This window comes from Ursus maritimus, unplaced genomic scaffold (assembly GCF_017311325.1).
Source record: "Ursus maritimus isolate PB19 unplaced genomic scaffold, ASM1731132v1 scaffold_24, whole genome shotgun sequence".
In the NCBI taxonomy this organism is placed as follows: domain Eukaryota; kingdom Metazoa; phylum Chordata; class Mammalia; order Carnivora; family Ursidae; genus Ursus; species Ursus maritimus.
The window spans coordinates 11,751,187-11,823,009 of NW_024424897.1; the positions used below are offsets into that span (position 1 = coordinate 11,751,187).

General features: G+C 44.3%; 1 protein-coding gene and 2 long non-coding RNA genes across 5 annotated transcripts; 1 reads left to right on the forward strand and 2 right to left on the reverse strand.

Moving 5' to 3' along the window:
* Positions 1–2,814: 2,814 nt before the first annotated feature.
* On the reverse strand, positions 2,815–4,968 carry LOC103665671. The gene is made up of 2 exons (XR_569337.2): positions 3,684–4,968; positions 2,815–3,115 (listed from the first exon to the last, which is right to left on the reverse strand). It is a non-coding gene; the product is annotated as an uncharacterized LOC103665671 (long non-coding RNA).
* Positions 4,969–8,877: 3,909 nt separating this feature from the next.
* GNA13 (G protein subunit alpha 13) lies at positions 8,878–47,733 on the reverse strand. Its single transcript, XM_040640357.1, has 4 exons — positions 47,449–47,733; positions 44,547–44,773; positions 18,080–18,130; positions 8,878–13,044 (listed from the first exon to the last, which is right to left on the reverse strand). Exons 1-4 carry the CDS (start codon positions 47,729–47,731, stop codon positions 12,472–12,474), a joined length of 1,134 nt encoding a protein of 377 aa, XP_040496291.1. The 5' UTR covers positions 47,732–47,733; the 3' UTR covers positions 8,878–12,471.
* Positions 47,734–47,742: 9 nt separating this feature from the next.
* On the forward strand, positions 47,743–53,188 carry LOC121104970. Of its 3 annotated transcripts, XR_005837345.1 has the most exons (4): positions 47,744–47,876; positions 48,180–48,375; positions 49,522–49,796; positions 52,307–53,188. It is a non-coding gene; the product is annotated as an uncharacterized LOC121104970 (long non-coding RNA). The 3 variants fall into 3 exon arrangements; XR_005837344.1 differs by lacking the exon at positions 48,180–48,375 and having other exon boundaries at positions 47,743–47,876; XR_005837343.1 differs by lacking the exons at positions 47,744–47,876; positions 48,180–48,375 and having other exon boundaries at positions 48,388–49,796.
* The last annotated feature ends 18,635 nt before the right edge of the window (positions 53,189–71,823 follow it).

Genomic DNA, 71,823 nt, shown 5'->3' on the forward strand with positions numbered 1-71,823 from the left:
CACGCCGGCGGGCGTGACAGAGCAGGCAGTCGACGCCCAGAAAGGCTAAGTCACTTGCCTGAAGTCACACAGCTTAGTAAGAGAAGCCTGCATTTGAACCCAAGCTCGCCTTGCTTCCAAGATCACCCTCTTGTTCATCAATCACAGAAGCATCCCACGGTCATTCCTTAAATAAGCTTCCGAAATCAAAGGAAAAGGCAGCCCAGCAATTCTCTCGAAAGGTCATAATTTGGATTTGAAAGCTTGAGTGAAAACAGCGCCATGAGGTGTGTTCTGCGCGGGAACGGGCGGTTTGCACCTCCTTTTTTTTTTTTTTTTTTAAGATTTTATTTATTTATTCGACAGAGATAGAGACAGCCAGTGAGAGAGGGAACACAGGCAGGGGGAGTGGGAGAGGAAGAAGCAGGCTCATAGCGGAGGAGCCTGATGTGGGGCTCGATCCCATAACGCCGGGATCACGCCCTGAGCCGAAGGCAGTCGCTTAACCGCTGTGCCACCCAGGCGCCCCTGCACCTCCTGTGTTATTGAGCACAGACTCCGTCACAGAGAAGGATCAGGGGCAGGCTGGCGAGAGCGGGCAGCCCCGGGGGTTCGTGGTAACGAGGCCACTCGAGGACCGTGGCTGAGAGAAGAAGGCATCTTCATGTCATGGATTTGGCATAACTCAGCCCTTTGTGCCTGCGGTAGGGACCCCACTCAAGTCTAAGCTTTGAAGCTGTTTTACTGTTTACAACACCACCACCCCCCAAGGCCATGATGTCTTTCTTTTTTCTAGCTTTTTATTCTTCTTTATTTTTTTTTTAAGATTTTATTTACTTATTTGAGAGAGAGAAAGAGAGAGAGCCCAAGCAGGAGGAGCAGCAGAGGGAGAAGTAGATGCCCTGCTAAGCAGGGAGCCAGACGCAGGACTCAATCCCAGGACCCCAGGATCATGACATGAGCTGAAGGCAGACACTTAACTGACTGAGCCACCCAGGTGCTCCTCTAGCTTTTTATTCTGAAAAATTTCAACTTACACTAAATTTGCAGGAATAGCATCATGAATACTATTTTGCCACGGGCTTTGCCTGTCTGGCCCTCTCCGACTGTCTCTCAGGGCGAGTTCTTGCTTCTTCCATTTATAAGCTCCACCGACCCCCTGGCCTTTGCACATGCAGTACCCTCTGCCTAGAACTCCCTAGGACTTACTCATCTTTCGTCATAGCCTTTCCTATTTTTGTTTCATGTATTGGACAGTGAACTTCTTGGGGTGAGGATAGGGGGGATCTTTGTCCTCTTTACTTCTAGCACCTTACAGAAGACTGCTCAGTGAAATGGGCTTTCTCATTCCTAAGCCGTTCCATCCAGCCAGCATGCAGCCTATCCCCCTCCTCACATCCAGGTATGTGTAAGTCATCTGGGAAGGCCTTCTCTTCTAGAAAAGTCTCCCCAATTCCATCTTGATGGACTTATCTTTCTCTGAAGGCACACAGCAATTTATCTAGTTCCCTTGAGTGGTGTTTATTACTGTATATCTTGCTTTAATTATTCATGCATATATATTTTCTGTCCTGCTAGACTGTAAGCATCTTTTTTTTTTTAAGATTTATTTATTTATTTGAGAAAGAGAGAGAGCGTGAGCATGAGCAGGGGGAGGGGCAGAGGGAGAGAATCCCAAGCAGACTCCCACCGAGTGCAGAGCCTGATCTGGGGCTGGATCCCATGACCCATGACATCAGGATCTGAGCCGAAATCAAGCTTCGTGGACCGAGCCACCCAGGAGCCCCAAGACTCTAAGCATCTTCTATTCAATTCCGGAAGTGGCTCTCAGCATATTCCACTGTCATGAGAGCATTACTGCAATCTAATTTGGGAACAATGTCATCATCCCCCCAAAGAAGCTGTACCCGTTAGCAGCACTGCCTGTTTCCCCAGACAACCGTCAGTAGTTCTGTATCTACAGATTTGTCTATTCTGGACCTTTCCTATCAATGGAACTAGAGAATATGATTGTAAAGATGAAGCCTTTTGTGTCTGGCTTCTTTCACTTAACATAATGTTTTCTAGGTTCGTCTATCTTATAGCATGCGTCAGTACTTTATTCATTATATTAAATAATATTTCCTCGTATGGCTCTGCCACATTTCATGGAGTCATCATTTGCTGGGCATTTGGGCTATTCCCACTTTTCGTCTATTATCAATGATGCTGGTATAAACGTTCATGTACAAATTTTTGTATGGATGTATGTTTTCATTTCTCTGACTTATACCAAGGACAGAAATTGCTGGATCGTCTGGTAATTCCATATTTAACGTTTTGAAGAATGGACAGACTGTGTTCCAAAGGAGTTATATACTGTTTTACAATCCCACCAGTGAGGTCTGAGGGTTCCAATTTCTCTACATCCTCATCAACCCTTATGCCCATTCTTTAAAAACCCTCGTCATCTTAATTGGTGTAAAGTGGTACCTCACCGTGGTTTTGACTTGTATTGTCCTGATGGCCAATCACGTCGAGCATCTTTCCAGCTGCTTATTGAACGTTATTTGGACGTTGCTACAAAAACCTTGGTTACTTGAGGACTGGGCTAAAGATAAGTATCAAGTCACAGGCGGGTAAAAAACCTGAAGTTTGGTGGCCGAATGCCCTTGGGGTGCCACTCCCGGAGAGTTTTGAGCTGGCTTTTATAAATCATCATGAGGACATCCTTGGACATAAGCCCTATCCTGCTAGAGAATGTCCCTGGACACACAAACCTCATTGTAAAAAAAACCCTTAAATCTAGAAACAGAAGTAACACTAAAAGCTTCATTTTACAATGCAGACATAAAATCACTTTTGCTGTTTTTTTTTTATTACTAAGTGGATAAAATTATCTACCATCACATTTTGAGATATCTTCCCCATGTGGAGAATTATTCACACACTATCAGGGATCTGTGCAACATGGAATCAGTTTTAGACTTTTCTGTTCTGTCCTACGGTGCCTTGAATAAAGTGTGGTCCAACTCTCACGACAATCTGGAAGGTCTTCGAGGATGTTGGATTTATGAGGACATAGGTGGACTTCAGACCCACGCGCTGGTGTGTGGGAGAAAAAGTCAGGCTCTGAAGTCATCTGAGAGGCAAGCATCTGAAAACGAAATGGGTGTCATCATTGCTACTGTTCTCAGGACCGTTCACATCTCCAGTTTGGGCGAGAAGTTCTAGCAGAAAGATCTAGGCAGGCACTGAGTGAAATATGCAACTATTTAAAACAATTATCCTTGGGACTAATGCTAATGACCTGTCCCTGAATCATATACGGAGAAAACTGACTAGACAGAAATATCATCATTATTTATAGCAGTTGTGATCAAGGGGTAAGATTAGGGGTGGTTTTTCACCAAACATTTTTCGTAGTATATGAAAAAAAACTTATACCAAAAAAGGTGTTGAAAGAGAAGATGCTTAGAAGCCGCTGGATCCTTATCTCTGCACTGATCACTGAAAAAAGTGGTTCTTCGTGGAGAAAAAAAAAAAAAAGCAGAAGATCAAGCTGGATTCAAGCCAATCCTGATGACATTCTGGTGACTGTTATGAGCTGAATGTTTGTCCTCCCCTCCCCCCACTCACGCGCTGGGACCCTAAGCCCAGTGTGACGGTATTTGGAGATGGGGACTTTGGTCATGACGGTGGAGCCCCGATGGATGGACCAGTACCTTTAGAAAAAGGGGCCAAGCAGCTCTTCCTGCCGGTGAGGAGCCAGCAGTCTGCAACGCCGAGCAGGGCCCCCCCAGAACCCCAGCGCGCTCGTGTCCTGATCTCGGACTTTCAGTCTGCAGACGGCGAGGAGCACAGTTTTGTCATCCGTGAGGCGCCCAGTCTGCAGTACTTTCTAGAGCAGGCTGAACTAAGATGGTGGTCATGGCACAAGTGAATCTGAAAGTGCCCATGACTTTCAGAGGCTGCCCGGTCCTGACTTTCAGTACCTCAGGAAGACTAACATGTTCTTGTGACGGGGAAGTGCCCCTTGAGGGCAGAATGCAGGGAAAAAACAACAAACCACCGGCGTCCATTTTCTCAAAACCTGTTGAGTTATCCGTAATGTCTTCAGAGAATTTTCCTCTTGCAATCCTCCTCTTTTTTTCCCCTTTTTTTTGAGGGGAAAAAAAAAGACCTTCTCATAGGAACTTTGTACTATATAGACTATAATATTCTTATATTCTTCCATAAACAATTTGTTACATGTTGGAATCTTCTAGAAGGCTTTCAAGAATCTGAATGTAGGCAAGAACACGGAGGCCATTACTCAGTCAGATCGGCCGTCGAATCAGGTCCCTCCTGAAGCTAGTGACAGTCGACTCAGAAGCCACTTCTCCACAGTCTGGCTTCCCTTGGTGGCGAGTCTCCTGAGAAGGGGTCGCCGTGTTGGTCACTCTCACGGGCAGTCAGGGGTGTCCGACGGGCTCTCGGGGAGCTTAGCAGGAGCCTCTGCAGAGCAAGGATGCGTTCCTATCACCGTCAGGAGAGGGGCGAGATGGGAACGGGAAAAGCTCGAGGACAAGAGGGAAGGCTTGAAGAGCCCCGGGAGGGGAGTAAGAAGGGACAGGGTCACAGGAGGGAAGGTGCTCCTGGTCTCGGGGGGGATGGGAAGCCCGTGGTCTTCTTCAGGGCCGGGCTTGAAGACAGCAGGGTCTGGCCTGGGGCAAAGCGAGCGGACAGAAGGGGGTGGGGGAAGGCCGGCGCTGGGCGAATTGGGTGAAGACGGTGGAAAGGAGGCTCGTTGGCAAGGGAGGCTGACGCCAGACGCCTTGAACGTCGGGCAGGGGGGCTGAACGGAACTGCGTCCCGTGGGCTGCAGACAGGGTCAGGCGGTCCGGTGCGCCTGCGGGAACCGTGCTCTTCGTGTCCGCCCAGCTCTCAGCCTGGCCAGTCGTCCTCCCCTTCACGCTGATCCGGAGCATCTTTCCCCAGACCGCAAACCCGCTGCGCGCGTGCAAGGACGGCACGTACGGAATTACCTCTAATATGTGACGTCACCAGTGTCGCCCAGCCATAGGGGCTGTGAGGCGCTTTTTACTCCGGAGGAAGTTCTGACGAACTCGTTCTGCCGTGAAAATAAACCAGCTGGTGAAATCCCACGAGGCTGACAAGCGTTGGGATGGTCCGTGCAGAATCCTAGAAAAATAAAGAAACCCAACTATACATTTTCACTCCCAAGGTCAGCAGTTTGACCTTCAGTTTCATCTTATAAGCATGTTCTCCCTCTTCTGCGATGTTCGACCTGGACGGAAATTCAAAGCTGCAGTGTAATTAATTAATTACAAAAGAATGACCAACTTTTAAAAAGACTTCGTGGCTTCCATTTTCCTATCACGTACCTCCACGGGTAAAGAACACCCAGCACCCTCCTCCACTCAGAATAAATGTTAATTCTGGACACAACTTCCCTCCATAGTCTTTTGGCCGACAGAGAAGCTTCACGCAGCTGCCTTGAATGGTTAGTTTGTATCGAAGCCTTGTTTGAGCCTTTTGTCGTCTCGGTGCACTTGAAAAGGGACCCTTGTGAAATCGAGCTGCACAGTGTTTTCGTAGATGCTCCTTACTGCAACTGCAGTACTGTATTTCGGTTGCCCCACTCATTTCTAAGGAAAAATTACAGCATATATTTTAAAACACTGCCCTTGGCCATTTGTTTTTTTGAGGATTTGCCAGATTTTCCATCACCAAAACAAACCTCTGGTTTAACCTATGAACTCTGAGTTTCCGGCCTTCTTGAAACCAAAGTCTCTCTTTTCTCTTCCTATAACCCACACTGTGGGCAAGGGAACAGGTCATTTTGAGAGTGTCTCATGCCAGTTAACCATGATGGTGCCAAAACATTTTACTGGACAGTACAGGAGTCTCAGCAATTTCTTTGACAAAGGGATGTTCTTTTTTTCCAACAAGAGCAGGAAAAAGTTTGTTGTTCTTTATTTTTTTTTTTTTTAAGACTTCTTGACTTCTTTTGGGGATTCAAATGCTTGTGAGTTTAATTTCAATTTTAAAAGATCTTAAATCTTTCAAAGAAAGCCTTTAATGACCTGTTTTCAAGGTACATTTGTAGATATTTGTAGACTTGTAGATATTTCTCAGTCCAAATCTTTCTATCTCCGTTTTTCTTGGGACCAACAGTGAAACTGATGTTCAAAGTGAGACCTTGGAACAGAATGTTTCTTTGCCGCTAAGGCCTGGAGCCAGCCAGTCTGGGGCAGGGCCATGGTCACCGAACCTTTATTCACACCTGCTGTACGATTCTGGTTGTGGGGAAAGGCCCTTCATTACACTTTGGGGAGGTACATGCTGTTTTCGATATATGCCAGTTAAGCAAAAGTATGACCATGCCAAAAGTTAACAACTTCTTATTTAGGGGCAATTGTGAAGGGAAAAGATGGGTGGTATGTCAGGTAGGATTTGATGAGGATGGTGCTTTATCTCTGCGGTCCCCCAAACACATAACCGAGTCTGATCACGAGAACCACAAGCAGACAGATCCCAACAGAGGGGCCGTCTACAAAATAGCCGATCAGTGTTCCTTCTCAAACCTGCCAAGGTCATCAAAAACAAGGAACATCTGAGAACCTGTAATAGCCAAGAGGAGCCGAAGAACACAGGACAATTCCAGATGTATTCTGGAACAGAGAGGGACATCGGGGAACAACTAAGGAAATTGGAATGAAATGTGGGCTTTAGTTAAAGTCTCAGGGGCGCCTGGGTGGTTCAGTCGTTAAGCGTCTGCCTTTGGCTCAGGGCGTGATCCCAGGGTCCTGGGATTGAGCCCCGCATCGGGCTCCCTGCTCTGCTGGGAGCCTGCTTCTTCCTCTCCCACTCCCCCTTCTTGTGTTCCCTCTCTCACTGGCTATCAAATAAATAAAATCTTAAAAAAAAAAAAAAAAGTCTCAGTACTGGTTTGTTAATGACAAATGTACCAGACTAAGGGAAGAGCTAATAATGGGAGCAACTGTTTAAAGGGTGTAGTGTATTGGGGAACTTATGACCCTTGCAATTTTTCTGTAAATCACGATCTAAAATAAGGTTTGTTGAAACAAGAAAAATGAGTGGTAATACGTGGGCTTGTTTTTAAAACACCGTTTGTCACAATAGACCTCTAACAGCGTTACTCCCGCCCGTGGACAAATCACAGCTCCAAACACCCTAGTGCGGTTTAAGCAATCTTAAGAGGAGTGGAAAGGAGTGGCTCCCCTTCCCCCATTCCCGTGGCCAAACGTATTAAGTGTCTGCGAGCTTCCTTGGATGAAGTCCACGCATCCCCATCTTTAGTTAAGGACAAGTTTACAGATTAATAGGAAGGTTAAATATTGCTGATCTGCTGAGAGATTTCAGTGCTTTAAGTCACTAGGTTTTGCTTTTCAAACTAAGTATCTGCTTTGCACTTTACATTTACCAAGCCTTTGGTTTAAATAACATCGTGGTATTGAATAGTTTATAAATGTTTATTAAATGTCAGTAATTTTTACAAAGCAAATATTAATAGCAAGAGGCAAAATTTTTGCAAAATATGTACAAAAGTAAAAGCCTTCATGACTAGCAACTCATTGCATAAAATCAAACCATTCTTTCCACTTTCAGACCTTCCTTTAGAAATAATTTATTGCCAATCCTGAACTAAAGCACTGACCGAAAAAAGAAATTTACAACATCAGATAACGTGCTTCTTAGTTCCTGGAAAGTTATAAAAAGATATAATACGTATAAAAAATCCTAAGCCACGAATACTTTTTTACAAAGCTAATATAAATCATGTTTTGTTGGGTACAGCATCTGTGAGGTTGTTACAAAATACACTTTTTGATAAGGGCTTCTTGTGGTGAATGAGCTCTCATCACAGTAGAGTGGGACAGAAAAGCCATTTAAAACATGTTGCCATTCTGCTTTCAAGTAAGAGGTAAAGAGAGAGTAAATGGTGTAGTTTGTTGCATTGTTACATATACTTTCCAAGGATTAATCCTTACCCGCCCCCTCTGTTCCCCTTGGTACCATCAAAAGGGCATAACTGAGGACACACGTATCACTTACTATGGCAAGAAATACCATAAACAAGCTTCCTAAATAGAAACCCAAATCAGATACCCAGGAAGTGGCATATTTCTACCACGACATCCACAGAGTGAAAATGTATGCATAGTGGGTCCTAGCATACTTTGATCTGGAAATTTTTTTATCAACAGCAGATCCGGATAGGTCCCCCAACCTCCCATCAACCCAGAAAATATTGTGCCGTCATTCCCTCTTTTTGTTCCATATGAGCTCTGGCATTGGAAATCAGGTGGTTGGACCCGGACGCCCCAAGAATGAACATACTCACTTACGTGCTAACTACACATTCAAGGACAGACACAAGAATGCTAGTGGTACAAACATTGTACTTCAGATGCCGTTAATAATCACTCACCAGCCTAAGGCTAACATGGCCTTGATGGGACTTGAAAAAGCCATGAAGTCCGACCTGTTTAAAATGTTCAGGTGTAGACTTATACTTCAATTTCTAGTATAAATTTATCAAGTCCTAACCTCGTACCATAAAACAATGCATATGTATCATACCTTTGCCTTATTTGGACTGTGGAGACCCATACACACCCGCTCTCGTACAATCTCCCCTCCCCCCAACCCCCGGTCCTCATGCTTTTCTAGGCTGAAAGGCCAGCCTGCATCCTATCAATAAAAGAAAATCAGTCCGTACAGGGAAGCGGCACACCACGTGCATATCCGACGGATGGAACCGAACATGCGGAAATGATGGGAAAGCGATGGGGAAGGACCAAGTCAAACTTCCGCCTGAAAAAGGCACAGGCAAACTTTCTGTGCTTGATTCCTTCAATTCAACTAAAAGCAATAAAAAGGTAACAGAGCGACTTTCTCTAGATTTATTGGGGAGTTTGTTACAAATGTTTGAGCTTTACAGGCATGATTTCATGGATTCGAACAAGAAATTAAGAGTTAACACTGATCTTTAGCCTTCTTATTACACGGACAGAAATAACATTGCTACAAATTGCAATGGAGAGAGACTTGTTTCAAATGGCTTGGTTTGGGGTTTTGTCTAAATGGATCATTACATAATGAAAGCACCAATTTGAGGCCTTCTTGAATAGTGATTTGAATTTCAGAACATAACAGAACATGACTTGGTAACTTTATTCTTCACATAAATAAGGCATAACCGGGTTATGTGTACTAAGGCTGGAAATACATTTGTATCAAAAGCATAAATACAAGTACTTGGGTACAGGCTGGAAGTTCAGATTTACTCATGTTCTCTTACAAAAAAATGGCAGGGCGTATGATTTCCGTTGCATCTCAATCAATACTTCTAACCATTTCTGGTACTGACGTACTCTGACTTCCTGCTACTTTAAACCAACGCCACCAGCTGAAAAAAGGATTTCCCTAAACCACCTCAACTTGAGAGATTAACCAGAGGACCTTCACTGTGTAAGACGCGCCGGTGCCGCTTCAAAGAGAACAGAGCAGACCCGGGCGATCGCTGCCATTCCCCTGGCCTTCTCGCTGCGGTTGCCGTCCAGCTCCTGGGCGCCTTTGCCCACAGCAACGCTGCAGCGACGACCTCGCGGACCTACGATGTTTGACAGAAATCAACGATTCGGGGTTATGAGAAAAATAACATTGAAGTGGCAGAGGCAAGCCTTACATGATGTGGGCCCTCGGAAAACATCCGGCAAAACCTTCTCCTTATAAAAAAATCAAGGCCTACCTTTGTGGTGTTCTCCGATTTATAAGGCAACTCTGTATAGTATACGTTTCTTCAAGGCCAATGAGGGCACTTTCGTGACATTTCTTAAGAATTCAATGAGAAGACATTTGGATTTAGGAACACAATGTAATAAGAGAATTAGGCACATTTTATTCCAAATCATAATCATGAAGACTTAAAAAAGCAAACAGACCAAAGAACTTTAAACCACTTTTTTAGAGATGAGGGGAAATTGGCATAGTGACAGCAATGAGCACCTTCTCAATTTGGTTCAGGAAATTTCATCTCCTTCTTCATATAGTGGTATTTCAAAAGGATCTAGCTTTCATAATTCAGGTATTAAGACTCCTTCAAATGGTTTTAAAATACAGTCGACAGGAAATGTGAGCCAAAGCCTTCAGATGCAGCCTCACGCTTCCGCTGTCTAAACAAGCCTGCCATTCAGGACAAGTAATCTGCTGCCTCAAAGTAGAGTCTAGATTTTATTTTAAAAGAACGTTGAGACATGTGAGACATCACAAACATCAGGAAAGAAAATCACAAATACCCAAACTAATACCACATCTATTTGGTGTTTGAACATTTCTTGGTGGTCGTCAAAATGGAACAACTTGGTGACTGCTGCTTTGTCAGGCGGTATGTATGGTTTATATCACGGATCTAAAACATAACTTAAATAAGACTAAGTTTCCTTGGTGTACAGGGAACTTCCTTTAGCCTTCACTGGAGTTCAATGGTTTGAGCCATTCGGTTAAACTGTTTTGAGTAATTTACACATAGACTCTCCAGCAAGAAGTCCAAATGTCACTGTGCACGCATTCAGACATTCACTAGCACTGAAGTTATTCTAATTCTGTGAATTTAAAATTTAAACACTATATTCTTTTTGGCAAGAAGCACTGGATGTAGAACTAGTCAAACATGCATGAACTATATACTACGAAGGCCTGCGTTATGATGCTGGGCTATGTGTCTGTAGCTCGAGGATGACCAAGGCGTGGACACACTGCAAGTTACTATGGATAAAATGATGGTGGAAGTTCAAATGCAAGATAAGTCAGGAATGGTTAAGAACAATCCCTGGTTAGCTCCTTGAAAAGCCCTACTCTCGCACTAGACAGCAGACAGACCAAGAGCCAGGGTCTTGGAAAAAGGCTGCGTGATCTGTAATGTTGGCCAATCTTTCAAGGACCTTCTAGCCAATGGAATACCTGAGAACACAGCTCTACAGTAAAGTGACAGATATCACAGTCTTAATCACAATTTTCAGGAAAAAGGAGAAAAGCTGTCAGATTTTCCCAACTGTCACTGGCCCTGGACACTTGCTTCTCCAGGCCCGGTCTAACACCACACACAACCCGGCAGGCGGCATTCACTCAGTACTGCGAACCAGCCCCTCTGAGGAGCTCCCCATGACCACACTGTCATCACACGGCTGGCTCAAGGGTACACTTTCATCTCAGAAGTGGTGAGGAGAGGTCAAATGTAATCATCTTTCGGTGTGAACTAAAAAAACTACGACTTATTCTTAAAAGTATCCTCAAGACATTAAAAATGTACCTCAGTAAAGCCAGAATTTCATACGCAATAATGATAAAAACATGTACGTGTATCTTAGAGACACACCAAGAATGAACAGGAATCTCTAGTAATGCCTTCTTGAGTCGTTTGACAGGAAAACACTGCCCTTGGCAAGCTCCAAATAAACACGAACTCCAGTAAATGCCACAGCTGGAGCTGATGGGAACAGACAGGAGAACAAAAGAAAGATGTCGGTGATGGCAGAATGCTTCTCTGCGCTGAGGACCCGAATCCCCCGAGACAGGACATGCAAGTCTGAGCGTAAAGCATGTAACATCCTGGAAAGGGTACGTTTATTCAGAAAGCTCTGTTATCAAGTGACTTGCAATTTTTCTGGTTGCTGCTATGGCCAGAATGTTTCCCGTATGGCACACTTAGTACATGATATTTAAAGATGAAAAGGGCACATTATATTTCACTCATCACTTTGCATCAAATACTCTGTAGGGCACTGGCTTGCCTCTTGCTCCCCTCCCCCTGCCCCCGTACCATTTGTGAACCTCCCTTAGCATCAGACCAGGAATCCTTATGTAAACTGTAAAACACTAAGAACATTACCTTCAGAAACCACAGAAATTTTAAAACTAAACAACTGTCACTATATAAGCAATTAAAAACACACGAAGGCTAAATCTGGGTAAAGCTATAGAATGCCAGTCCCAAGATCAGACTTTTTTTCCATAGCCCTTTCCAACAAGGTCACCATAAAGCTAGGCACAAGTGTCGCTGCCGTGCACAGGGCAGATAAAAGGGACCTTGCCCGTTTTAGAACTGAATATCCTTAACTTCATACCAATAAAGATTCGAGGACACCTTCCACACTTGGCACTACAAGATTCAGGCTGAGAGGTGGAAAAAGCCGAAGCCTGAACTCTATCTAGTCAGAGGTTTGGCAGGAAACTACAACCCCTCAAAGGGAAGCCACAGTGAAAAGATCAAAGGCTGAATGTCAACAGGTATCGGCGATGTGTTATTCAGCAGCTTTCGGCCACAAACCGAAGTCCGCAGAAGGAGGACTAAGATTTCCAAGAAGTTAAACTCAGAATCAAGGTTTTTCTAATTCCTGTTGTAAACTGCTATTTTAAAAAACACAACAAAACAGAAAACAATCAAAAGGACAGAAGGTACTGAAACGGCCAGTCTTTTGTACGTCACTGTAGCATGAGCTGCTTGAGGTTGTCGTGAAGAATGGTGTCCTTCACGTCGCGGAAAACGAGGCGGATGTTCTCCGTGTTGATAGCAGTGGTGAAGTGGTGGTACAAAGGCTTCTGCTGCTGGTCCCGGCGTTTGTTCCGGAAACATTCCACCAGGAATTTTTGGACGTCTCTTAAGCAGTGGGGATCCCCTTCAAATTCTAAGAAATAGTCTTTGATGCTCACAATTTGCACTTTCTCCTCAAGCAAATCTGTCTTGTTTAAGAAGAGAATTATGGAGACGTTGCTGAAAACCCGGTTATTGACGATTGTTTCAAAAATGTTCAGAGATTCTGTAAGGCGATTGGTCAGTCGGTCTTCCATAAGCACCTGGTCAAACTCGCTTGAGGAAACAAGGAAAAGTATTGACGTCACGCTGTCGAAGCATTCGAACCATCGTTTTCTCTCTGATCTTTGACCACCCACATCAACCATTTTGAAAGGAACATTTTTGATTTCAAAGTCGTACTCATGAATGCCTTTGGTGGGTCTTCTGGCAAGCAGAATATCTTGTTGTGATGGAATGTAATCCTGGAAAAGAAAAAAAACTGCTTTACATTCAGTAACCCAGACGTAATTAAAGTCTAATGAACTAACTGGCTGAGTGAACTAACAAACTTACCTTTTTATTTATTTACTTTTTAAAAAGATTTTATTAAAAACTTTGAGAGAGAGCGAGCATGCCAGCATGAGCAGGGGGAAGGGGAGAGGGACAAGCAGACTCCCTGATAGGCAGAGAGCCCGGATGCAGATGCAGATGTGGGCAGGGCTCGATTCCAGGACCAGGACCCCGAGATCAGAGATCATGACCTGAGCTGAGGTCAGACGCTCAACTGACTGAGCCAACCATGCGCCCCACAAACTTATCTTTTTAATGACCTCTCCTGGCTGCATTAAAGCGTCAGTACTATTCTCATTACAGAACACCAAGATATATTAAAATGTTAGGGTAGCAAGACTGGTTCAAATTCTACGTTTTTTACTCCTGCAATGCCTGCAGACTGAAGTCTTCCCCACCAGGTGCCCCATCGCCCCGCCCACCGCCGTGTAGCCACCTTTACTGTCACTCCTCACCGACCCCCCCTCCGCTCCGCCCGGAGACCTCACTGCTCACTCACCCACCTGCTGCTTGCCTCTCTGTGAAAAGCCAGGAGGGCTGAAATGCCAATTCCCCAAGGTTGCCTCCCAGGGCAAGGTTCTGCCTAACTCTCTCTAGCTCATTCTACACGCTCCTTTCCTGGGCCCCACCTTCACAACGAAGAGCTCCCACAACGGTCGCTCCACATGACCACCGCGGCCACAGCACGCGCGTGGCAAACGCCGCTTCTACTGCAGCCAACGCACTGCATTTACTTGGGTTGCCTCCCAGGTTTGCTTCCAGGGTCCAGCCCAAGCAGCTGTGCTCCTGCTTCTCACCTCCGGCACGAGTAGTCGCTCTGTCAGCGCCTCGGCCCCTGAAGTGAAGGTGACCACAGGGGGCCGAGCGGCCTCAGGGGGAGCGCTTATGCAAAGACCCCTGCCTTCTCTGTGAATGGGACCAGTCAGCTCCGAGACCCCGGACAGACAGAAGCTGCCGGTCTCCCGAGTCACCGGCTACCCCGGACGGCGGGCTTCCGGACGCGGTATAACTGGTTCTTTCTTCTCAGGCTACTGTTCTTCCAGAATGTTGACTTAGCTCTTTGGCAACATGGAACAGGAGAGCTTTTTAATGCTCATCGTCCAGGTCAAAATATTTGTTTTAAATCAAGGCAAGATTCTAAAACAACGCTGATTGTTATAATGCTGTATTTTATGCTTTTCCAAATAGTGTAATATAATTTTGAAATTTCAGTACAATGTGATTATTTCCTCAAAATGGTGCAATGGAGTTAAGAATAAAAAAAAAAAAGGAGGCAGGTCTCAGTTACCTGAAATCCACAACCGTTTATTAAACAATGCTAGGCCTTCATAAAACATGTTAGTGTTTCCAGGCCTCCTTTTAGCTTTTGTTCACATACTTAACTACTTTACCTATAATCAGCACACCCACACAATTTGCAGCCTGCCCCTACTTTTTTGCTTAACGTTTCACCATCAACTGTTACACATGCTGATACGGTTGTGTTTCGCCTCAGAGGAGTATAAATAAATATGCCCAATGAATGAACGTACTGTAATTTACATAAACATTCCCCGACTAGTGTTCACTAAAGTTGTTTCCAATTTTTTACTTTAATAAAAAAATTCTGCAACTAAAATTCTCACACACATATTCCCTCACCCTCCCCCCCCTTTCGACTACTTCCTGAGACTAAATAACCAGGAATAAGATCATGAGGTCAAAGGTTATGAACATTTTGATGACCCTGGACACTTACAGCCCAACTGCTTTCCAGAAACGCCGTGCATACGTTGCCAGCTGCCGCAGAAACACGCCAGCCCTGAGTCGTTGTTTTCTAATTTTCTAATTCCATAAAAATTACAAGTTCTAACTGCCTCACTTAGAGGCTAACAATCTGGTTAGGAAGCTAAAGGCTAATTCCTATGAAGCTCCAAGACCAGGACAACGTAATCAAGTGCTAACCGGTCTGGCAGAACACCAGTGGTTTGAGAAGTGTGAACTCTGGAGCCAGCGCGCCACAGTCTGGCTGTGTGACCCTGGCCAAGTCACTTAATCCTGCTGCGTCTCCACTTCCTCATTTGTGAAATACAGACAGTAACATTCGCAAGGGGGATGTGAGGGCTAAGTGAGTTCAACGGGGGAAGTGCTTGGGAACCGGGCCCGGCATACAGTGTCCGCGTCTCCCGGCGGCCACTCCTCCCCCTTCTTCCCCCTTCTACATCATAACCTCAGAACTTACGGGGAGGTTCCTCACTGTATCTGAGCCGAACTTTGCCGACTAGCTTTCATGACCCTCTTTACTCCTTGTTTTCTGGAACCGGCAGACTCTGCTCTACACTGTCCAGGCTTACCACAGAGGCTAGTGTCGAGACCCGCCCAAAGCAGCCCATCTTGGTACCATTACACGACCATTCACTTGCACGACTGTGCAACTACAATGAACAATGCGTCCAGACCCAAGCTACTGCCTTCCAGAAATCTGTTGTTGTAAGTTAGAGCCAAGAACGTCACAGGTCCTTTGTCAGACAGATGTGCCTCCTAACATTAAACACAGCCAGCTGTCCCCATCTTGGTGGGCCGCCATCTCCTCTTTCCACATACCTAAATCCATCTCAGCCTTCAGACAGTTCAGATCCACTAACTCTTGTGGGTTAGCTCCAATGTTCCAGCCGGAACCTCTCGCTCCGTTCAATGGACTAATACTATCTTTACGACGAGTATCATTTAATTGCCCTCTGCTCATTTTATGTATGTTATAATTTTGTCTCCAACTAGAATGAGCTCCTTAAAAACAGGGATCAAAGAACAAAACCGCTAATGAGCACTTACTACGACATGCAAGGCACTGTTCTGAATACCTTACTGAGTGCTATGGACTGAACTATGTCCCCCCAAAATTCATATGCTGGAGCCCTAACCCCAAAGTGATTGTATTTAGGACATAACTAAGGTGAAAAGAGGTCATAGGGTAGGGTCCTAATCAGATAGTCTTGGTGGTCTAATAAGAAGAGTAGGAGATCTCTGTCTCTCCATGTGTATGCATGTGAAGAAGCCCCAGAGAGAAGGCCATGGTCTGCAAGCCAGGAAGAAAGTCCTAACACCTTCTTCTTAGACTTCCAGCCTCCAGAGCCGTGAGAAGTAAATGTCTACTGTTGAAGCCACCCAGTCTATGGTATTTTGTCATGGCAGCCTGAGCAGACTAAGACATGGAGTTTATTTCCTGTAATCATCCCATAACCCTATAAGGTCTCTTACTATGCACCATGATACGAAGAAATTAAGGTTTAGAGATGCCTTTGGTCACACAGAGCCAGTCTGTGAGGGAACTGGGCTTGGGACCCAGGTGGTCTGGCTGCAGAGCCCATGTCGTTGACCCCTGAGCTATTCCACCTCCCAGAGGGTCATGGGGCTGGGCACACAGCAGGGCTTCAATGGCCCGGGTACTTCACTGAGAGACGGAGAAGCAAATGCAATCCTGGGCCCATCTGTGGCACAGCGGGTTTACTCCTCCCTCCTTTACACCTAGCTACTGATCACAGCACTCAGTACAGATTGACTAAAGTTGGCCCAAAGTCGTTCACTCAAAATGTCATTCATTCCCTATTTGCTGAGTGCCTACTGTATGCCAGACACTGTCACTAGGCCTCAGGAACTCAACTCTTCACAATCAGAGGTGAGGTCCTTGCCCTCATGGCAAGAGGGAGGTAAAGGACGAGTAAACGTATAAATAAATAAGCCAACTGCGGAAAGAGCAACGATCTTTGAGTAAAGCAAGGGCTGATACTGAACACAAGAGGAGGGACCTACTTTGCATGGTGCGCTCAAGGAAAGCTTATCTGAAAAGGGAAAGCGAGAAGAGGTCAAAGCAGCACCATTTGCATTAGAAAATACGAAATAACTCTTATTAGGGCTCTCTCCATTTGGCGCATACGTAACTTTTTTTTTAAGGCTCACAATCTAACCAGATGGAAAAGAGACAATGAAATAAAGTCTGAATACAAAGTCTCACTAATGTGGACTGAGCGAGTAAGAACCCATTAATATGGAGATCCCAACTTCTGGAACACACATGTCTAGAAAAGAGGCAAGAGAAAAACACACTGGCTGAAGGGCAGACAAGTGCAATGTAGCAAAATCCGAAATATGGGACTGTAAAAATTACCTTGCAAAAAGAAGGTACATTTTCACGTGTCCTGGATATATTAGTATGCCACTTTCCTACTTGCAATGCGTTTCCCATTTTGTGCTTTCTTTCAGTTTTATTTTTAAAGTGAATCCCAAAGAACCCATATGATTATATGAACATGTATTACAGAAATCTGCTTTAAGAGGAGACAAATAATGCTTCGGTAAGTCCAGAAGGGTAACATCTGACTCTAGGGCAGTGACTCTCAAACATTTTCTGAGCACAGCAACCTTTCTTCCAGTCTTTGGCCCGAGTCCACCCCAGAGAACACAGAGCAGCTGCCGTGTCTGCAGGAGGCCCAGAGCCAGCCGGAGTGCCAGCCGAGAGGAAAACCATCCACTCTCTTTCCAAGGGCGACTCCTTCTCCGACTTCGTGAAGTCTCTTCAGCAGGCCTTTTCTGAACTGAAAAATACTGTTTGCTAAAAGATTTTGAAACCAATCAACCCACTGTGTTCTGTTGAAACCCAACACACACACACACACACACACACACACGCACACAAAAGACCCTGAAGTAGAACAGCTAATGTGCAATCTCATCTTCAAACATAAACTTCTTTCTCTAAACAGTTTCACATGAACCAGTGGGCGAGGCACTCCTCAGGGAAATGGCAGAGATCTGATCACAGAGGGAGAACAAAATGCAGCAGCAAGAGTCGGAATACTGCCACTGGGAAAAAGGAAGAAGCAAACAGCTTAATACATAATTTTGCTAAACCTCCCCACTAATATCCTGGCTACTGCTTTCAAATGGCAACAAACATAAACAAAAACTTACTGCTTCTCCAAGTTTATCCAAGTTATCCAGGAAATATTTTACAGATTCACCCTAAAACAAGAAGAAAATAAAGAGTTATTAGGGCTTAGAAACTGAAGATTCTGTTACAACAGTTTACATTGAACTGTCTGCTTGTGCACTTAATCTAAACACAGTTTGTTTAGTCACAAACTTCAGACTGAACAACTAACCCCACTAAGAACGTACACGGTGTCTGCCTCTGCCCGCGCTACGGGCTGGTCATTTCACAAATGCTTTCCACAGGCGGTGCCCAGTGGCCGTCTGCGTGGACAGGATCACACAGACGCTTAGTGACAGAACGATCTAGGTATCCAAAGGGAAGATGTAATGAAAAGGTGAAAATTGCTTTTGAGAGAAACATACAATTTAAGGGGGATTCTTTCTGTCTACATTTTTCTACCTTAAGTTTATACCAGTGGTGGTTATCGTTAGTGCCAAGAGCAAAGCAGAGATGAGGCGAGGACACTGTAAAATCTTTCAGTACCAGGCACTTGCCTAGACAGACATGCTTTGCTCCAGAAGGTTTTGAGTAATGCCGCAGGCTTCATGTCTCCGTTAGGTCTTTTCCTGAGTGACCAGGGTACTCTCTCTAAGCCCAGATTTCTATTAAACCTCCAGCCAATTTCGAATATCTAGAATATACTCCTAAGAGGAAATACTTGAACAGAGGACAGAGAAGAGGGGAGCCCTTTGGGGCAAGAAGGGCTCTTTCTCTGTGTTTTCACGTTCCTGCTGGATTTCTACTACCGTGGCACAGCACTCCCCTGCCCGTGGCTGCTTGCGTAACTTCCTGAAGTCAGTGCTTCTCTAATGGATAGGGGAGATCACCTGAAGATCTTCGTTGACTGTAGGTTCTGATCTGGGGCGGGGGGTGGGGGGGTAACTGACCAGTAGTTTCTGCAGCACAGGTGACCTCCAGGACCACACTGGGTTACAGACCTTGCAGAAATTCTCAATTTGTTTTGGTCTCAGAATCCCTTCACACATCTTAAGATTCTTGAGGATGCCAAACAGATCTTGCTTATGTGGGTTATAGTTATTAATGCTTACCATATGAGAAAGTAAAACTGAGAAAATTAAAAAATATTTTATTTAAACATTCATTTAAAAATACCAATAATAAACCCATTACATGTTAACACATTTTAGTATATATAGCTCAATAAAAGACCGTGAGATACTCACTGGCCTCTCATTTGAACTGCTACTATAGATTGTCCTGGCTGAGCACATACAGAAAATCTGGCCTTTTACAAAACTGTTGTTGGAAAGGGAGCAGTTTAACAAAATATTTTCAGATAACTGCAGATATTTTGCTACTATACCAAAACTTGACAAGTGGTAGTTTTAAAAAAATTAGTTCACTGTGTCATAGAAAGCCTACCAATGAACTTTTTATACTTTGTTACACTGAAGTTCACTGGCTTTCCCTGGACTTAGAATGGATCTTGTCCCCAACCACTGTTTTGTACCACCAGGCACCGGTCACAGGAACGTGGCAGGTGACCAAGTAATGAGATCTTCCGAATGCTGGCATGTTTCATTACACCATATTAAGAAAATCACAGTCATGAGTGTCTCTTTCACCTCTCAGGGAAGTCTTAAGAACTGGGAAGCTGACGAGCTCACAGTGGTGGGCCATCACAAGATTTCCTAACATTTTGATTTTCACTTCAAAGCTCAAGCTTTATCAATGGCAACAAATACTCTCCCGTATTTTCCCTGAAGTGACTGGCTGGCTAACTTCACTTCTTTTCTAAATAAAGTCTGTCCAATGCCCACGTCTGAATAAGCTGGTTGGTTTCTCGAGTAAAACGGTGTTCTGTGAAAAATACGGTTAGTTCAGCTCACAATCCAACCAGCTGCTAAAGCGCTTTTCATCCTGAGTCAGTACGCGGCAGGGTGTTTCCGTGGGCCTCCCAGCCCAGCACACAGAACAGGAAAGACATGTGGACTCAAAGGTCAAGATGGAAAACAATTAAAAATTTTCAATGCTTAATTAGGGATCATCTTAAGTGACAGTGGGGTGTGCGTGTGAAATGACAACCACAACTGCATGGCGATGAAGGATACAACTCTGTGTGGGGCCAATGCCTGGACCTGTGCTCCGGGGCTGGCTGTTCACAGCCCCTGCTGCTCTCTCTGCACCCTCGGGGCCAGCGTGAACACAGGGAGGAAGGGAAGTAACAGCTTGGTATCATTATGAAGGGTGCTGACTTGAAGACTCCCTTTACAGGGTGTCTGGGACCCCCCAGAGATCTGTGGGACACACTTGGAGCCTGGCTGCCTTCACGTGTCTTCATGGAGAAATACGAATGGGTGTGCCTGTGGGGAGCGCCAGCTGATTTCCTCGTGACTGTAAGCAATGATAGACAATTTTACATTTTTCTGGACCTTGTAGAGTATTCATAGCATCTAAAGATGATTTTTAGTAGATGGGAAAAATTTTTAAGGAATACATTTTGGATTAATGAAGAGATTATCTGGGTAAACTTGGATGGATATTTTTTGCAGTATACCATGAATTTTGATGAAAAAATTAATATTTTTGTGTTTTGACCGAGATATACAGGCCAAAGGGAATCTGGGCTTCATCTACAAATCCCAATATTTACTTACGGGACTGTCTGTACAACCCAAAAGTATTTAAAAAGTAAAATTCAAACAAATAACAATGACTCCGTTAGACTGAAGTAGAGTCTCTTGGATAAATATGATAAGAGATAGTCACTGTTTATATGAGTCTGACTAACAAAACTGTTATTCTTCCAGTAATGTGTATATTAAATACTTACGTAATGTCAGATAACTTGAATGAAATTTAGCAAATCTCTAAAAAAGGTGGTTTTTTTACTGGTAGTGTTATATATTGCATTTATTTGGCTTTTTCCTTGATTTTAGATTTAATATAAATTCACTGTGGAAACTGATAGCTAGTAAAAGGAACAGAGGAGGAAAGAGGCAATAGCCATCACCCCCACCACTCAGGGAGGATCACAATTAACATTTGAGGACCTCTTTCTCCAATCACTTTCTGTGTATTTAACATTGTTGAAATAATACAGACAAGTCTGTGTCCTGATTTTCTCACTTAAATAACTTAAGTAAATTTAATGGTCAAAATAATTCCTAGTATTTATTATGTAAAAAGTTAAATGAAACTGCTGATCTAATGTTGAATATTTGAATTTTTTAATAAACATTTTAAATATTTTAAAAATAAATAACGCTGTGATAAACAGCTCTGAGTACAGCTATATGTGCTCTTAAATTATGCCCTGACCGATCTCTAAAGAATTGCTAAGGCAAAGAGGTTAAACATGTTTAAGATGCTTACGACTCACTGCCACAAAGGTTCTACTGACTCTCTCCCCCCCAACAGTGTGAAATGATGATGAAAATACACGAAGCTGAGATCAGAGAAGATGTGTTTTGCAGATGTGTCTGTAATAAAGTAAGGTGCAAACTCTGGCTCCACACTGTGATCCCCCTGCTGCTTCTCACTTCTCACCCCAGAGCAAGGGGCTCTCTGTGCAGCACAGAAAATGACAGGTTCCATACCCAAATTGACAATAAAAGTTCAACTACGCAAAAATGTATTTCAATCAGTACTGCTGTTTATCTTAACTACTGGCCAAATAAATGAAAGTTAAAGTCACTTTAACATGGGCGCACTGTCTAAAGCAGCACGCTCCCCCTTCCCCCTTAAAAAAAATAAATGCTTATAACCAACCCATTGTCTCTGAGGGTATAGAGAAGCTGGTATACTCATTCTAGTGACCTTGCAAAATCAAACTTTTTAGAAAGTTATGAGTAATATGGGTGAAAACTTTGAATGAACTTTTACCCATTCTAAGGAATTTATTCAACATAAACAAAATGTTAAAACAAAAACATATTTTACTCAGTGCTACCTACGATAGTCAGATTTGGAAGTCCATTTTTCCACTTATCATTAGGGGAATGATTTAATAAATTTTGGTATACTAATATAATAACATTATATGTCATCGAATAATAATTATTTTGATATAATTGCCACATGTGAAATATGTACACCATTAAATGCTAAATTAAAGTAGTAGATCACAAAGTGAAGGTTACAAAGAAATTACAACCCCTTATCCACAAGTGTTTTGGTAAGCTTGGCTCTAACACTCAACTGGGAGCAGAACTTGACCTGACTTGATGTTAGGTTCGTTAGTCTTTATTTCTCCCACCTGATAAAACTATTCCAATGTTCTGCTGCACAACTATGGATTTTACATAATAAACAGGACATGCACTGTATTATCTTTCTGAAATCCAAAAAATTCGTAATTCCATTAACAAATGTGGACTCAAGAATTTATAAGAATGGGACGGTATTATGTACGCTTTAACTATTCTATTTAAATACGGAAAAGATAACTTTGTAGCTCAATGAGTGACTATATTCTCTTTTCAAGAAGAAAGAAGGAAAAGAAAATTGTTCCTATTTGTTCTTCTCTTGGTAGTATAAATATAAAAAAAGCTGAAGTTCTTTTCCCTGATGTGTCCTGATTTAACATTCCCTAAGAGTGGATCTGAGATCTTTTAGGTTCAAATTACTATAGGCCAATCTGTTTACTAGGAATTCATAATCTCACCCAAATCAAATGATAATAATTAGAGAAATATGTATGCGCTCCTGTTGTTAAATTTCAACTTCGACCAAAGGAAGTTCCATCAGTGTAACTTACACAGTTCTTTGTGCACTTGACACTGTACAAAATATTTATAATTCACTTCCACACATTTGACCACGTGGGTTCTCTCTAGTATTTAAAGTCCCAAATAAGGTGCCCTACTACCAACTGATTATACTGTGACTACGCTTTGCCTTCTCCACTATCACTCAGCCAGTATCTATTCAAGGAGTGGAAATACTTGAACATATTACTCCTATGAAAAATACAGTATTGTTAAAATAACTCCCCAGACATAAAAAATTGTGTTAATTCACCATTTTAGACCTTTAAGTGATACTACTGATCCTTCCATTAGTTAGAAAACCGAGAGTGGGACACAAGAACGGCTTTAGTACCTTTTAATGTGCATGGCTGTAAACTAAACCTCCTTCTGTTAAGAGGTTAGCCCCCCCCCCCAGATTAAGCTGCTGTGAAACAAGCAATTTTAAACCCATGCACACAGGGGCCGTGTGCATGTGCAAACACGTGTGTGCTATAAAAGGACGAATATTTTCATAGGAGAAATTTCCCACAGTAGCTTTAGAGGGTGTTACTGGGAAAAAAAGAGAGAGAGAGAGAGAAAACCTGTCTTTTTACAGTCTCAAAAAGAATCCCAAATTAAAAAATATAAAAGGTGTGTTGTTTGCAATCTAATCATGAAGGACATGGAAAATGAATACTGGAGTCTCTGTTCTCAGTAAGCCCAAGAGCTTCTGAAGGTCACCTTCTGTTCGTGCTTTACTGCTCCTAGGCAAATTTATACCCTGTTCAGCGCCCAGCACCTGGTGGCCTCCTCTCTCCTCCCCAAAAGTGGTGAATGAAGTATGAATTACCAGGGAGAAATTTCCCTCACATATTTTTTCCTAACAGTTTCAGAAATAATCAAAAAGTCCTCTAGTTGTCTACTATTAACGTTAAGGAAAAGATGTGGATTTTAGTCCTTTTTCTAACACTGACCTGGCAAGTTTCTAAACTTCTCCAGGCCTCAGTTTAACCGTCAATAAAATGAGGAAGTTTTGTGGTTCCATGGATAATTACTGAAGTTCTGCTCGACGCAACAATTTCAGTTTGTACAAGTGATTTAAGTTCTCCTTTCCCTATATCTCTGCGTCTATTAATCTTAAGTCTACTTTTGTTGTGACTCATTATTCAAGTTATGTTGTTGCCTAGTCTCTAGGCTAATACAGAAGTAAATAATTCCAGGTATCAGGCAAGAAATGTCATGGGTCTAACACTCGCTTTTTGTTGGTTATGACTTGAGGCTCTATTATAACCTTCCTCAGTCTGTTTTATGTTACCAGAGAGAAATTTTCATAAAACTGAAAAGAAAAGCAGTAAGTCACACTTACGACTTTTAAAACGTGAGATGTTTCATGTCAGCCCTTAGTTCTTTTTTCCTCTGTTCAGAATACGGTCATACCTGTCTAAGTACAGCATAGCAGCCAGTGGGCCTGGCTTCTAGACACAAGACAGTACCACTGAGCTTAAGTTACCTCAAGAACGAAATGATCAGAGAGGTAATAAGCTCCAGTATCCCGGTGAATTAAAAAATCCTATTAGTTCTACAAACTGCATTTTGTAAGTTGCGTCTAAAGTAGGAATGGCCTCAATGCCCCCCCCCCTTCACAGGAATCATGTGTTATAAAGGTTCTTTCTTTGCTTGTGACAAAATAAGTCAGAGACACTGAGTTTAAAGGTGACAGAGGAGCTGAGAACACAAATGCGAACGTAATTTTTATTAAACAAATGTGTAGTCACGGTATGGAACGCTTGGCAGTTTATTTGCCCAGTTACTGAACAAGTGACAAATTTATTCAATATTCTCTTCTGCATAGCTAAAATGAATAAAGGACAGCATTTAGAATCTACAACTTTAAAAGGATATGGAATTTAAGCTGGACTTCAATACAGATTTTTAAAAAGCAAGGCATGCATATTCTAGATAAGGCAACTTGGCAATGTGTTAACAGGAACTTTAAAAATGATCCTCCTTGCAGAACTATAGGAAAAATCTATGCAAGTACAGCAGTGGTAGTGCTACTGTGGCAGAAGGAAAGCCTGGTTGAGAGCTACTCGAATATTCTTCTTAGGTAACTATATTCTAGAGCAGGGATCCTTCAACTATGACCCGCAGGCCAAATCCAGCCCACTGCTTGTTTCTGTGTGGCCCATTTCTAAATGGCTGGGGAGGGAAAAGAATCAAAAGAATACTTCATGACATCTGAAAATGATATGAAATTCAGATATCAGTGTCCATAAATAAACCTCTCTCGGAACACGACCTCGCTCATTTGTTCACGCGCTGACTAGGGCTGCTCCATCCCACAGCAGCCACGAGCGGTCACGACACACGCTGTGTGAGCAGCTCACTTCACTTTGCACGACACGATGCCCTGATGCAATTACAGCCCGAAACGGCTCAAATGTCACCGAGAGTGCCACAGCGTGAATTTTTTTTTTTTTTTTTTTTTTTTTTTTTACTAGTGCATATCCATCAAAACAAAAAGCAGAAGAGGGCTTTCAATGTCCCGCTTTTGAGGCACAATGGAATGTGGGTAATTTTGATACACCAAATTTGATGGAAAAGCACTGTTTATTATGCAGTGACACCGTGGCTACGCTAAGAGAACACAATGTACGTCCACATTACCAGACTACACACTCTTCAAAATAATCCCAACTCCCAGGAAAGTGACAGGAAAAAAAAAAAAAATCACATAATTTAATCACAGCAGGATTTCTTTGCAAAGGTAAAAGATGGAAAGAGACTGAAACTGAAGTCAGTTTCCAAGCGGTTCACGTTTGCTGGCCAAGCAAGGACTACCATTTACTGCTCTGTGGTTGTTTCCTCCGGGAATCGGCGCCAAGTCCGAAGGGACTGAAGCAGCCTGTCTCAACAGTGTGTGTGGGAGAACTGCAGATGAGAACACTTTCAAAGACGCTGAGGAAACTCTAGAGCAGGCTAACCTAAGTTATAATATGCCAGGGTGTGTTACAACCGATGGCAGTAAAAGTATGTGTGCGGCACAAAAAAGACAAATTTAGACTATAAAAATGATCACGGACTGCGTGATTCGGTATTTGTGAGAAGTAGATGGGTCTATCGTGTTTTTGAACCAGAAGTGTCAATAATAAATTTAATTTGCTTCCCATGGATTTATCTGTCATCAGTTCCATGAATTTTGGTAAAAAACAGAAGCTGAATGTGCTGATCAGTCCTATGATGCAGTTCAAGCGTTTAGCAGAGGTAAATTTTTACTGAGATTTTTGGAACTAATGGATGAAACTGAATTTTTCCAAATAAGAACGACCTTCAATCACTAATGCAGACCATGAATGCCTTTGGAAATTAGCTTTAGGGAAGACCTGATTATATATCTTAAGGAATTTAACCCCAAATTAAAAGGCAGAACAGTTTTGCACAACTTATACTGTGGTAATTCATTTCAACAATTGGCATTATTTCAATCATAAGCAATGTCAAACTATTTTATCTGGTTTCTTCGCTGTCAAAAGTTAAACCAAGAAGTGAGACGTCCATCCGCACACAAATTTGCATGTATTTTTCCAAAATCACACTATAGTTCCTGCAGCATCTTTCAGACCCCAATGCAAGTACAAAGGATATTTTCATATTTTAAAATGCACTTAACAGTAAAATGAGCAGCTTCCACCTAACCATCAACTGGAAATGGGTAATTTACAATGTAAATAACATGCCAAGAGGCAAACATCGAGAAGAATGTAAGAGAATTCTATAAATGTCTTCCAAGCAATGACTATGCTCAATTAAAATCATATGCTCAGGGGTGCCTGGGTGGCTCAGTCAGTGAATCGTCTGCCTTCAGCTCATGATCCCAGGGTCCTTCGATCCAGCCCGGAGTGGGGCTCCCTGCTCAGCAGGGAGTCTGCTTCTCTCTCTGCCCGCCCCCCCTCCAGCTGGTGCTCTCACTTGCTCTCTCTCAAATAAATAAATGAAATCTTTAAAAATTTTTAAAAAACACCATATGCTCATTTGGCAGTACCTATCTGTTTGAAAAGACATTTTTTTTATGGATGAAATATATAAAATCTTACTACAGATCAGCATTAATGAACATTTGCACCTTATTTTGATGATAACGAGCATTAAAATCTGAACCCCAATTAAGCAAATGTTATTCATCTCCAAAAGAATCCCATTCTTCTCATTAGTACATCTATATACTACAAGACACTGTATATAATTTTTATTATTCTATTTTGAACTTCATCCACAAAAAACTTGCGGAAATTTGTTTTCTCTTGTTATATAAATGCCAACGTAATTGTCTTGATTTTGTCTGCTGGCATGCAAAGTCTAAAATATCATACTCCTACTACTTGGCCCTTTTCAGAAACACTTTTCTGACTCCAGCTCTAGACCCATGGTCTTGCCCCAGGCCATGCCTTAGCATTTGAACGTGTTTGTTAAAAACACTGATTCCCAGCGCGCCAGGGTGGCTCAGTCCGTTAGGCATCTGACTCTTGATTTCACCTCAGGTCCTGAGCTCAGGGTCAGGGGATCATAACCCCCGTGTCACTCTCTCTTTCTCTCTCTAAATAAATCTTTTTTAAAAGCTACAGATTCCCAGGTCCACCACAAATCTATCAAAACTAAAACGTAAGCTCTAAAAGAAGGGACCCTGATACAGCCATTCCAGCATCAGTTCAGATCTGGACACCCATTTTACTCAAAATTGATTTTATATTGACATTTTCATGGCTTTTGGTATCGACTGCACCATATCAGTTGCTTTTTAAGCCTTGCAAAGATGCCGAGAATATTAAAAAACTAGATTAGAAACTTACTTAGCTTTATCTTACTGTAAAAGTAGGTTTCAAGGATCAGTTTCGTTCAACTAGGTCTTACAAGTAAAACATGAGGCCTCCCTTTGACAGATCTGAATTGTGACATGACAGTGGACGTAAGCCTACCAGTAGAGCTTTCTCTTTCTTTCTCTTTTTAAAAACTGACTTGGTCACTCAGACATGCCTTACTACCATTTCAGCTGCTTCCTTTCCACATCCCTAAAGCCTATTTTCAAACGGCCACCAGAGTCTGCAGCCTTCGGAGCTAACTCCCTGAGATTTTTGTGGTCAAAAATTGATGAACCTGATAATCCAAGTATTACACTTTTAAATGCTATAAAAGCACAAATGAGAAAAATGATTAGAACCGCTACTTATATTTTAGCACAGGATCCTAAAGAACTTAAAACCTCAATTAAACCTACAAAATTAACTTGCTCCTACAACAGACACTTAAACTTTGCATGGTAAGATAAAGCAACTCAAGGTGCTTAATCAGGAAGAAGCATACTATATCTTTTTACCTGGTAAACAGGTAAAAATTATACTGTGGGATGAAAAGGCCAAATAAAATTCAATCAAATGCAAAAAAAAATGCACCACACGTGAAGTGTATGTATCAGACTTCAGTTTACTACTAAATAAACTGCCATTGTTTAATCCTGTAAAATGTCTAGAATTTAACTGCAGGCTAATTAAGTGTGCCTATAAGTGGCAGAAAACTCACTGAAAAAAGAAGTCAATTAGAAAAAATAAGTGAATTAAAAAGTATCCCGTTTTTACTTGTTGAGGCCCTTTTAGTTATGAGACCAGCAATACCTACAACAGTCTTCTGTTTTATTTTTTTTTTTAAGATTTATTTATTTATTTGAGAGACAGAGACAGTGTTAGCAAGGGGGAAGGCAGAGGGAGAGGGACAAGCAGACTCCCAGCTGAGCGGGGAGCCCGACACAGGGGTCGATCCTAAGACGGGGATCTCAGGGGTCCTGGGATCGACCTAAGCGGATATCAAGAGTCAGAGGCTCAACCGACTAAGGCACCCCTAGTTTTCTGTTTTAAAAATAAACATGATAGTAAAGGAAACATTAGAGAAAATCTATACTACCAAGGTAAATTAACAGTGAGAAATTTTCTTCTGAAATGTAAGCATACATGTGATTCTGAAAATGAGAACTCAAAGTTAATATCCAGTTTCTCTTTATATAACCAACCACTAGCCAAATGCTATAAAGAGCAAAACATTTCCTGAAGAAGACCTAGTAAACTACAAAATAGACGTCTGTGTTCTAAAATGGCTAAGTCCAATGGTTTAAAGCTGTTTACACACTTTCCATGCATATTAAGTCTTTCATTTGCAAGTCTGGAATACTTCAAAGAGGAAAAAGAATCAACAGATAAGAGAGAAAACTAGAAATTTGTTTACTCCTCAAACTGATTACACCTGTGAGTTGTACTGCCCTACTCTACTGCCTCGACTACCACAATAAGGTTTCGGTATGCCTGCAATGTGCCTTTAATTTTCATCAGTCTTATAATCCCCCAAACTAAGCCAGATCAAAGTACCTGAATATTCAGTGGTAGGCTTCATTAAGCATTCGTTTGGAAAAATGTATTCAAAAGGAAACATCCACTCGCCTTTACACGTGACCTATATGTTTTTTAAATTATTTTTAATTTTTTAAAAAGATTTTGAGAGAGAGTACATGTGCATGAGTGGGGGGGGGGGGCTTGATTTCAGGACCCTGATACCAAGACCCAAATCGAAGGCAGACACTTAACCAACTGAGCCACCCAGGCACCCGAACATATTTTTTTTAAATCAGTAATTTATATTTGTATACACTAGTAATTTAAGCCCTGCAAATATCATAGTGAAGCCATATCTAAATAAGGAGACTTTAGGGCAATATTCTATGAATAGACTTTGAGCAATGTAAGCCTTTCCACCTAGCATTTACTTATGTACGTTTACTGTAAGAATCAAATGCCAAATACACATAAGGTACAAAATGGAAAAGTTTGGGGTTAAAGCTTGTTAATGAATCAAGACTCTTCACTTCAATCTAAGGATGTGGCTAACAACAAAGGCAGAAGGTAGTATTTTTTGCTTATTTAAAGACTCAATTTCCTACCCCATTTGTCCTTTCTCTATTCTCTTCATATATTCACATGAAAATATGAAAGTTACCATGATACTGCTCTGCTCACGCTATTTATCTAAAATCTAAGACTCTAACATTATAATTACCTAAAGTCAGTAAACATAAAACTTGGCCTAATTATATTTTAAGAGAGTTTGTTCAAAGCTTTGAAGATGACAAAGTGAAAAGAGCTTGAAACCATCCTATTTCAAATATTTGAAATACACTATCTTTCTAAAGGGTTGCATGTCTCCCCCCCAGTTAATTTTTTTTCTTCAAACTAAAATATGATAAAGAGGCTACCTAGCTTTACGAGTGGTGTAGGCATCCAGGGCACGTACAAAGCCCTCCCCCTGGTTCTCAGAGCTGGCCACAGGGCACGCTCACCTCTTCTCCCCTTTAGTGTCCTTCCAACATCCTCCTTCCGCCAGTTCTTCACAAAGGACCTATTATTCCATATCTTTGAAATGACCTACGCTTTTTTTAAAAAATGGCTTTCCTGGGGCGCCTGGGTGGCACAGCGGTTAAGCGTCTGCCTTCGGCTCAGGGCGTGATCCCGGCATTCCGGGATCGAGCCCCACATCAGGCTCCTCCGCTATGAGCCTGCTTCTTCCTCTCCCACTCCCCCTGCTTGTGTTCCCTCTCTCGCTGGCTGTCTCTATCTCTGTCGAATAAATAAATAAAATCTTTAAAAAAAAAAAATGGCCTTCCTTATTCATTTTCCTCTGGAAAAAAGCATTATCAAGTGTTGACGTGATACACAGCACACGTCTGGAATGAGGGTCATATCGACATCTTTATTATGAAAGCACTATCCCTCCTGCATGTTTGGTTCATGAGGAACAAGACGCTATTAACTTTTATTAGAAATATATAAGCTATTTTTCTTTGTCAAAGGAAAACAGGTCAATATTCAGTGGACTCCAACTGAGTGCAGTTTCAAATTCTGGCTAGTGCTTTCCATGTGTATCACTTAAAACTTCCGAAAAGAGCCAAAAATTAGTCAGTTACATTAAAAACCACGCCAGTATTTGAAAACATCTTTTCAAAGTAAATACTTTTCCAGACTAATCTAAGATAATTTATAATAGCCTAAATAGAATTTCCCAAAAAAGTTTTGTCTGATGTAGGCAATTAATTTCCATGGGGCTTGCATATAAGCTGTAAAAACAAACCAGGGCACAAAATTAAAAATATGAAATTTTTGGACCGAACTAAGCTAATCACTTCATTTTGTAAACTGCCCTTTCCTTGCCATTGCTCACAAATTAGTAAGTTCCTTTTTACATTCAGTTTTTCAATGAGACTTATCACCAAAATAATTTCAGACTAATGACCAGTTTGCTAAGAGTATTCGTGTAGTCCTACCAAATTCCAATTCACACGTAACACAAAATGTACAATGCAGTTTAGTAATTCTCCCACTACAGAAATCACAAAAAAGAACCTCACTTTTATTAAAACATTTCATTCTGAAGAAAGAAAAAAGTTTAGCCATACGTTTACTGTTTATAGATACACACGTATCTTCTACCCATGTGCATGTACCTAACACATCGAAGCTGTTAAATTTTGGTATCTGAAGTATCTCTAAACTCTACATAAGAACTGAAGCCCCTTCTTTAGAATAATACAGGTTTCAGAGAGGAGGTCAGCATTCCTTTTTAAAATCTTCCCTCAAAAACTGAATACAAATTTTATTTTATTTTTTTAAGATTTTATTTATGTAAGAGAGAGAGACAGAGATAAGAGAAAGAGCGACAGACAGCACAGGTGGGGAGGAGAGGGAGAAGCAGGCTCCCTGCTGAGCAGGGAGCCCAACAAGGGGCTCGATCCCAAGACCGTGGAATCATGACCTGAGCCGAAGGCAGATGCTTAACTGACTGAGCCACCCAGGTGCTCCTAAATACAGATTTTAAATGTGAAGAAACAGTTTAAGATGGCAGAGACGGAGGGCTAGATCTGACATCGTATGTAATGCTGTTCAACTGCGTAGCAACATGGTAAGTTAGCCTATATTCCATGTTATCATTTAGCACCACTACCTTCTGTTCATAAAAAATATATACAGGAAAGAATTTTATATTTAAGTCAAAAATTCACATCCATTTCTAGAAGAATCCCTTACCAGTTCTCTGAGAAAATCGCCTCCTCCAGGAAATGCTGATGTTGCAACATCAAATGAAAAGAATATAAAATTGTACAGAAAGTACAGAAAAGTTTATCTCTACCTCCAATACTGTATTCAAATATCAGAAGGAAATATACCAAAATGTCAACAAAGGTATCTCATAATGGTGATTAGGGACTAACTAGATGATTTTCTAGAATGGACATATATGTTTTAAAATTTAAACTTTGAAAAAAACTAATTTGGATTCCGGAGTCTGTAAGCAATTTCCTCAAAAAATAAAAACAAAACAACTTTCCTACTTTTTAGTTTCCACCTAATGATTACACTAAAAAGCTTAGAGTTTTGAGCTTTGAAAAAAATTCTTCAAAGTTAAAATACTTTTTTTTTAAAGATTTTATTTATTTATTTGACAGAGAGACAGCCAGCAAGAGAGGGAACAGTCAGGGGGAGTGGGAGAGGAAGAAGGAGGCTCCCAGCAGAGGAGCCCGATGTGGGGCTCGATCCCAGGACTCTGGGATCACACCCTGAGCCGAAGGCAGCCGCTTAACGACTGAGCCACCCAGGAGCCCCTCAAATACTTTTTTGAAAAGGATCAATCGTACACAATCCCGATAGCATATAAAGAAACATTAAGCTTTGCCAGAACTAGAATCCTAAGTAGGATATATATTTTTTTAACTCAAAAAGAAATGACCTCAATTGTTAAAAAAAAAAAAAGGAAAAAAGTGTCTTCCAGCACAGGACATACTTCCCAAATACAGTTTCAATTCCCCTGCTATCTCAGTAGAGGGGCCTATAAGAGTCCTTGCGAATGCACACCAGATGGAAAGTTCTGCTCTATGATGATGTGCTACAGTGCTTCTTGAAATCCCCACAACTAAAACATTACGCAATAACTGCAACATTTAACATTAACAATCAACATTAATAAAGAAATTCTATGCCTAAAATCACACAGCAGGTGAGAGGAAAACCCGGATCACTTTATTCCGTTTTAGTGTTCAATCCATCATCCCAAATTCTCTTGCCAACAGAGAAGCCCCACACAGCCTACGAGAGCATTAACTACCTTTCCTTTCCCCATCTGTCAATCAACCATGTCAGACAGCAAAGCAATGCAGCCTGTGAATGTTTCTAAATACTGATGAATGTGGGAAATAGTTCAAAATTTATATTGGCATATCAGTTCCTGTTTCCAAATCATTGTGCAGTTAATTATCTTTTTAAGGGATGCAGGAAAGTACGGTAGTGAGTATCAGACATGGGCTATGGAGTCATACAGCCCTGACTTTGAATAGTGGCTCTAATCAAAACTAGCGGTGACCTTAACCTCTACGGACCTATGTTTTATGTATAAAATGAAGTGAACTGGACCCACATACTCTCTAAGGCCTTTTCTAGGTTAGTAAACACTTAGTGATTCCGCATATTCTTGGCAGAAAAGTAGCGAATGCAGTATACTATGGCATCTCCCATCTCACTGGCGACCACCGTGGGTTGACTTATCTGGCTCCCACCAGATTGAGAGCCTCTATTAGGGCAGCCAGACATGCAGTTCTTGAGTCCCCAGGGCCTACTCCGCCCAGAACATAGTGTGGGCAGGTATTCAATACATGTGTGCTGAAGGAACAAAGGAATGAATGTGTTTAACTGATCAAGTTATTGCCCTCACTACACAGGAAATGGTCATAAGTAAAACAATCAAGTACAGAGTGAAAAACTCTTCTGTGTGTGCCTGGCCTAAAATCAACAGCATTATTACCTGGTATGAACTCTGCTTCTGAGACAGTGCGATTCAAAGAAACTGGTTAATATAAACACAATGTCCTCTTGAACTCTGAAAAGGCTTGAAAAAACCCAACCTACCAAGCCAGGTGGTTGAAAGTACTGCAAAAGGGAAATGAGAACAGTCGGCTTAATCTCAAGTGAATCTTCTCTACTTCCTCACCTCTCTTCCCTCTTCGAGCCCTTCCAGCCTGGCTTCTCCCTCACCAGGTCACCTGCCACAGTCAGCGATAACCTTCCTGTTGCCAAAATCAAGGAACACATCAGTCTTAGCCTTACTACACCTCAGGGGCATGCGGCACCGCTGTCTACTTGTTTCTTGTCCAAAACACTTCTCTGGCTCTCGTGGTACTACATGTTCCTGAAATTCTCCTACCTTTCTGGCCATGTCTGCCAGCACCCCCTTCTCTGAATGTTCTCAAGCAATCTGAAGGTTCCTTAAGACTCCATCCTGAAACCTAGTCTCTTGTACACCCTTCCCCTGACATTACATTCCCCTGTAAACGTATATATTCTGTAGACTTTAAATATCCCCTGACTACTCCTGAATTTCTACCTATAGCCCAAAGCTCTGCTCTGGATCCCAGACTCACGTACCAAATGGTCTACTTGATTACATCTATAGGTCTCACAGAGATCTCAACCTAATATGCCCAATAAAGTCTTCATCTTCCCCTTGAAATCTCTCTCAATCTTTTTATTTCAGCAAAAAGCACCACCATCCATCTAGTCATTAAAATCAGAAGCCAAATCACTTTTAATGTCTGCCTCCCCCTCACTCCTCCCATCTCCAATCTATCAGGTCCCCATGATTCTCCTTACAAAGTGCCTCCTGAAGCCACTGTCTTCTCTCTGTCTTCACAGCTACCACCTGATGAAAGCTGTTCCTTCTGCAACAGTCTTCTAACCCTGGAACCGCTTAACATCCAGGGGTTCGCGACAACTATCTGCTAACTGACCACTGCTCTTCTCATTTGCCCCCAATTTCCACACTCCAGCAAGCTTTTTCCCACCTCTGTCCTGCACACACGGTGCTCCTGNNNAACCTTCCTTCTCCTCGCCTGGCTGACCCTTTCTCATCTATGGGGCCATAACTACAGGTCACCTCCTCAGACCATCCTCTAGTTCCCACAGGGCTTCCTTTTCTTGTCCTTCAGAACATTCACCACGTTCAATTAGTTATTTGTTTGCCAATTAATGTAGGTTCCTCCAAATAGCAAGATCGATGAGAACAGAGACCACTCTCATCTGATTCACTAGCAAATATCCAGCCTGCAAAAAGGGCCTGGCTCATTAATAGGTGATCAATAATGTTACTGAATGGCTGCTGAGAGCTGCCAGTCAACTGTTAGCAGACAAGAACAGATCTCCTGAAATCTGCGACTCGAGGCCTTCTTGCCAAGCACATTGTCTTTTATGTTTCTCTCTACTTTTCCTATTTGAGAAAAGAATTCAGATTATCATAATGAAAATGGATACTCAAAGTAATGCTCTAAACCTTAATACTTGCACTTAAAATATAATTACATATAAAAATATAAGATGGGGGCGCCTGTCTGGCTCATTGGAAGAGCACACGACTCTTGACGTTGGAGACGGGAGTTTGAGCCCCACACTGGCAGTAGAGATCACTTAAATAAATAAGACGTTAAAAAAAAAAAAAAAAAAAAGATGAACATATACATTCCCTTCAAAACAATGCGTTTCTACAGAATGAAAGCTTAAAAAACAAAACAAAACAAAGAGCCTTCTTTTTCAAAACAAAGATATCTTACATTATGGCCCAATGTGCCAAATGCTGTTTAACAGGTAAGAATCCTGGTTTCTTACTAAGTTGTAACACCAGCCTTAAAACTGGTTGCAACGTCTGATCATTTAAGATAATCTTAAAAAGTCAAGGAAAAAATTAAGCAAGTACGTATAATTCTCCTTGCCCTATTTTAGAACTGAAACGTGTGACATCTATATGGCATAAAGTCCCTATAATTTTTGAAGCTGTAGCTAATAAACAAGGATAGTTTTACTGCAAATGTAGCAAGTAACAGTTAAAAATAGCAAATCATTAGTATTGCAAAATTTTAACTCAACAGGCTAAATCACATTGCTCTCTTTTAAGCTAGGATAAACAGTATTTGCAACTTTGTGAATATACACCATTCACTTACTTGGGCTTTTAAAAATCAATAAATAGGAATTTAGGGACCATCTTATGTTGGAATAGCAATTTATCTAAAGCATGATCTTCTCATTTGTTAGGCCCCATGTAACACGGAGTTGGCCAGGCAATAACTTGCGATTCTCTAGCAGCTAGGAAAACCTAGGAGCTTCCATTTTTCTCTTACTTAGTAGCAGGGAGTGGATATAACCGCACTGCGCATCATGAGGCCTAAATGAAAAGCACACAATGATGTAAGATGACAGATCCTCCCACTAGGCAGTTCCTCTTGTTTAACAGAAAAATAATTTTTAAAAAGATTATCCAGGGAATAAGAGTAACCAGGATACTGAAAAGGAAAGTGAAAGTCTCTCACACCAATTACTCATTTGTCCAGCTCTTTTAACCTTTCCAGAAGGGTGAGGAGAGAATGTCCGACTAACAGGCTAATTGTGGCTGCCCTAGCTCAAGAAACCCCAGGACACTGCCATATTTTAGCAACAGAGGAGTTGTGTTTGTTGGCTAACATTGTTTTTAAACACCAAAATCAGTAAAATGTGTTTGTTTTTTTTATTTAGGAGAGCAAATCTGAAATTTATTTTGCTTCATAAGAAAACAGAGGCATTTCTCTGGAAAACTAGTGCTTTTTCTTTTTTTTTTTTTATGCAAAGTGATCAGAAGTTACAAAATCTCACAAAAGTAATGTGAAATTTAAAAAAAAAATCATTCGGGGCGCCTGGGTGGCACAGCGGTTAAGCATCTGCCTTCGGCTGAGGGCGTGATCCCAGCGTTGTGGGATCGAGCCCCACATCAGGCTCCTCCGCTGGGAGCCTGCTTCTTCCTCTCCCACTCCCCCTGCTTGTGTTCCCTCTCTCGCTGGCTGTCTCTATCTCTGTTAAATAAATAAATAAAAATCTTTTAAATAAATAAATAAATAATCATTCTGTACTTTGTAAGGATTTTTTTTTTTTTTTACCTTGGAAAAGAAGCCCCAATACCCTCCTCGACCTGCGTACCTGCAAAGCCTCGGCCCACTGCAGGCTCAGGACGCGGAGAGGGAGAGGGCATGCGTGTGTGTGTGTGTGTGTGTGTGTGTGCATGCGTGCGCGCGTGCAGGTGCAGGGTCACCACAGAGACGGAGCAGAGAAGCACGTGCAGGGGGAGTGGCAGCGCGCCTGCCGCTCTGCGGAATACCGCCAGCAGGAAGATAAGGATTTGGTTAATTCGGCCTACACATCAGATTACAAATCAAGCAAGTGATCTGAAAAGGCAACAAGAACCAATACAGCCACAGAGAGGAGCTCAATTCTCTCTCGGATGTTCTACCTTCAGGAGAGACAACATATGGTGTAATGAGAATATGAGTCATATTCTGCATTTTTTAGAATTCAGGATTTTTATATTGGTGATCAAGTTCAGAGAGTGAATCAAATCAATGCTTACAGGGCTTTATTTTGTTAAAAAGCTACTTATGGTTTATGCGCATATGGCTTATTAGGAATATTAATGGCTAATGTTAATAATATGCTTAATAGGAGTCAGGCACTGTGCCACAGGCTTATTCTATACGGATCATCTCATGCAATTTCTACAACAACTAATAATAACAGGTCTTCAGAGAGTCCCCCTTTACAATTTCAGAAACAGAAAGGCTGAGGGACTGGCTCAAGCTCACAGAGTGAAGGGCAGAGCCAGGACACAAGTTCTAACTGGTCCTCGAGTTCCACGTTATCCCACTGCACAGCAGACAACCACATTGAAGTTGAACGTCATCACATTAAAACCATTTGCAAAAATGCTTTACAACACGTAAAATAAATCAATGAATTTGAATATGGTTATTTTCTAATCTGCTTGGAAGATACAAAGTTTCATATAGCAAAACCAAGTACACAGATCTTACGATTTAGACCTAAAGCCAAAATAAATCAATGAAGGGTGATTCTACTATTAGTTTTCTGCAGCTTTTGTGTAATAGTTGGGGATGAAACAGTTCACCCACAGCACTGATTTAAAAAATCTTTTTTATTCATTTTGCCAACAGAAGAAAAGAGATTAAACTGGAAAGATTAAGATAAACAACTACCATCACTGCAACAGATTGGTAACTTTAGCCAAGGCCACCAAAGTCCGGTTCTCAAAACAAAATTACTATTTCCTTGATCCCTAACAGTCCATTCTAATAATTGCTCTGCTAATGTGGATGTAACAAATTCTCTTGAAAAAAAGCATCTTGCAAAAACAGTATGTTCACAATAACGACAAAAGTGAACTCTATCATATACCTAGAAAAAAAACAAAGTACTTTCAAACAAGGAAATAAAAATAATTGTCAACTTCCAGAAATAGGGACTTAAAAAAATAGGTAGTTTCTAACTGGAACAAAAACTTATGACAATCTGCAATCTGAATGCTCACAAGCAGTATAAAAACTGTTGACAGCTACATGAGAAACATTGGAAAGAGCTTATAAAATACAGAATACAAGAGTTCTGATATCCCCTTCTCCAAGAGCAAAGCTGGGCAACTATATTCCAGATGGGCCAACTTCCATATTGCCTAGAAAAATATATAGCTGCCTGTCAGATAACAGGTTGTCTGTAAACTTTCATTTTTCAGGGAAAACATCAGAAACCATGTTCACTGATGGGACATCAGGTGAGGATCACTAGTATAGTTAGTTTTCAAGGAGATGAAGACTCAAACCACCTTTATGATGATGAATGGTAGTTAGGATGAACTGTACCACTAAGTGAGTAAATCTACCACCGAAGTCATTTAAGATTATTTATATCATAATTATAATCGAAATTAATAAAGAAGGAATGGCAAAAGGACATTATGGAAGTTCAGAATAGAAGAACTGTGTAACCACCAGTGCAATGCCATGTATTCTTAATAAAACCTTATACATATCTAAAATAACATGCTAGAACTTTCTAGGGGAGTGTTAATCATTTGTGTGCATGGGTGTCGGCCAGAAGAGGCTGGGCATGGAAGGAAAACATGCTCCACGGATGTAATGCTTGGGTGCTTCACAGTGGTTCACTGGCCAGCACTGCGGACCAAGAGTCAGCAGATCAGGGTCCCAGTGGCTAGTCTATCCTCTTTCAATAGCTGTGATCCGAAGCATCAAGAAACCTCTCTGCGTCTGAATTTTTTCATCTGTGAAACGGAGACAATAGCATGTATTTCATTCCTCTCACAGTGTTTAAAGGATTATATGGTAATGTATGTGATAGGGCTCTGAAAAGCACAAAGCGATTTTTATAAAAAGTAAGGTATTTTAAAAAGTGACATAATCATCAGCCCTTGAATTAATTTTCTGAGGAAAAAAAAATGGCACCTGTTTTGGGCTGATATGACTAGGTGCCCCAGCTTGGCTGGGCCGCTATCTGTGAACGATGAAGAGGGAATATTCAATCCAGGGAGGACTTCGGCAATTATGGTTTTCTTAAACGCAGGGCCACAAATCTTTCTCCCACACTAGGTCCACTCTCGTAAGGAATTCTGAAACTAAAGTCTAGTCTTCATAACAAAACCATTTCCTTGCTTCATCCCTTAGTTGTTTAATGAACATTTTCAGAGCAGCATAAATTACTATACTACTAGCTTTATTTAGCAGTAAAAAGTAATGAAGCAGCACAGTTTACAACACCCCTTCAGCACCTCGAGCTCAGACATCCCATAGCTGGTTAAGCTTTCACCAAAAAAATAAAATACAAAAGATATAAACACAAACACATCAACATAATACATCAAGAGATACCTAGGCATATAAAGGAACACAAAAACACAATCTCGCAATGTTGTAATAAAATCATAAGCACATGCCAAAGCAGCCTCTCCGTTTTCAATGTACAGTACTATACCTCTGGGTTTCTAGGATTTGGATAAAAAGGAACCACTTTCATCTGATCAAATTCACCAAAAGGCAATTCTACCTACACAGACCTAAATTTTAAAATCTCTGCAGTTATATATAATCCTCTCATTATATATGCTCAAATGTTTTACAATAATCCTAGAATCAGGAGACAATAGGTTTTCTGCAACTTGAAGTCAAAGTCCTGTTTTGATTTTATTCATAAAGAAAACAGAATAATTCCTTTCCCAACAGAAACATATTTTGCCAAAGAAAGTAGTAACTAATTCATTTTTTAAAGCCAATCCAAATTAGAATTAAAGAATAAACCAATGCCTCTAATTCTATAGCATTTCAAATCCATTTTGCAGGACAAATAAAGAAAAAGAAATTTTAGTCCAAACTGAAGTTCCTATTTTACTTAGCGCTCAGCTCTTTATAGGCCAATGAATGAGGCTAAATAGTTACTCTGTTGCCCAGACTGAGAGCAGCTCTGTCTTAACAGATAAACTACCTCATCAGCCTGGAGAAGTGTAACTATCATCCAGCACAAACTGTACTACTTGAATAAGAAAAATTAAGTCTAACCGAAGGTACCAGGATAACAAAGAAAATAACTGGTTTCAGGAATTGCAAAGAAAGACGGGTCATTACAGGAAGTAGTATTAATGCTGACAAGTTAAAGTGTTTATAGGAACTAGGAAGCTCTGGAGTGTCCCTCCCAGTCACACACTTTCCTGCCCTATTTAACCAGTCCTGTTAACCTTGCTTATATTTGTGAGTAAGTAACTGTATATTAAACATCCAAAAAAATTAACTGACGATGATTCCTGGCCATTTTGTTAGTTTTGCTCCATATCTGCAGCTATATCAGTTCCCAGCCAAGCCCTGACTCCCATCTCTAGTCATCTAAGCTACCACATTCCCCAACCACAGTCACACAAGTTTTTCCAGAGAGGGTATCTCGTCTGTGCAGTGGCGGGCCACAGTGAACACACAGCCAAAGCTCGGCAGCACAAATATTTAATCCAGTACTCAAAGAGGCTGCTTCTGAGTACGTATTAGCCTGTGAGCTCGTTTACAAGAATTAGAAAGGTACCTTAAAAACTAGAAGAGCAATGTAAATCTTAGATTTTTCTTTTTCCACAGTAAACTATTTAGCTTACCCATACTGAAACTAACCAGAAAAGGAAATGTTTGCCTTTGGGAACTTGGAAAAGAAAACATTCATGTTTGCACCCGAAGTTATTACTAACAAATGAATGACTGGCTAAAAACCTACGCTGTGATACCACTACCCTATCCCTTTTGCCCCTAAGACTGATTATAAGGCAGTTGTTCATCTTAAACAAACAAAAAAAAAAAACCATGAAAAGGCTTAAAACCTGTTCCCATTTGCATTTCAATTTGCATTAATAAATTTAATAATCGATTGTTAGTTGAAACAAAAAAAAGATGATTTTATTTATCTGTTAACTCTTCCTTTTTCCCCTGATGGTTTTACTTTTTCTATCCAAGATTCAAGAATATACATTGTTAAACATAAAAAGAAAAATTATGACTGTAATACAACGACTTCCCATCTCCTAGAAAATTAACAAACTAGCATACAGAAATGATTCCTATTTTCCAGGGGCGCCTGGGTGGTACAGCGGTTAAGCGTCTGCCTTCAGCTCAGGGCGTGATCCCGGCGTTCTGGGATCGAGCCCCACATCAGGCTCCTCCGCTGGGAGCCTGCTTCTTCCTCTCCCACTCCCCCTGCTTGTGTTCCCTCTCTCGCTGGCTGTCTCTCTCTGTCAAATAAATAAATAAAATCTTAAAAAAAAAAAAAAAAAAAAAAAAGAAATGATTCCTATTTTCCAAAAGACACTTAATATGGGATGTTTCTTTTTTCTCTAGAAGAACCTTATAATTCAGAATGTCTAAAAAATAAGGAAATAAAATAGTGTCAGGCTTACGCTAGTGAGAGAGAAAAAGACAAACAAGGCATACCGCCAGAGCTTCTACTTCAGTGGGAGAACCAAACACAAGTGCAAACAAGTGGAGTACAGGCGACCGAAGGAGGGTGAGAAGCAAGCACAGCAAGGAGAGCACAGGGCAGGAGCCACATTCCAGCTGCGACGGCTGGAGAAAGCTCGGACCCTAAGGCACTGTCCCTCAGGGTGGCCAAGGAGCAAATTCATCCAAATCATCGATGACTATCTGCTACAAATACACATCACTGGGTCCCATCCCAGATTCCTGAATCAGATCCTCTTGGGATGGAAGTCTAGAACTCCGATTTTGTTTTGTATTAAACAAGCATTCCAATGAATCTGATGCAAGGGGTGCATGGATCACATTTAGTCAATGAAATGTGATTGCCATTCTTCTAAGTTAAGGGTAAGACCCACTGACTAGATATAGTAATGAAAAACCCTGACCAAAAGACCTTGTAAAGACAGCCAAAGAAGCAGAAAATCAGAGTATGTGGAAACTGGGAGGTTGGCAGGTGTGTGAAGTAGTCTAATGAACACAACATTGTTGCAACCGTAGGGAAGCTAGCTAGTCTTGACTCAAAGAGGTTGAACTCTGTTCTGGCGGTAATGGAGAATGAGCATAGCCTTCTGAACAAACCCATGCTGTGTTTGAACAAGATTACCTGGCAGTCCGAGCAAGAGGTACTAAGACATTAATGGAAAGGGGAAAAGGAGAGAGTGGATGCAAGAGATTTTTCGAGGGTGGAAAAGACAGGACTTGGGAATTTGCTGCGTGTAGAGAAGAAAAGGAATTGAAGAGGACCGTGAGGAAAATTTTAAATGGGCCAGGAGCCTTCTCAGTGTCTAACACTGCGCCAAGCACCACGCAGCATCCAAAAGCACAAGAGTCATTAATTCAGTGTATTACCTGAACTCCTTCTATACGGACAGGCACCATTAACAATGCCAAGGATATACACAGGGAAAAAAAATTCCTGTCCTCCAGGAGTTTAAAATTACGTCTCTCCCTGTGCCTCTTTTCTTCTGCCCCTGCTTTATATGAGGACAAGTATTTCTGGAACTTGTCTCTCCTTGTGCTCAAGACCTTCTTTGCTCCTAAAGCATCAGTTGGGTCAAGTCAAGAACGTGTAGGTCCCCACTCTGAGTGGTTTTGGCTATTTGTTCTTAATGGCAAATACTTAGGAATGCTTTCTCTACTACAACGACACCACAGTCTTGACACAAAACTGTTAGGATGTAAATGTCCAAATTCAAGTGTCAGTGAGGCCCAACTTCAATTAAATGGACTTATAGAACTTTCCTACAGAAACCTTTAGAGTACAACTGTTTATTTATTCATCCAATCAACATGAACCGTATGCTTTTGCAGATGGGTGTTTCTCCCAACCTGGAAGGATGAATAACGTCCTGAGAAACCTTAGAGTGGAAAGTGTGCTTTGTCAAGAAAATGAATTAAGAAGAAAGGAGAATAAGCCGCACTTAAAAACAAGAGGGAGGGTGACGAGAGACAAGAAGCGGTGTGGGGAGGAACTATCAGCTATAAAATAAGAAACACTGACCAAAGCACAAAAATCAACCCCAAGTCTGGGAACTGGACGGAGGTTACTCTGTCAAGTTAAATTCATAACTGTCTATATATAATGCTGCCAGCGACTCTACTTGAACAATAACATGAAGCAGTCTTCGCCTTTCATTAATGGACAAGTTACTTGACGAGGTACACACCCCAAAGAGGAGAACTATAGAAGACAGCACGTAACCAAGCGTTACATTTGTATGGTGCCCGTGAAAGCCATAATTCAGAGAAAGTAAAGATTCAAAATCAGTTTTATAAAAAGCTGTCATGAACACGTTTCTAGAACTTTTAAGAGCCAAGACTGCTTCTGAAGACAAACTAATAGCAAAGACGGCTGGCTGTGTATCATTTCGTAGCCGCACCCATAAATGTGGATCACTTTAATGCCAATGACATCATCGAACAACTTTCTAAGCAGTTTTACTTTCAACTGTCACTTTTTTGGGAACATATTACAGTAAAACACTTCAAATCTGAACTACCTCCAAATTGCATACAGTCTAGATTGTTATCATTCCTGGGATCTTTCCGGTCTCCGGCAAATAAAACCCAGGATACAATCAAAGCATTCACAATTAAACTGCAAAACACTTGATTAAAAAAAATCGATTTCAATCATTATTTGTGCATCTTTAACCTAGATCAGATCCCTTCTTTTCCACCCTCTCTACAGTGCTGTGTAATGGCTCTAAATTCTATGGTACTCTAAGATTATTTTGTTTTTAAAGAAAGGATTTGTAAATTGTGCTTAGAAACCTTAGAAAAACACACACACAGAATGCAACAATGATTTAAATGTTATCAAGAACTTTAATCTCTTTACAAATTAATCTGTATCATACCAGTACCTCAAAACACTATATAAATGACACATCTGAACAACCAGGTGCAGTTACTAAGCTCTCAGCCTGAGAGTAAAAGATCGATTTTTTTTGGAAGGATGAATATCATTGCTGCAATTGGGAGGAAATTATTTTCGAGAATAGAATAAAATTAGGAGAAAGTACCTAAGAAAATCACTATCATCTTACTTACAAAGAAGAAAAATGGCCAATTAAACGTAACTGTTTCACCCAATCTATGGTGTTTACCTTATTTTTATCTTGCTTCAGTAAGAAGCTCATCTACAGAGCAATCCAAATTTCTGAGGCTAAAATTCTGGATAGATACATTTTAATGCGGAAGTCAGTGAAAAAAGGTACGTTCGAATCAGCTACCGGTAAATGTCATTAAAATAAAATAACAACAGTGTAAAAAAACCAAATCTCTTACCAACTGAAATTCTCGACGCCGGTCATAGGCATTCTGTATGCCACTGTCTGCCCACAGTGCTCTTATAGCAGGGAGATACTGCAAAAAGACTTGAGTTTCCACCATTCCCTGGGACGCCGAGGGGGACCGGGTGTCAAATGCCATCATCTTGTCTCCGTTAACTTGGTTTGAGTTATCTCCCCACGGAATATGAAGCTTCTCTCGAGCATCCACCAGCACCCTCATACCTTCGTTTAAAAAGAAAGAGAAAAGTATGCTAGGAGTCAGATATTCTCATTGACTCTATTCCAGTATCATTTTCTGAAGTTTCTTAACTACTCCAGGCCCACCTCCTCCACAACTGGAGACCAACATCGAAACAAACACCCATAATTTCTCAGAGCCTAAAAAAAAGCTAACACTTGTTCACAGTCATAAAATTGGAGCCTTGAAAAGCAAATACCATTAACACAGTTGCTCTTTCTGAAGTATTTTAACATGTTCTAATTTATAAAATAACTTTTTATAAACTTTTAATAGAAGGTAGTCACAAGAGAACCAAAACCAGTGAAGGAAAAAGAAATCACGCTGCACAGGCCAATGTCTGGGCTCTGAAAAAACAGCTGCAGCTAAGATTTTCAGAGCCCTTCAAAAAGACATTAATGAAATGCCAAGAGTCAAACATTATCTCTCTGAGTTCATTTGTTCTCTGAGCACCCGGCTTTAACCCAACACCGAGTGGTTTTGTTGTTGTTGTTGTTTAAGATTTTTATTTATTTGAGAGAGATCGAGTGAGCGAGCAGAGAAGCAAAGGGGAAGGGAAAGAATCCCAAGCGGACTCCAAGCTGAGTGTGGAGACTGACACCAGGCTGGATCTCATAACCCCGAGATCATGACCTGAGCCAAAAATCAAGAGTCAGAGACTTAAACTGACTAAGCCACCCAGGCGCCCCAACACCAAGTCTTCTAAGAACACATTCAAAACTCAGAAATTCCCAAACCAAGCTTTAAATCAGTTTAAGTCACAGGAAAGCCTTAGATTTCCCTAACAGGGAGGAAGAGCAACTGCAAAAAGCACAGAAACAGAGAATTCAACTCACACACATTAATTCAAACCCAGGATCTCTAATCACTAAACTGTTACCTTTGGTCCATATTAATTAACAGTCACATAACTATTCATTCAGTCAATTGTCTGGATAACTGGATAATGTTTTGCTGTCAATCTTTTGGTCAAGCCAACTCAAAAAAGTAGATGTCTAGTGACTTACTTCATCTCATAACCAGTGTTCAAAGTAGGTCACACTTAGGGAACCAATGCACAATAAGGACCAGGTGTTTACCTGGCTCATAATCAGTTAACATCTTGACTCTATTCACTGACATAATTCCTTAAGTTCAGCTCCATCAGGATACAAAGGTACCTTCAATTAAGGACTGGCAAGGCGGAGCCCTAAGCCTTGAAAGAGACCTTAATTAGTTTTGTGCTCAACAGTAAGATGGGATAAATACAACTGTTTTATACAGCTTAACTGCAGTAGTGTGAGGGCTCAGAGCTGGCTGGCTGTGACCTGTGAGCTGCTGGCCTAGTGCTCTTCTCCCCTCTATACCCCAGACCCCCACCCCAGGGGGGGGGGGTTCCTCAACTCAATCCTGGGAGGTAAAAAAAAAAAAAAAAAAGTGATGAGAAGGAGTTGCTTAAGAACTTCCTGAACAAAAAATCCCACTTAAAGAAACCCTGCTTGCAAATCTGCTGAAATCTGTAGCAAATCCCTCGACCACTGCTACCCAGATGGTGGTCTCCTGAGGCACCTGAAGTACCAGGCTCTGTATCTCAAATTTGCCAAAATGCCTTTTATAAACTAGAAAATGCTTGATACTAAGAAAAATGAACGTAACTGTCGCTGAAATAAGAACCATCTTCTCCAATTCTCTGAAAGGCCAGAAATAAAATTATGTGTATTTTTCACCTACAAACAGTTTAATTTTAAAAACAGAAGCAGAGCCTATGCTCCAAGCCGACAGTGATTCATTGACTCAACCTGTACAGGCTCCGCATCACTTTTTAGGCCAAAGATTCTTTATACCAAGGCACGATTTCATTTGAATAGTAGAGCAAGTGGTGGTACCCCCCCCACCCCAGTTATTAAGCAAAAAAGGAGAGAGAGACGTGTTGCATAGTGATTACAGGCAAAACATCCTGCCCGACCGTGACAATGGGGCGAAAAACCACTGATGCTAATTTTTTCAGACTAACTGTATGGGTCTACTCTTTCCTGATGCCAGCACAGTACACAGGACTCCCTTAAGTTTGCATGTCGTTGCCCAAAAGGGCCCAGGAACTGTCACCCTTCGCCCTTGACAAGTCTCAAGCAAAAGTTTCCTTATTGAGTCGGCTCCAGAATTCCCTTACTTAGGAGGCGGCCAAAGAAGCAGGGAGTTGGGAGCAGCCCCGACCCCATGTGACTCGGGTCACCCACCCGGGGCGCCGAGGTCGGGCAGGCAGCGCCCGGGCGGCGGATGGGGGTGTGGGTCCGGGGTTGGCGCTCGGGTCTTCTGGCCTCGTCTGGAGGACGGCAGGCGCGATCACCCAGCACCCCGAGAAGCCCGGCTCGCCTCACTTCCCTCTCGGAGTGGTCGAAGCCAGCGGCGAGGGGGGGCTGTGGGGGACCAGCCGTGACCCCCATTCGAACGGCAAGGGGGAAAGCGGGGCGCCCCGGCCATCCTTTCCCCTAGGGGGCGAGGGCACCCCGCGCTAGCAGGACCTCCGCCCGCGGCGCGCCCCCTTCCCGCCCGCCCGCCGGGCCCGGTCCCCCGCCAGGGACAGGAGCGAACGAGGGCGGTGCCCGGCCCCGAGCCGGGCGCCTCCGCCCCCCCGCCCCGGCCCGAGCCCGCGGTCTCCACTGCGACCCCCGCCCGGCACCTTTAATCACGTTGCTGTAGATGGTGGGGCGGAACTCCTCGCGCGCGCGCTGGTCGAAGTCCTGCCCGTGGATGATCCGCATCTGCTTCAGGAAAGTGGACTTGCCGCTCTCGCCCGCGCCCAGCAGCAGGATCTTCACGAGCCGCTTCACGTAGGTCTTCTCCCGGGACAGGCATTTGTCGATCTCCTTGGACTTGCGCTGCTGCTCGGCCTCGCCGCTCGTCAGCACGCAGCCGGGGAAGCACACGGACAGCACGGACCGCGACGGCAGGAAGTCCGCCATCTTGCCGCCGCCGCCGCCGCCTCGGCGGGCCCCTCCGGCTCCCTCCACCTCCTCCTCCGGCGGCGGGCGGCTCCTGCAACGAGGCTCGAGGGCGGGGAGCGCTGCGGCGGCCCGAGCGCGCCCGCGGAGGGAGGGAACCAGAGAGGTGACTCGCAGGGCGGGCCGGGCAGGGCGGGCCGGGCGAGCCGGGGAGGGAGGGAAGGAGGGCGGGCCCAGGAGGGGCGGTGGCCCCCGGGCGTGCGCGCGCCCGCCGCCCCCCGGGAGCGCGCACGCACGCCGCGGCCGCTTTCCAGCCTCCCCGCCCTCCACGAGTCAGGCTCTGGCCCGGGTGCCAGCTGCCGCGTCCCCGGCGCGCGCGGGGGTGGGGGCAGCTGGGAATGGTCACGTGGCCTCCGGCCGGTCCGGGCGCGCACCGGCTGAGCCTGAGTTTCTGTTTCCCTTTAATTAGGGGCGCCCACTGACGGGCGGAAAGCTACTTCCCGGAACCCTAGAGGCCCGAGACCAGGTCCCAGACATTGCCCTTTGGGCTCTCCTACTGCTCTCAACGCTCCTGCGTTACGTGCCCGCCGCCTGCTGTCACTGTTCGCGCGCCTCATTTCGAGGCTGTTTGCTCCAGCGCTTATTCAGACCGCCAGCGCGAGTCTGTAAGGTTTTAGTGCGTTTTCTTAAAGTGGTTTCTTTGACATCCTGCTCTCCCGAGCCTGGAGTGACACCCAGACATCTTCAGTCTGCCGCCCCAAACTCCTTTAGGCATCCTCAGACCCTGCAAAAGGCTCTCCTTTCAGGGGAGGAAACTGGAGTTGATGTTAATCTGAGATGTGCGACGAGGGGTTGTTAATGTCTCATTAATGTGCATTCCCACCCGAGTTGTCCCACTGAAGTCAGTGCACGGTGGCTGCGGAGGGTGAGGTCATGGTGAAAATCCCCCTAAACCGGACACTGTGAAGCAGACTCTTCCCTACAAGGAAGCAGATAAGCAAACAGACAGAGGACCGGAGCAGGCAAATTTTCGGTTTCCTGCCAGATTACAGAGGATATGACCAGCCAAGGGACTTTTTTCTGTCCTGACAGCAGATTCAGGCCAGGATACCTGAAAGGGCTGCTAGGGAACCAGCGACAAGTGACAGCTGGGTTGGTAGACTGTGTACCAAGGACCCCAGAAGCCAACTTCTTTATTCTCAGTATTTAGTTGCAAGAGGAAACAGCCGTTTTGGTTTGTCTCTCTTCGGGGCGGTGCAACCGTAATGCTCCTTGATTTGGACCTCTGTGTCTCCGAAGCTACCTATGTGTTGGGGAGTTGAGGTAAGAGGTCAGCACTCTGAGTTGGCCTATGACAGGTTTAAATTAAAAAATCAGGGCCTGTCTACGGTCAGGTTGGCTTAATGGCTGAGAAGCCTCATGACTCAGTAACTAGGCTGCAATAAACAATGGCTGTTGTAGGATTATCTCCTATGGTCCTGGCCAAGCCCATAGGGTGACAATCTACAATACACAAAGTAGGGTAGGTACAACTCCAGTATCTATGGATTGATAGGGTCAGAATCAACGGGTGGTGCCTTCATGCAAAATGTATGGTAAAAGTCGACCCTGGATGGAAAATCTCTCTAGAGACTCAGTTGTGTTCAGGAGGCCTTGTTCTCCAACCTCTGCCCACGACAGGCGAGTGGGTTTGGCCCCCATGCACCATTTCTACGTGGACTCCAGATGCTGGTCTGAGCTCTCCTGCAAAATCAGGAGGGATGTCTGTAAGTTAGGTAGTGAACATATTTTTTTTTTCTTTTTTCCAAAAGTGTGTACGGCATAGTGGAGAACCAAGGGTGCCCAGGAGGCAGGAAGGTATTCCTGCCCAGCCAGTTCACGTTGTGACATGCAGAGGAGCAGAGAAAGCTGTTCAAAGCCCTGCCTGTAACTCTGTGTTGGAACCAGGTTTGCTCAGATCAAGCCTAGCTGCTCTCGTCGGTGTTTCTGGAAAATAGACACCTTCGGGCCCAGCCTGAGGTTTGGCTAGAGCAGTCCAACTGCTTCTGTCTGATAATCAAGCCACCTTGAAGTTAGAAGCATAAAGGTGAGTGAGAGGTTTGGGGGTTCCTCAGAAAGTTAAACACAGAATGGCCATATGAGCCAGCAATTCTACTCCTAGACATATATCAAAAATAATTGAAAACAGGTATTCAGACCAAAAATTGTACACCCATGTTCATGGCAGCACCATTCAGAATACCGAAAGATGAAAACACCCCATATATCCATCAATGAATGAACAGATAAACAAAATGTAGGATATCCATAAAAGTGGAATTATTCAGCCATAAAAAGAAATGAAATACTGTCGGACGGATGCTATAATATGGGTGAACCCTGAAGACGTTATGCTAAGTGGAAAAAGTGAGTCAAAAAAGGCCACATATTGTAAGGTTCCGTTTATAGGAAATGTCCAGAACAGACAAATCCATAGTAACAGCAGATTACTAGCTGCCAGGAGCTAGAAGGAGGGAAGAGCGGGAAGTGACTGCTTATGGGCACAGCGTTTCCTTGTGGGGTGATGAAAATGTTTAGGAACTAGACATTGTAATGGTTGCAGAACATCGTGGATGTACTAAATGCCCTGAATTATACCCTTTAAAAGTGGTCAAATGATGAATTTGATGTCATGTGAATCTTACCACAATAAAAAAAAAATGAGGTGGGGAAAATAGTATTTTCTATAAAAGAAAAGGCGTCATTTAACAGTGAAGCACCCACAGTGTCCAATATCCCGTGAATGAACCACTGATTGTGTTTCTTTTAAAATAACAAAATAACAAGTCTGCTCTAGCAGCTGCTTCAGGTAACATTGTAATGATATTAGTGATTTAATTTCCAGATAGATTGTTTCATGACTGAAAAAATCCAAACTTTTTAAGGGAGTGCCGAGTCCACTGGTTAGAACCGAATCTGCTGGAGGCTCTATTTCTAGTAGGGCCAGATGTTCATTCTTTGGAAACATCTGTCTTGTTGCTAGCCAGTTGATCCAAAGCAAATGAGGAATTCAGGTGCCCGGAGGAGCTGTGATAAAATGATCGCATGGTTGGTTAGGTGCAATGCTGTATTCTTTCTGGAAACCCAAGGTCCGGTGGCAAACAGTCTTGCAAGGTACTGAAGGTGTGATTGAAAATGTAGAAACACATTTCCCAGTGGCTTTTCTTCTCTGATGCGGTCACTCTGGGAAGGATACAAGCCCTTTCCAGCAATAATGGCAATTCTTGAAGCCAACCCCTTGTAACTCTTCTGTTGGAACTGAAAGATAGGCATCCTATCTTCCAGTCACAGCTTTTTTACCATTAAAAAACATGGTATTCTCGAGCTCATTTACCAACCTTCATGCCAAATAACTTTGGGCTATTTACAAAAATCACTGTTGTCCACAACGGACAAGAATTTGTCACCCTCAGACATATTCAAAAGAACATGCCAGAGGCTCTGGGGACAATTCCAAAACAGGAGTTAAAAAAAAATTTTTTTTTGGAATGATGGGAAATATAACTTCAGTAAGTGATTCCCCTGTCCCGGTGACTATTCACCACTCAGGATAGGTCACCCCCCGTTTAGGTATGTTTATTTAAAAATCAGTCACATTACTCGATAGTTAAACCTTGTGTTAATTTTCTAGTAAGGATGACAACACAGCCAGCATTCTTGCCATACAACTCCATTTCGCCTCCTCAGTTGTATAAAATAGGTGGATTCTAATCCTTTCTTACACACGAAACGGGCGTGGATTTTTCATATCTTCCTTTCCCATACTAGAAAAGGAAGGGGATTCCCTAGCCTTCCTGTGACACAAATCGCTTACATGTGTGTAATGTTTTAAACGCCCCAAAGCACTTTGACCCACTTTATCTCATTCTCGGCTCACAATAGCCTGACTAGGAACACCCAGTATCACCCTCGCTGCCCTCCTGTCTCACCCTGGGAGGCTGACAGAAAGAAAACATGATGTAACACACTCGAAGCCTCATTCAGCCTGGCCGGTTGCAGAGCCAGAACCTGAAGCCCCCCTCTTTTGACTCTGAAGCCAGTGCTCCTTCCGACAGGCCACAATTGCAGTAGTGCCCCCGAATGTCCAGCTGCAGGAAGTTCAGACGCAAGAAACAAGTCGCTAGCTGTGCTTACCCATGAGGCAGCACAGAATCCAACAATCTGGTTGGTTGGTTGGTTGGTCTGTCGGTCGATTTCTCCAGCCCCTTTGCAGCTGACTATCATCTTGAAGTTCACCAGCTCTTAGGCTCATTCTGGTAAGATGTTCCATACTTTGAGCTCAGCCTCTGGTTTGTCAAATGTTCCAGGTGGCTGCTGTACAAATTAGAAAAGAGGAGCCAAGCCGAGGGCAATATTTACATGATGCGTAAACCCCAGACGTTCCCTTAATGTGAGCTAGATACGAAGAGGCCACTTTTGTGTGTGATGAAATTTGCCTCTCATGTGGAAAGTTTCATATGAAACGAGGCATGTGGAATTGCATTGTTGGTGGGTTTTTTTTTTGTTGTTGTTATTAATGGAAACCATGACTTTAATTACTGGTTGTATTTTTCTCAGCCTCCGAGAAAGATCCACGAGCTGCTGTTGACCAGCTGTGACCTCACTCGGCTTATGAGAAGTCAGAAGTCTGTGTTGTCTTCAAGCCACACGCTACCACTCATATAAACTCTTACGCCGTGCTGACTCCATCGGACTCATTTATGGGCAGTCTATTTATATGACACTAACAAAAACCTTTGCCTGTAAATCTGAGATTCTTTCTGAGAAACTCAATGTCCTGCTCAGTCCCTCTCCTTTAGTTCCCCTCGGAGCTTTTAAAGATGAGGGATCCTTTTTAGTTTTATTGCCTGTAAATGGACCACCCCTTGCCAGAAACAGGTATCTTGAATGCAAGTTTCTGTTTCTCCAGAGAGATTGAAGGCTGCATCTGCAAGGTCTCCAGTTCTTCCTGCACCTTATCGTCCTCTGCTCCCAAGCGGGTAGAAGCAGTTGTCTTCCACTCAGAACACTGGAGTGCATGTTAGGCCTGCTGCTTCCAGGAACCACGCTCCTGGCCAGCTGGCTAGCAGGTAGCCTGGCTCCCAAAGCAAATAACGTCGCCTGCGCCTCTGTCTCCAAATTCCTGGGTCAGCTGCTAAGGAAAAGCAGGGCTAGCTCATGGTAGGATTCAGGGAAGCTACTGAGTCAGAATCAGAGAATCGAAGGTTTTAGAAGCTGAAACACTCTCACCGAGGCCCCTGCCTCTTGCTTTAGTAATTAGCTATCTCCTGGCGGAGGAAGGGCGATGCCAGGCCTGCCCGGGAGAAGGTGGGAGGAGGAAATAAAAGCAAGGGGAAGCGGGTCCCCTTGTCAAAGCAATTTTGTGCCAAGCGATTTTGCACTTAGGATTGTTTTCCCTCTTTACTAATAAACAGCTGTAAAAAGAAAGTCTCTTAAGTAGTGAGGTCACCCACTTTTCTGTCTAAACTGTACAAATCATATCAGACTGTTTGCTGGTCATTTTGCTGGTTTCCCAGAGAGGGAATATCGTGTGGGTGCAGGAACTTGGTGAGAACTCCATGTAGTTGTGCCTTGCCCTTCATATCTGTAAAATGGGAGCATTTATACATAAAGATTTGTCCTGAGGATTAGACTATAGAACAAATGTACTCAGTCTCTGTCCATACGTGAGAGTTTCCGTTTTAGACTATTTGAGGAAGGCGCATCAAAACGTCTTTAAGAATGCTTTGAAGGTTTAGGAATATTGTCCTGGTCAGAACTGTCTCCCGATCTTTCCTGAGTTCTTCCTTCTGAGTTTAAAGGTATCTCTTCTACTCAGTTTCATCTGTAGCAGCTGATGTGTCCCCCCAACAGGATCTCTTTCTGGTCAAAAGAATCTAATACGACAATGAGAAAATGCACATATATGAGGGGTTGTCCCCCACATTTGAACTCTGGAGAGGGGCAGGATTGATTAGTTCCCATCAGTACTGGGAGTGTAAGGAATCAGAGAGCAGAGGTTCAAGTGGAGATGTCGGCACAGTGAATTAAGAGCATTGGCTTTGTTTTCCGATCTATAAAATGGATATAATAGTCTTAGAGGTTTTGGGGGGAGTTCCATAAAACGACAGAGCAGGCTTTTGGTCAATGTCACCATGTTTCCTTCTGTCAAAGTGTTTAGTTGTCCAATTGATGAGCTGGTGTCTATGTCATGGAAGTTATGGATAATGAGGGATGCCTCATGGACAGGCATGTGGGTTCCTCTGCCCACAAGCCCATGCACTGATCACTCCCCCACCCACAGACACCCTTGCACAGCCCGTTGGCCTAAAGATGGCACACCTGTGGTGCAGTCGCCCCTTAGGACAGACCCACATTCAGGGAAACAGACTTGGCCTGCTTGGATAAGGTAGTTTGGGACCCTGGGTACCTTGCTTGCTTTTGTTCTGCTAGAAGCACAGTCCATGGGTGCGTCCCTTGGTCTTACCCTACAAGTAGGGAGAGCACCAGGAAAGAGCCAGAACAGGACCCTCTAAAGCACAGGTGAAGCAGGGACTTCTCTTGCTGGAGCTAAGGGCAGTACTGCCTGGGGGGATATAGTGAGAACATATCTAAATTGCCCCCATCTTACAGACATGGGACCTGAGCTAAACCTCAGAAATGGTCAACTTCCTGGGCTCTTGAAGTGGATCCCAGTGGAGATAATGGCTGAAACACTGCATTTAAGTCATTCCCGAGCCGGTCCTTGGTTGGGGATTTTTATGCCCCTCTGGTAGAAGCCTGCTAAATTTTGGGGTCATCACTGCCCTTCCCAAGGCCACTCTGGGCAAGAAGTCAATGGGTACTTTAGAGACGAGGAGATGCATAATGAATGTGTTTTGGACAGTTCCTCAGTTGTTGTTCCTTCACCCTGGATTTCTGCTAAGGTCCTCAGGGAAAGCAAAGGAAGTTACCGCCTAGAAGTTAAACCCAGCTCCAAGAGGAGAGGGAGCTGTGTACGACTGCCCCAGGCAAGGGGTGATGCCCTTAAGGCAAAGTTCAGCCTCTCTAATTCAGGAACTCTGTGCACTTTGGAGGGCAGAAAGGGCTAGGTGCTTAGATTTAGAAAGAATAACACTATTGCCTCAGGCAATTTTCTTTCTAAGACTCACACAGACTCTCTGTGAATTTGTTACAACAATTAAGGAATTGGGATTGGGGGCTATTTAACTTCTCCTGGGACAAACATATTTGACCCAACAGACTCACGGGGGGAAGGTGCAATGAATTCTGACAGAAAATCTGAATGAGCTGTAGACTTCCACTTCTGTCTTGGGTCCCCAAAAGATTTGCTCCTCCGTGTCCCTATTCTTAGTTATTTAACCTTCTCCATAAATTAGGGAGCAAATAATAATAGTGGGCACTTTACTGACAGCCAGCTAGGAAATGTTTCTGAAAAGCCTTCTGTCCAACCCCCAATATAACCCTGTCACGGAATAATAGCATTTTCTTAGGGAGATATTTCTTTCGACGAATTACTCTCTTGGTAAATTTCATGCCGTTCCTAACAGTACCAGCCATGTCTCTAGTTTGGCCAGCAGTGGTGAAAAACACCAGAAATTCTCCAGTGTTTAGATTTCCAGACTATCTTCAACTATCCTTCTCCCATCCTTCTTTCCCTAGCTCCTTTTCTTCAGGCTTCCCCTCCTTCCGTGCCCTCCCTCCATCTGCCCTATCCTTTCTTCTTTACTCCTCCCAGCCATTCCTTCCCCTCTTTCCCTCCGCAGTTTGGTTCAAAGGAAGTACCCGACCCCTTTGGTCCTACAGCGTCCTTGCTTCGTCCCATCACAGTACAGAGGACACTAGGCTGCAATTGTCCCTCCCTCACCTCCTGCTCAAGAATGTGAGCCATTTGAGGCAAAGGACACAGCTAACTTATTTTGTATCTTCAGCATCTAATGTGTCATATCGTAATGGCTCGCTAAATGTATGTAATTTAAATGAGTATGCAACCATCTGCCTCCTTCCACATCGCTTTCCTGCGTTTCTGAGGGTGGCCAGCTGGATTTGCAGCCCTCCAGGACTGAAGGGATCTATACAGGGAGTGTGGAGGATACTTCTGGCTCAGCCCAACTTGTCAGAACCAGGGACCTGGACCTTGCTACACACTGCGCTAACTTGGAATGGCTAGATAATACCGCAATACGGGTTACTGAGTGACTTGAACTAGCTGGAGGGCGTGTGTGGGGTGGGGTGACTGGGACACACCATCACATGTTGGATGTCCGTCCAGTAGCCTGCTCACAGTGGGGTCAAGCAGGACAGCGGAGTTTGTCTCCGTGTGTCGTGGGAAACTCGAACTGAGCAACAGCAGATACTTAGTGGCTGCTCATTCTCATCAGGCATGTGCTGGGGTCACACCATCAGCGAGAATTGGGCAGGTGTGGGTTCCAATCCCAGCTCTGCTCTCTTATATCTCTCATCAGGATCCTGGCATGAACCACCTAAACTCTGTGAGCTTCATTTTCCTTATCTAAAAAATAGAGCCAATTATGCCCACACCTCCCTGGGTTGCTGGGAAGATTAAGTGTCATAACATACAGTAAAGCACGTAGCAAAGTGCCTGACCCCAAATAGCTGTCAGGTAATAGTAGCATTTGCTGTGAAGCATTGGGGGTTAAAAGCTGTTAAAAGGATTTTTTAATATAAAGATTTTTTTTTTAAATGCAGAGTTGCATAGGCTAAGTTTTTTTTTTTTTCCAAATATTCATTTATTTGACAGAGAGAGACAGGCAGCGAGAGAGGGAACACACAAGCAGGGGGAGTGGGAGAGGAAGAAGCAGGCTCATATCCGAGGAGCCTGATGTGGGGCTCGATCCCAGAACGCCGGGATCACGCCCTGAGCCGAAGGCAGACGCTTAACGACTGCACCACCCAGGCGCCCCAGGCTAAGTTTTTTTTAAAAAAGATTTTATCTATTTGCTTGTTTACTTATTTATGTAGAGCAAGCAGGGGGAGGGACAGAGGGAGAGGGAAAGAGAGAATCTCAAGCAGACTCCCCGGGGAGCCAGAAATTTGCCAGGGTGGGGTGGGGACTCACTCTCGCAACCCCGACTGAGATCAGGACTTGAGCCAAAATCAAGAGTCAAGATACTTAACCAACTGAGCCACCCAGGCGTCCCACATATGCTAAGTTTTAAATTATACCGATCACTGCTTCAGGGATCTAGAGGCTATAGCATGGCTGTCTAAGAGGAATATAATGCAAGGCACATGTGTAATTTTACATTTTCTAGTAGCTACATTAGAAAAGTGAAAAAAAAAGTGAAATTGATTTTAACAACCTAGTTTATTAAGTCCATTATATGCCAAATATCATTTCAACATGTAATTGATATAACCATTATTAAAGAGATATCTTATATTCTTCTTTCTTTGTACAAAGTCTTAAAAATCCAGCATGTACTTCACACTCATGGCCATCTTAATTCAGAGGCTGGGCTGTCATCAGAGAGACCTGGTCTGTGTTTAGATTTCATAAAACTTAGAGTTGAAAAAGTAAGTTCACAAAAACGGATTCCAAACACACTTAAATGTTTTCCAATAACGGAGTCAAGTATCAGTCTTTAAATTATTTAAAATTAAACAAAATGGGGTGCCTGGGTGGCACAGCGGTTAAGCGTCTGCCTTCGGCTCAGGGCGTGATCCCGGCGTTCTGGGATCGAGCCCCACATCAGGCTCCTCTGCTAGGAGCCTGCTTCTTCCTCTCCCACTCCCCCTGCTTGTGTTCCCTCTCTCGCTGGCTGTCTCTATCTCTGTCGAATAAATAAAATCTTTAAAAAAAAAAAATAAAAATAAAAAAAAAATAAAATTAAACAAAATAAAAAATGAAGGTCTTTAGTGTCACTCGCCAAGTGCTCAACAGCCACATGGAGTTAGGGGGGCTATTTCCTGGGCCAATCCATGGGGAGTAGAGAGAAGCCTTGAATGGCTGGTTAGAAGGAAAGGAATAAGGAAGAGCATTCCAGGCAGGTGGAACAGCCTCAAAGTGGGCATGTACCTGGTGTGTGCCCAGGACAACATGGGAGCTGGTTTGCTCAGAACCAACCAGTTGAGGTTGAAGAGGCATGGTAGAATCGGGTTGGGAAGGGTTTGGATCCTGGGTCGTGACGTTATGATTTTATTCTGCTGCTAAAGAGGAACCACAGGAATATTTGTTTTAAGATTTTATTTATTTATTTATTTAGAGCACACGAGTGGCAGGAGGGGCAGAGGGAGAGAGAGAATCTCAAGCAGACTCTCTGCTGAGCGTGGAGCCTGAAGTGGGGCTCGATCTCACGACCCTGAGATCATGACCTAAGCCAAAAATCAAGACTCAGACACGTAACCCACTGAGCCACCCAGGCGCCCGGTACTGGAGTATTTTTAAGCAAGGGGTGGGTGACCTGTGTACTGTTTTAGGAAGATCCATCTGGTGCCTATGAGGGGTTGGAGAGGGGAGACACAGCAGCCAGGGAAAGCAGCTTGGAGGTGGCTGCAGTAATCTAGGTGTGCAGTGATAGCAGCTGGCTAGTGTGAAAGTGAAGAGAACCATGCAGAGACGTTTCCAAGCCCGGCTTAGAGACTTAGAAAGTGACAAGGCTCTTCAGAGCGAGGGCGAGGAAAGGGGCAAGATGGCGGGAGGCTTAGGGGCTGCACGCATAGGGGACCGTGTTGACATGGAAAGGCTTTAGAGACCAGGGTGCTGGTGCTTATCAGAAAGCGATTCCCCTAAAACAAATAGCTGAATCTAAGCCTGAGAGACTGTTTTTTATGGATTTTTTTTTTTAAAAAGCAAATGTATAATTTATAACACCAACTCCACCCTCTGAATCACACGGTGACCCTGGACTTTGCCCAGAGTTTCTGAGATTGTGGAAGACACTCCTTAGCTTTAGGGAACTCCTTGGGGTGCTGGGTCTAGGCTGGCCGAGTTAAGGACTTCTCAGAAGTCAGAGGAAAGGTCTAACTTCTACTCCCTGGCTAGTTTTTCGTACCCCTGACACCTTCTCTGGGAAAAGCATTTCTTCTAGCATGAATTCAGGTTTTGTTAGATGCAAGGGGGAAGGCTCTGCTGGAAAGGAAGTTGCTTCCTGGGGCCCCCTAATCCTGTCAGTGGCCTAAGTTACTGTCATCTCCTGTCTCTATGTGCCAATAGTCTAGGTCAAAAGCAAGCCTCGTGGGGCTGCAGGATCTGGCCTGGCACTAGGGAATCACACCTGACACTGCATCGTCTGGGCATGTGGGGAGTGCCTGCTTGGACCAGGCAATGTGCTACATGTGGGGGAACACAAAGAGAATGAGTTTAGGAGGCTTACAGTGGGCAGAGCCATCTGGTCAACCAGCCATTACTGTGCTAAGTGATGGCAGCAGGGATGGCAGCTGCCCAGGGCCACGAGAGTTAGAGCATCTCCACACCAGCCAGGGAGCTCCGTCTGGGGCCTCTCTGGAAGCACAGTTTTTTGTTTGTTTGTTTGTTTTTGTATTTTTAAAGATTATTTATTTATTTGAGAGAGACAGCTAGAGTGCCTGAACGGGGGGTGGGGGGCAGAGGGAGAGGGAGAAGCAGACTAACCACTGCGTGTGGAAGAACCCAACGCGGGGTTCAATCCCAGGACCCTGAGATCACGACCTGAGCCGAAATCAGACAGTTAACAGACTAAGCCATCCAGGCGCCCCAGGAAGCACGGTTTTGAAAGAAGAAGAGGGGTTTGGGAAGGAGGGCCCTATAACATCCAGATGAAACCAGGAGGGGTGAAAGAATAATGGGCTAATAATGAGATCATGGTGGTGGTCACTGCCTACCAGCTCTTGCTAGATCCTAGGCACTGTCCAAGGGCTCCTTATCTGTTAGCCTTCTCCCCTTTTCTCAGATGGGAAAACTGAAGCTCTGAGCCATAAAATGCCCTTGCCAAGGTCAGGCTCAAGGGCTGGGGCTGATTCGAATCCAGAAATGCCACAGTGTAGCATCCAGTGTGGAAATGAGCGGGTGGAAAGTAGCTCCAGCCCCCAACACGTCCCGGCATCCGAGCCTCCGGGCAGGGTGGGTCTGGGCAGGCACTTCCTCCCGGTGCTGGCAGGGCAGCAGCTGTGGGTTTTTCTGGGTCAGGCGGATCTGTCTTCTGCAGGCCTGAGGATGCCCAGTTTGTATAAACTGCAGACAGTGCCGGCATGCTGTGTAAACACTGACTATCTGCCCTGCCAACGCTTCCTTCGGGGAGACTGCTCCAAGTGGGATACTCGACTCCGACTTTCTTATCAACTGGAAGCTTCCTACCCTGATAGAAGGAAGCTATTAAGGTCCATTTCCTGGTATTGCCTTGATCTCTCCAGGGCATGCTTGCATTGAAATGAATGTCCCTCAGAAGAGAATATTTTTTCACCTTCAAAAACCCATCACCCAGCCTCAACTCCCCCACATCAAACAAGCCTGCAGGCATTTTGAAGCTGTGTTTAGCCAAAGCTTGATGCCCTTAACATTGACTTCCTACCGCAGCTCGTTTCAGCCTATTTACTTGGCTTTGGGGCCCAGCTGCCTCTGTTTCTAGACTTTTTTCACGCCCAATGTCTCCCCCTTACTATCCCTCCAACAGGTCCTGCTCACCCCTTTTAAATTTTTCTGTATCCTTTCTGCCTTCCTCTCGTCCTTCTGGTTGTAAAAGTCCTACTGTCCTCTCTTTGCAAGTGCTGACAGAAGTAAGGAATATGAAAAAAAAGAAATGGTTAAGACCTAGCTAAAAAAAAAAAAAAAAAATCCAAACATTCCCGAGCACTCCATTTTTCTCCCTCTCATCTGAACTCCCATGGAACTCATGTCTCTGCCACACAACTTGGGCACTTGCGGTCGCCAGCCTCCAGGATGGCCCCCAGTGAATCTCTACTAGCAGTCACACCTTTGGGGAGCCCCTCCCCAAATGAGCAGGGCCAGCCTGTGTAACCGATGGGTTATCGTGGTGAGGAGTTTCGCAATACAGCAACCGTGTCTCGGCCTCGCTCCCTTGGATCACTCACCGCAGGAGAAGCCAGACACTGTGTCAGGAGGACACCCGGGCAGCCCTCTGCCGGGGTCCATGGAAGAAGGAACTGAAGCCTCCTGCCAAGAGCCAGGGCCAACTTGCCAGGATGGGAGCGAGCCACCTTGGAAGCCAACCCAGGCAACAGCTTGTCTGCCAATTCTAACAGGCTCCGAGCTAGAACCGTGCAGCGACAGGCTGCCGCCCAGTTCCCGACCCACACAAACTAGGAGAGATCCGTGTGTGTTGTTGCACGAGGCTGTGAAATCTCGGGGTCATTTGTTACGCAGCAGTAGATAACTAACGCACAACTTCAAAATGAAAATTGTGCTAATAATGGCAGTTAGCATTACCGACTGCTTGAGAAGTACCAGGCACTGCTTTGCACTTAATATACGATATCTTATTTAACAGTGTAGCCGCTAGTAATGACCACATCCATTAACACTGACCAAGGGGCAGAAACTGCACTCAGGGCTTCACCAGGCTCCGTTCGGGGCTCAGCCATGGCCCTGTGAAGTATGCAGGGCGGTCAGTATCGTTCCCATTTTCCATTTCAGGAGATTGAGACAGGACAAAGTGGAGTAGCGGGTCCAGGGTGCACCCAGCGCTGAGCCTGGAAGCCAGCCCGGCTCCAAAGCCCGGGCCCCTCCTCCTTCTTTCCGAGGCTGCTTACGCTCTTCTGTGTGGCGCTCGGCTCCCCCATACAAGCAGAATCTTTCCCTGCTGACTGTGTCTTTTGCCTTTGATTCTCCACCACAATGTGCACATCATAAGTGCCCAACACATGCTTGCACATATCCTGCGTCCCTTAGCTCAGCACTCACCCTTCGGCCGGCTGATTGTGGCGCTTCTCCCACGTAAATACGGTAAAGCTGTTGCCGAGCAAAGTCACCGCGCTCGAGACGTTGCTGCAGGAAGAAATGCATTTTTGCAGACAGACTCCTGCAGGAATCGGACCTGTGGCCACCCACGTTCCTTGTTCCTCCCAGGCTTCTCTGCTGCCCATTCCAGTGTACTTAGCTCCCACCACGGGCCCGGGGGCAGTAAAAGTACCTTCATCAGTGAGACGAAGCTCTGGCGTGGATTTCATCTAGAAGTGCAATCACTCAGGTTACACGTAAACATCAGCCCACGTCAGCTTCTGTCTTTGGGTCTGGGTGTCCAGGCTGGGAGGGCCTGGGAGACAAGAGGGTGTGAAATCTGCCCAAGTGAGTCCTTGTTTCAGACGGTCACCATGAGGGGCAAGAAGGAGCCTGAGCGAATGGGTGGCCGGCAAACCTCCTGTGAGTGTCACTTTGTGACAAAACCTTCCTTTGTGTCACTTTGCTCCAACAACTTTGCCTCTGGAAGCAGGATGCCCGGCTGGATGAGAAGAGTTGCTTTTACGTCCTGTCCCACGGGCTCCCTGGTCTTTCCTGGAAAGACAGAAGAAGGAAGAGAAAGCACAGGCTCTTGTCCCGGCCTGCTGATCTCCACAGAGCTGTGAGTCACCCTGGGGAAACGGTCTGCAGAACACCCCAGCACATCACTCCGTTTTGCGTGGTTATCTTGACCACGGCATGAGGCTAAATGTGTCCCACGGGCTGGCCCGTGTGGCTGTGCACAAAAGCTTTGCCAGGCTCGTGGACACCCCAAGCAACCCCGAGCTCTCCACGGACTCCTGCTCCCTGCTCCCTTAGCTGGCCAGAATTATACTGACTCTATACATAGCCTTGGAAGCCTGCAGGTGATAGGTCTGGGCTAGGAGCTGGGGACTGGAACGTACTTAGGATATGTCCTGGGGGGACCTCAGGTTTATAAACTACCCCCGAGTGCAGAACTCTGGGGTCACTAGAGCCAACTGAGAGCACAATTTTAACTCAGCAGGGAGGCACTCAGTATTCTAGCAGGCTCTCAGGGAGACCTTACGTTCAGCTATATGTCCATCCCCAGCCTCACAGCAGGGAGGTGCCGAAGCCTTTCTTAGGGTCAGCGCCCCCACCTGCAAGGGTTTCCCGGGGCTGCCCTAACAAAGTACCCGAACTGGGTGCCTTGAAGCACCAGAAGTGCATTGTCTCAGTTGTGGAGTCTGCAAGTTCCAAACCAAGGTATGGGCAGGGCTGCACCCTCTCCTGCAGCTCTAGGGGCGAATCCCCTTTGGCTGCTTCTGCCTCTGGTGTTCGCCAGCACTTCTTGGCACCCCTTGGCTTGTGGATACATTACTCCACCCCATGGCCTTCCTCTCCCTGTGCGTCTTCACATTGCCTTCCCTCTGTCCAAATTTCCCCCTTGGGACGTCAATCATAATGGATTAACCTCACCTCATTTTAACAGGTCACGTTCTGCAGTGCTGGCTGTCAGGACTTAGATATCCCTTTCTGGGGGGACACAATTCAATATATACCATACCAGACCATTCTTGGCAAGGCCCGCAGCCAAGGGAGGAGACAGAGAGAGACAGAGGCAGAGAGTACTAGAATGCAGCAAGGTCAGGGAGGAGATAGTAAGAAAAAGACTCAAGAGCACACACAGCTGGACAAGGTGGCCTTGAACAGGAGAAATGACACCTTATGCTCCCGAAGATGAAGATGCGTTTGTGGTGGTGAGGAGGGGCATGGGGAGGGGTCAACGCTGCCAGGTGGTGGGGGAGGGGAGGGGCCAAGCTCCCAGCTGCTTAGCCAAACTCCTGCCGTGTGGCCTGCAGAGAATGAGAGGGATGGAGGTTTGGTCAGGCTTGAGATGACGGCTGCTGTGTGGGAGACCTGCAGAGGGAGCCGCCAAGTTCAAGGAGGGGCTGACCCAACTCTGATGGCAGCTGGGGATTGTACAGACCCGGTTTCGCAGCTGGGGTTTTTCTCGGTTTCTCTTCAACAACTGCACATGGAACTGCCCCGCCTGGGGGCTGCGAGGGTGTCCCTGCTGGGTGGCAGGGCTCAGAGAGGCTGTGCAGAAGTTAGTCCAGACCCAGTGGGGTGGGAAGTGTGGCCAGGGAGGGCCTGGAGGGCGGGTCCTGGCGGTGAGGGGCACTGGAGACAGCAGGAGGGAGACCGTTCCAAGCTCACAGGGCCAGGAGCTGAAACCCAGGTTTTGAAGGAGGCATATTTCTGGACGAGGACAAGGTCCGGGGTGCGGCTTTGAGAGAAGAGGCAGCAGAGGGCCTTGGGAATTTATGAGATCGGGGCATTAGATGGGTCACCTGGGGGGTGGGGGGACTTGGGGAAGTCACCCAACATGAAGCCCAAAGACTGACTACAGGGGAGAAACCTGGACCTTGGTATCTGGCAGAATGAGCCCCAGAGAAGGAGGGGTTTTAGCATCCGAGTGGGGGAGGAAGCAGGAAGCCACTGCTCTGGGCGTGAGGGAGGGGGTAGGGGAGAAGCGAGGGAGGGAGGGAGGCAGTGCCCTCCAGGCAGCGGAGTTCCCCAGGCAGGCTGGGTTCTGCAGGGAGAGGAACTGAGGGAGGACAGAGGGGAGTTTGCTTAGGAAGGGGGATTCTGGGGCGTGGTAGAGATGGGGAGGGAGGGAGGTCGTGGACAAGTGTGCAATGCAGGGGCAGGGTGAGGGGCGTGAAGAAGTTGCTGGAGCCCGTGGCTATACCCCCGGGGATATTGCAGTCCAGAGAGGATGTGGTGCTCCTGGTCCCGGAGCAGCAGCGAGTGTCACAAGTGGGCACGACACCAGGGCCAAAGAAGAGGAAAGAAACACCAGTCTGATGGGGGTGCAAGGAATCATTCCCGAAAAGGGGCTTTGGGGCTGCAGCAACTGCAAAGGATGTGGAGGAGGGGATTTGGGCAGAGGGAGAGGCCAGAGCCAAAAGTAGGTTCCACGTGTGCCTGGGGGAAAAGCAAGTCACCTGAATTGACTATAGAACAGGGTCTTAGGGAGTGTTGATGCGGGTCAGCCTTGGAATGCCAGGATGAGGGCTGTCATCCTTATGTGGGTGGCAACGGGGAGTCACAGAAGATTTTGGAAGAAGGAATACCAGCATGCTAGCAGTCCTTGAGGAAGATAAACGCTCAGGGTTTGAATTTTAAAAAGTTTGGTGTCTCTAGAGCAGCCTTGGCTTTGACCCTAGCAGGGCTGCCGGCCTACCGAAGAGAGACAGAGGAGACAAAAGCACAGAGCTACTGTTTCCAAGGCGGGGGTGCCAGCTAGTGTGACTGGGGAAAGAGAAAGCGAGAAAAGAGGGAGAAAAGGGGAAGGCGGAGAGGGACGGGAAGGGAGGCAGAGAAGCTGAGTCTAAATGACCCACAGTGGAAGCAGAGAGAATTAGGAGGGAGGGGGCTGAGATTTGGAACAGCCTGTCTAAACACAGAAAGGGAAACCTGTGGATGTCAAAATCCTCACAGATGCGCATGCTTTCATTTCCTTTGGTTGTCCAAGATCAGTCATCTTCCTGCGCCCTTCCAGAAGGAGTTTTCCCTGGGAAAGCCAGAGGCAGAAAGCAGCTGGGCGGAACTCTGGAAAGCCCCTTGCTTTGGAAAGTCACAGTAGGACAGACACACCAACTTGGGCTCCCCCATCTGTTCCTCAGGAAAGATGCTGTCTTCTAGAAACAGAAGGAGGGGCTGCGGTTCTAGGAGAGTGAGTCTGTGCCTGTCACGGGAACACTAGGGACACTGAAACCCCGGAGGCAGGGAGATGTTGGTAACGGGTGTCCCGTAGGGTCATCAGGCTGGTGTCCATGTGGGCCGAAGCAGCCCGGGGCAGAGTGTGGAGTGTTCACTCTAGAACCAGCCTGCTTGGGGGACAATCTCAGCTCTGTTACTTACTGTTCAAGGCTACCTGACCTGAGCTGGTTATTCAAAGCCTTTTTGACTCAGTTTCCTCATTTGTAAAATGGAGACCATAACTGTAGCTTTCTCAAAGGGCTACAATGGAGGAAGAAGACCTTGGGCCTTAGGGAGAACAAACTCTCCCTACCATTTAGTCTTTTGCGTCTTCACTCCACGGACAAGTACATCAAGCTTACAGGGGTATTTGCGATGCATTATAAAAGTTACATGTTGGGACGCCTGGGTGGCTCAGTCGGTTAAGCGTCTGCCTGCGGCTCAGGTCATGATCCCAGGGTCCTGGGATTGAGTCCTGCATTGGGCTCCTTGCTCAGTGGGGAGCCTGCTTCTCCCTCTGCCTGCCACTCCCCCTGCTTGTGTTCACACGTGCCCTCTCTGACAAATAAATAAGTAAAATCTTAAAAAAAAGAAAGAATTATGTATTGACTTCAGGGCTTTGAGGCTGGACTCTCAGGTTCGAATCCCACCTCTGCGACTTCCTAGTTCTGTGCCTGTCCCACCCCCTCTGGATTCTCACCTGAACAATGGGGGCTGTGTCACAGGACCTCTCTCTGGAGGTTGTCCGGAAGAAGTGAGTGGTCTTTAAAACGCTGACAATGACGCCTGGCTCATAACAGGTCGATGTTACGGGCATTTGTTCTCACTGTCATTAGTATTCAAAAGGCCTTGAGGGGGCGCCTGGGTGGCAGAGCGGTTAAGCGTCTGCCTTCGGCTCAGGGCATGATCCCGGCGGTATGGGATCGAGCCCAACATCAGGCTCTTCCGCTATGAGCCTGCTTCTTCCTCTCCCACTCCCCCTGCTTGTGCTCCCTCTCTCGCTGGCTGTCTCTCTCTCTGTCGAATAAATAAATAAAATCTTTAAAACAAAACAAAACAAAACAAAAGGCCTTGAGGAGGTTTTGAAGGAGAAGCTATAGTTCCAGCACTCCAGGAGCAGAAAGGCCCTCCTGCCACCTTAGGTAAAGTGATTACAATGAGATGTCTGGGCATCCAAGGACAGGCGACAAAGTCAAGGGACACTGGGGTCTCTGCAGGGCTGGAGCTGAACAGACAGAAATTGAGCTTCCTTGGGCCTCTTGGTCCCTCCTTTCTGTTCTCTGCATGTCTTTCTGAATCTCCTTCTTCTCTCAGGGGATAATTGAAAGCCTGCTCAAGGCCAGGCATGGTGCCAAGTGCTGGCTCTAGCCTGTGGATAGAAGAAGCAAGCCCTGCCCTCAGCGGGCTGGCAGTACCGTTAGGAAGACAGACAGACAGATAGACAACATGGAGAGAATCACATAATTATCGACAATGCTGGAGTGTGGGTCAGAATCTTCTTCCCTTCAGAGGCTGATTAATGGGTGCTGTATGGGTAGACCACATTTTATTTATCTAGTCATCCATCGATGCACACGTTGGTTGCTTCCACCTGCGGGCTATTGTGACCGAAGCTGCTATGAAAGTGGGTGTACAAATCCAACCTTTTCCTTTAACAAATTAAAAAAAATTATATTTAAGGAAAGTGGACCCAGAAGAGGCATAATGGAAGGACCTAAGCTGGTCTTGGGGGGAGGGAAGACTTCTGCCTGAGGAACCCAAAGAATGAGAAGCTAGCCAGATAAAAAGAAAGTGAAGAAGAATTTTGGCCACATGTGACAGCCCTGTGGCAGAAAGAGGCTTGGGTTTTCCAGAAATGGAAAGGGGTCCAGTGTGGCAGGGGCATAAAGATGAGGAGAGAGAGGGACATGGGGTGGGTCTCAGGTCATGTAGCACTCTTTACAAATAGGCTTCTTCCTAAGAGCTGCATGGACAACTGATGCCCTTAAGGCAGAAGGGTGAGATGTCCAAATAGAGAGTTTAAAAATAATCGCTCTGGTCACCATGAGTGGAAAGAACAGGAAGCTAGAAGTAGGTGTGGGGGCAGGAATGTGGCCCATTAGGCACCGTTGTAGTTGCCCAAACAAGAGATGCTTGTAGCTTGGATTCAGCTAGTGGCAGGGAAGACGATAGAAGTAGATCTTAAAAGAAACACGAAGGAGACAGTCAACATAACTTGATTGATCAGATCTCAGCAGTAAGGGACAAAGAGGTATCTGGTCAACTCCCAGGCTTGGGGGATGAGCAAGTGAGTGGATGTTGGTCTTATTTGCTGAGGTGGGGAGCAGTCAAGGGGGCGCAGGTTTGAGATATGTGAGGATTATTCACTCACTTTTGGACATCACAAAGTCGAGACTCCCAAATGACATGTGGGGTCAAGGTGAAGCCAACATAGGGCACGTGGCTCTCAGAAGAGAGGTCTTGTGTGACATTAGCTATGGCTGGACAGGGAGACTGGACCATGTTGAAGATAACAATAGTAACCAAAGTTCACTGAACCATCGATATGTAAGAGATGTTACCATGATCTTCACGTATATTTGGCGACAACGAAACACGGATAGGCTATGAAATTTACCTCGGTTCCAACAACTCATATATGATAACGCTGGCAGTGTAAACCCAGGCGGTCAAGCTGCAGCATCTGCCTGTTTGTTCTGCGATTCTGGGGTGCTAGAACAGCGGGTGTACCCGGCCCAAACTTTTCCTTTTACAATTGAAAAAAAAAATCAAGAATAAGTCACTTGCCCTAGGCCACCCCAGCTAGCCACAGCAACCTTGGGACCAGAATCCATATCTCCTGCCTGGGAGACTACGTCCCTTTTCATTTCAAGACCTTCAAACCTCTTTTCCCACATTAAATACTACTAAATTTTTAAAAATTTGCTTTTCTCTCTTTCTAAACTTTCGGTAGTGAGCCTACTGACAGCGGAAAAAAAAGACTTGTAAAAGCAAGGATGTCAACGTCAATACTATTCAGCAGAACCCTGCTAAACCTACCTCCAGTTTAAGGGACGCACATCGTGGTGTTTTATGGGGCAGAGGTTCAGAAGATGGGACAGTATTGTCGTATTTGCCTTTGACAATTTCCAGCCAAGTGTTTCTGGGAAATTTTCTCCCTGGACCCATTGCGGGAACTCCACTCCTTAAGATGGGAAAGATGGAAGGAAGACTTTCCTAGTTCTAGGATGGCATACTGGGGATCATTAGGTCTTACTTAGGTAAGGTTATTCTAAAATCCCTGAAGTCCTGAGACCCATCCCCATCCCTCCCTCCCTCCCTTCCTCCCTCCCTCCCTCCCTTCCTCCCTCCCTGCCTCCTTCCTCACCACCTCACCTGGAAATGATGGAGGTGCAGGGAAGACAGAGCAGATCCAGGCTTGCAGAATGAGACAGCCTTCTATTTCCAAGCTAAGGCAATCGATTCAGATGGACAGAAGTACTCCGATCAATTGTCTTGTAAGGACAGAAAGATGCTTATCAAAGTCAAATACATTTCGCTGCACTGTTCTCCCTTTCGCAGGTATCATGGACTAAAATAAAACAATGTGGGTTTGATTTTGATGGAGTTACTCATCTTGAAGAGTGTTCAGATTGCTCATTTTTTCCTTTCCCCCCTGCCTTGTGCCGTTCATCAAGCCACCTCCCACTCATCATTTCATAGATAATTTATTTATACCCAAGTCACTTCAAGAAAATTGCTGTGGCTTACCAAAAGAAAAAAGCCCAGACAAAAAAACAATCATGTATGAACTCAAATAGGAAAACAGAGTAGAGAAAAAATTAAATGTTAATTCCTGTTGCTCCAAGGGAGGGTAATGCCAGATTGGGAATGTTTCTGCTGGTCAGGATGTAAAAGGAAACATGACACACATCTCTTTTGATCAGGGAAAAGGAAACATTGTAGGTTTTGTTTGTTTGTTTGTTTTTTATTTTTAATTTTTTTTGTTTTTTTGTTTTTTTGTGTTTTAAGGGAGACTAAATTTTTATTGTACTACACTTTGAAAGAAATTTCTCCTAGACTACATAGTAGGGGAACAGGATGGACAATATCTGGACAGCAGTTTTTGGATCAAATCATAATTTTTTCAAAAAGAAATTCATGTGGCTAGTTCTTCTGATGACTTTTGATAGGAATTAGAAATCCTGACCCTGGAGTTTAGCCCAGAGATGTCGATTCCGTGTGGGCATTAGATTAACTCTTGAGAGTGCCTGGGGTTAAGCTCAGGCTGGTGAGAACTTTTGGATGCAAGTGTGATTTTCTAACGTATTAGCCATTCTTTGGCATCTTTGTTTGAAAACGTAAACACTGTGTCATCAGTGTGTCATCCAATCATTCTGATTTTTAATAGGATGCAATTTTGGGTGAATCCTATGACACCCAACTAGACATTTACCCTCTACACCTGCACCGATAATTAAGGGGGAATCGGGGACACAATCATTCAGACATGAATCCACTTAAGTGAGCTCTCATTTGATCTATTTATTTATTTATACCCTGTCTCTTTTTTACAATTAAGTCAATGCAGCATACAGAAGATGCGTAATATAAAATGGTGAATTATAAATTAAAAATCAGGACAAGGAAAACAAATTAAATATGGAGCCAAGACCAGGGTGGGTATAGGGTGAGGCTAGCCAGAAGGAATGTATGATGGCAATAAAGTCCTTCTATTGCTACAACTTGGCTGCAGATTTGCTTAGGTTTCCTGGAGGAAAGGAAGCAAAGTTCACTTTTTTCCCCTCTGGTCCACAAATGTCTGGCTGAAGCATAGCTATGCCATGTTTCCATCGCTCTAATCTGTAGCCATCACCGCCACCCAAAACTAAGCATGATATAATTTGCTCTTTGTGACCCAACAACAGCCACCCAAGGCCTCCACTTCCAATTCTAAGAGCTCTTGGGGTTTCTCTGCCTTGCTCTGTGCTGTTTCCATATTCATATCTACCCCAGGCTCCCACTACCTGCTCCGAGTTTGTCTCCATCATAACTTCAGCTCACCTATAGCTTTACCTCTTCATGGGCCTGATTCCTCCTGGGGGCTTCTCTTCAGATCTGGCCACATCTACTAGCTGGCTCCAGTGGCCGTTTCCAAGAGCGATAATCTGGTTCCCCAGGTCACTCTTTAACATCTTGCCGTGTTACAGGTTGTTGGCCAATCTGTGGACTGGTGGCCTGGGTTGGGTACTATCTCCGATCAGTTAACCATGGGTCAAGTAACATGGTCCAAAATACCAGCCAGGGTGTGTCTAGGCGGGGTGGGGGTGTGGAGGGAGCCTCGGGTGAAACGGTTTTCCCTGCAGTGAGGTGTGAGTAGGGCAAGTGATCAAAGACTTCGTCTATTCATCTGGGAGAGGGATTGAGCATAAGCCTGGGAACACTGGTTGCCCTCCTGGCTCTATGACATCAGTTTATAAAACAGACACTTTTGTCTTTATGAAAAAATCTTTTCTTCTGAGTGGCTAACGTCCTTCTCTTTGGGAGTATGTTCAAGGCCCTGCAGTGAACAAATCCTTTCTATTTTTTTTAAAGATTTATTTATCTATTTTTTGGGGGGGTGAGCATGGAGCCTGATGCGGGGTTTGATCTCAAAACCCTGAGATTACGATCCTGAGGTCACCACCGGAGCCAAAACCAAGAGTCCATTGCCCAAACGACTCCACCACCCAGGCGCCCCAACGATCCTTTTAAAATATAGTAGGCATATGGATTTCTGAATGTGTTTCACTATAATCCCTTTCTTGCATTTAAAAAAAATGTCATATTGATTTATCGTCTATGGAACAAGTCCTTTCAGACCTTGCTACTCGGATGGAGGACATCAACTGGCAGCCTGTACAGAAGGGGGAATGAACCATGAGAGACTATCGACTCTGGGAAACAAACTGAGGGCTTCAGAGGGGAGGGGGGTGGGGGAATGGGATAGGCTGGTGATGGGTAGTAAGGAGGGCACGTATTGCATGGTGCACTGGCTGTTATATGCAAATAATGAATCATGGAACACTACATCAAAAACTAAGGATATACTGTATGGTGACTAACAACATAATAAAAAATTATTATAAAAAAATAAAAAAGAAATGCAGAATCTCAGCCTCACACCGACCTACTGCATTTAAACAAGATCCCCAGGGGACTAGTGTGGGCATGAATGCCTGAGAAGCACCTTGTAGAGCAAACTTTGGGGAGCCCTGGAGACTCTGACTGGAATCGAGGCTTCAAGAGGTGATGTGTCTTGCCTGAAGTCCCCCAGTGGGTCAGGAATAGATTTGTGACCAGAATCCAGGTCCTGAGCTCTGGTCATAGTCTCTCTCTGATGCCCCATGATGTCTCCCACAGCTGGGAAATGAGGTGGCTTGATTAGATTATTGTTAGAGGAGTAAATTAACATTGTTTAGGGTGATCATGTAATTTGTCATCCAAACATGGT

Bases quoted from the DNA above. Each gene is read 5' to 3' on its own strand.
- GNA13 (XM_040640357.1), bottom strand. From the start codon at position 47,731: ATGGCGGACTTCCTGCCGTCGCGGTCCGTGCTGTCCGTGTGCTTCCCC. The intron at 18,131-44,546 runs GTAAGAGATTTG...TTCTTGTTTTAG, and splicing joins GGCGTCGAGAATTTCAGTTG to GGTGAATCTGTAAAATATTT. The intron at 13,045-18,079 runs GTAAGTTTTTGT...TTTCTTTTCCAG, and splicing joins TGGATAAACTTGGAGAAGCA to GATTACATTCCATCACAACA.